Source organism: Enhydra lutris, unplaced genomic scaffold (assembly GCF_002288905.1).
Source record: "Enhydra lutris kenyoni isolate GAN:26980312 unplaced genomic scaffold, ASM228890v2 scaffoldscaffold110, whole genome shotgun sequence".
Taxonomy (NCBI): Eukaryota; Metazoa; Chordata; class Mammalia; order Carnivora; family Mustelidae; genus Enhydra; species Enhydra lutris.
Genome location: NW_019154194.1, coordinates 512,057 through 582,445, shown reverse-complemented (window position 1 = coordinate 582,445; position 70,389 = coordinate 512,057). Strand labels below are relative to the sequence as shown.

Genomic DNA, 70,389 nt, shown 5'->3' with positions numbered 1-70,389 from the left:
CTTATACTGAGGACTCCAGTTTTCATCTGGACAAGGGGAAGAGGTGGATGTGAGGAGGAAGAGGGTAGACTGGGCTGGGCACTGGACTTCCTTCTCCCCCTGTTCCCCCTGTGGGTGGTAGATCTATGGGGCTGCATCACGGGACTGCCTGCCCTCCAGCTGGGTTCAAGTCAAGTCAAGAGGAACCCCAACAGGAGACCAGAAGAAGGACACTGAATAAGACCGGGGTGCTCACTCCCCAGCTCCCTCCTTATGGTATGGGCTGGGTGGCTTTCTCAGCCTGAGATCAGAGTGTGTAGCAGGCAGCCCTCTGAAAACCTCCCCCACACACCTTTCCCCCTACAGATTCTAGTAATGGTGAGGACTTCTCCTCTCCCTTCTCAGGCCTTGGATGATCACAGAGACCCAAGGAGATCAGCCTCAGGAAACTGCAAACCTTCTATGTCAAGCTTCTCAGGTAGGATGAATCCCCCTTTGTGCTGGGGCCCTGCTAGCTAAGAGGAAAGCCTCATCAGTGGTACACCACCACCTCAGGTCATAGTGGTACCCACATACCTCTGGCCCAAGCATCCTGAAGGCTCTGCTACCTCTAAGCTGGAATGGGGACATGCACCAGAACAATGAAGGAATGTCCTGAGATGGACTCCTTGTCCTGAGAGGCTCCTCCTCTCCCTGCAACAGATCTGAGTGTGTCCTGCCCTCCCCTGCACACAGAGAAACCCCAGCATCCAGGGAAAGGACGATGTCTTTATTATCAGACACATTTGGCCACTCCTGATCTCTCCAGGAGGTCAAGTTCAGCTTTCCCCAGCTGCTTCTGTATGTTGTTATCAGGACATTGAAGTATATGGCTGTGCCTGCAGATGATGATTCTCAGAGAGGGCAAGGAAATAATTTAGTGGCCAAGGCTGTTTGGTTATGAGGTCAAAAGAAAGGCTGGGTAGGGCGTCAGCAAGGAGCTAAGAATCATAGGGAAATGGGGTCAGCAGTGAGGTATCTCACACCAGAGGGCTAGGGATAGCCCAAGCCCCACCACCCAAGCCAGTAAGGGCACAGGGGCCGCTCCAGCTTGGAGAATAAGGTTCTTATTCTCAGTCACCGGCTCTTCCTCAGAGTTCTCAGTCACCGAGAAGACCCCGATCTTCTGTGCATGGTTCAGCAAGGAGCTGGAAGCTTGGGTCACACCGCCCTGAATATTCAAGTTGGAGTATACCCCACCTAGAGAGTGAGTCAGAGAGGTTTCAAAGGACAGCATGCCTAAAGTCCTAAGACCCAGAAACCCCAGATCCCCCCAGCCTCCTCAGACCGGGAGAGTGTGTTTAGTCCTCTCCTCCCTCAGACACCTAGAAATCTGAGTCCCCAAGCCACCCCACCCTCAAACCCTTGAGTCAGGGCCTCAAGTACCCTCCCACCTCAGAACCAGTGAATCCAGGCCCCCAACCCTGCATTCTTGGGACCTGGCCATCAGCACTCACCTTCCCGGATCGTAATGTAACCACTGTAACAATGAGTGGTGCCAGTGGGGCACATAACATTTTCTGGGTTTTCTGGGCAGGATCCAAAGAGATTCACACAGACGGGACACTGCAAGTTTCCTGGGGATCAGCTGAAAAGTAGAGGGAAGGCTGGGGTGCACAGCTCTGCTCCTAGCTGGAGCCACCGTCCTTGATCCCTGAAGTCTCTGTGTTTTCCCAACTCTTGGTGTCCCCAGTCCCACCCAACCCACTGGGCTTCCACACCCGGAAGAGGGAGAGACTTTAGCAGGACGTTGGTATTGTTGGCCCTGTTGCACCTGTTGGAGGAGCAGAAATGGGCATAGGAGGCCACCAGCACTCCGGGGGGCCCCGAGTATACGGTGATGGTCGGGGCATCCTGCGTCTTCTCCTTGCTGCAGCCTTTGCTTCCAACTATGATTGATTTTTGTCCTGTGGGTGGGGGGGTGAGAGAGCAAAAGCTGGGCTGGGGGAGTGGGGCTCTGATGATCAGAGGCAGGAGATGGAGCCCCACGATGCTCAGCAGGCAGACAGAGAGTTGAGTGCAGGTGCCTGGTTTCTAGAGCACAGGGCACACTGAGGGTAGGGGGAAGGCCGGGGCGAGAGTCAGCTCTGCCATTAATCAGTTCTTCTGCAAATGCAACACTTGATCAGGACAGCCTCCCTGGAGCTGTCACTTTCAAATGGGAACCTTCTAACTCTCCCTAACTCCTTTCCCCCGCAGGGTTGCTCTCAGCTTCACATCCGCATCTGACTCTGTTTTGTTTTTTTTTTGCTTCCCCACTGGTGTGTAAAGCCAGAGGAAGGAAGATGCAAGGGTCCACAGTGCCTAAAATAGTGCCTGGCACACGGCGGGAGCTCAGTGGGCTTATACTCTGTGCCAGCTCTGTTCTTGGCCCTCCCTCGCACGGACTATGACAACCACCCAGCAAGGTAGGTGCTAGCACTGCTGTCATTTCACCTGTTTCCAGAAGGGCAAACCAAGGTACATAAGGAGGAAGTCCTGAACTTAGAATCTGAGGCATCAGGGGAACCTGGCAGGAAATTCGGGGGACAGGAACCAGGGTGAGGACACTCGGGACCCCGAATGCAGCCCACGTACCTACATCAACGAGCAGAAGGGTCTCCTGACACACCTCCCCAACTTTACAAAACTCGTAGTGATCTGTGTTCCACTTGCGGGGTATCTGAGACAGGTCTTGATCGCTGTACAGTGTGACCCCCCCGTTCACAGGTCAGAAAATCTAGGGAGAAGAAGTTGGTGTGTAAGGGTCTGTGTAAGCCAGGGAATCAGCCATGTCCATCCCTCTGGTTCCCGTGCTTGGGAAGGTGGCTACATTCTTGGGTCACTCTCCAGCTGACCTGGCCACAGAGTCCCTCAATCTCAGATTTAGAAGGGACCTTGGAAGTCGGGGTCCCATCCCCATTCTTTACCCTGTTTTTGTCTGAACACTTGTAGGAGCCTTTCCCAAGGGTCCTTGAGGAAGGCCCCTCCTCCCTTTGGGTATGACAGGTGCAATGGCTCTTCTTTGGCCTAAGTCAAAATCTACTTGCCCTCTCTGGGCCCTCATCTGGAGGAGGTGGTCAGCCTGCCACTATATATATGGACATCTATAGATATATCCATCAATATATATATATCTATATATAGATATATATCTAATATATATAGATCTATAAATCTATATAAATACATTTATATTATATTAATATTATAATTAATAATATATTAATTAGTATATAATTAATATTATGTTAATATTATATAAATATAAATCATATAAATATATATTATTAATATTATATAAATATATATTAATATAAATATATATTAATATAAATATATAAAAATCTATAAAATATATATCAACCCTAAACATAATATATGTGTATATATATATGCATTTATTTATTTGAGAGAGAGGAGGGGGAGGGGCAGAGGGAGAGGGAGAGGAAGAGACAGGAACCCAGGCAGACTCCACAGCTGAGTGTGGAGCCTGACGTGGGGATGGATCCCACAACCCTAAAATCACGACCCAAGCCAAAGCCAATAGCTGGACGTTCAACCCACTGCACCAGCCAGGCGCCCCCACCATTTATTTCCTTGAACTGAGAAACCCTATGTTCCTGACCAAGATACACAAACGCCTAGTGCGCACTGAGCATCTACTATGTGCCAGGCTGTGGTGGCTGCTTTCCATAGACTAGCTCATGTAGGCCCCCCAGGGGACTCCCCTCACCCAGGTTACCTCATTTCCTCAAAGCAAGCTCCAGCATAGGTGGCTTAATCATCACCCCAATGTCAAGTTGGGAAACAGAGGCAGAGGACTTGTGCAGGAGCTTGCCCCACGTCCTATCCCTGGCGACTGGCAGAGCTGAGCTCGGAATACAGGTGTTCCCGCTCCCTGGGGCGGGTGCTGACCATCCTCAGCTACCACAAAATGTGCGACCTTCACCAAAGGCCCCGGGAGGGAGGCCTGCTCATCTACCCTCCTGCACCCCACTCTGCAGATGACACAACCGCCCTTTGCCTGTCTTGCTCAACGGCCCCTCCTGTCTTGCAGCTGCCCCAGGAAATTATTGCTGGAACTCTGGACAATCGCCTTTCCCTCAGGTTGCACCCATCAGGAAATCCTGTGGCTTCAGCTGCAAAATACCGCCAGGACCTTGCAGGCTTCCCACCTGTCTCCACTGCTTCCCCCAGGGCGGAGGTGCTGGCACTCAACCTGCTTCCCCTGATTTCCCGCCCCCGCCCCCAGCAGCCAAGGGGGAATCCTTGTAAGAGGGTAAGTCCATTCAGGTCTCTCCTCTGCTTGGAAGCCTCTACAAGGTCCCCATCCCTCTCAACATGAAATTCCTAGTCCTTAAACTCTGCCGCCAAAGGCCCACGGATCTGACCTTAATAAACGTTCAGATTCCTCAAGGCTCCTCCTAGCGCACCCCCCCCAACCCTAGGTGCTTCTAGTGCGCTGATACTCACTGCTACTAGATACTCACTGCTCTTTGATACTCTAGGGCTGCAGTCCTCACTCATTTCGATGGGCCCGATTTTCTGAGTCCCATTGAGCAGGTTGCAGCCTGCTTGGGCCGTGCATCCTTGGACTCTCAGAATGCTGAAGATATTCCCTGTAGACAGGGGTGGGGGGTGGGTGGAAGGGAGGGAGAGAGACACTGCTGGAACCACCTCGCCCCCCGGGCGGCCACCCTCCTCAGGCCCCAGATCTTGGTCCTCAGACCCCTCCTCCCACCGCTTCAGCACCCCACTTCCCATGGCCCACGGGGACCTCCTGTCCTGGCTCACTTCCCCTGAGCTGGATTGCCCCCTGGTAGCAGTGTGTGCTCCCGGCCGGGCACATCAGCTCTGTGGCAGACTCACAGTCTTCTGTAGACAAGCAGACTGGACACCGCAGGGAGCCTGGGCCTGGGGAGGTGAGGCAAGGGCTCTGGATTTGGATGGGGCCTGCTCTCCACCACCCCCCGCCCCCTGCTTTGCTGATCCCAAGAAGCAACCTCCCCAGTCTCCCACAGATGTGCCCTCCTTGGCCCCTCCCTTGCAGGCACACCAGGGAATCAGGGATAGGTGGCAAGGGAGAGAGCAAGGGGTGGGGCAAGGAACAGGAGAAGCCCTGAGGGACACCTGAGCCTGGGCACAGGATGGGGTGCAGTGGGGGAGGGGTACGCCAGGAGGAACCAGTGGATTCACCCACAGGTCCCATGAAACAGTCCAAGAACTCTAGACCCTCGTGTTCACAAACTATTCCAAGGAGTAGAGAAGCACAAACGTTGCCCCAAACCTGATTTGGGGTACCAGACAAGGACAGTACAGTTAATGATACTGTAACAGGGTTGTGTGGACATAAGGGAGCTACCCCGGTAGTGAGCACAGCACAACACAGAGTTGTCCAATCACTTTTGCACACCTGAAACTAATGTCACATTGTGTATCAACTAGACTCAAATAAAAAAAAAATTAAAGTTACAGGCTAATTTCACTTTGGAAGAGGAACTGCCAAAACCCTAAATAAAACACGAGTGAATCGAATTCTAAATAGAAGAAAAAAGGAGGAAGAGAAGGAGGAAGACAAGGAGAAAGGAGCACGCCCTGGGTTAGGGCCATGCCTGAGTCTAAGCTAGGTGGTTGAACACCAGGAAATCAGTGTGATTTGCTGCTCCAGGACCAATAGAAGAAGGGGTGGTGAGGGAGGGAGCCCCAGACAGAGTGGACAGGGAGTTGGGAGGGAAGAGGAATCTAAGTGGAAGCTGCCTCTGTGCTCACTTCACTCCTCAGCCCTGCTGCTCCCCTGTGCCTGCCGGCCCCTTTTCTCCCCCAGCTCCTCCCACCCCGCACCTGTGGTGGACGGCAGGGCCCAGAGTGGGAGGCTGGTGGACAGGCTGTTGCAGTTGTCTTTCTCCCGGCACACATGGGTGTAAGAGAGGATGGAGAGGCCAGGGCCTGCACTGTGCTCCCTGATGAGGACATCCTTATCTGCCACTGGGATGCAGCCCTTGGAGATCACCACATTCACTTGGGGTCCTGCAACAAAAGAGAATCAGGCTCTGGACTCCTGGGTCTGAGGGAGGAGGGGGCTGAGGACCTGGACTCCTGGGTCTGAGGGAGGAGGGGGCTGAGGACCTGGACTTCTGGGTCTGAGGTAGGAAGGGGCTGGGGACCTGGACACCTGGGTCTGAGGGAGGAGGGGGCTGGGGACCTGGACTCCTGGGTCTGAGGGAGGAGGGGGCTTGGGGACCTGGACTTCTGGGTCTGGAGGAGGAAGGGGCTGGGGACCTGGACTCCTGGGTCTGAGGGAGGAGGGGGCTGGGGATCTGGACTTCTGGGTCTGGAGGAGGAGGGGGTTGGGGGGCCTGGACTCCTGGGTCTGAGGGAGGAGAGATGGGGGAGTGGGGGGCTGGGTTCCTGAGTCTGAGGGAGGAGAGGCAGGGATCAGGACTCCAGAGGCCTAGCAGGAGGGTCTGCAAAGTGGTCTGGGGTGAAAGGCTGGAAAGGTGAGTAGGCAACCCAGGGACTATTCCTGCTGAGGAGGAGACAGCTTCTTGGCTGAGAGGGGCAGGACTTCCGAGTCCCTACACAGTACAGTAGGATTGGGCAGGGAAGGATGCCTCTCCTCGGAGAGGGTAGGAGTTAGGCCTGGGGCCCACAGGGCCCTGCTCACCGTTCTCGATGAGGATCAGCGTGTCCTGGCAACCCCAGCCATCCTCACATGACTCGTTACCAGACGTCCACTTAAGGGGCAGTTCCAATATGCTCCTCACAGACTTATGTGTCCCCCACTGACAGATCAGGGCCTGCACTCCTGAGATGGGAAGAGAAATACATCTGAGCCCATCCTCCAGGAAAAGGCCCTCCCAGGTTGGGGTCCCCACTCACGGGGCAGCATGAGGGTCGTGCCCAGGATAGCCAGCTGCAAGGCAGGGCTCATGGTCAGGGAGGCTGGAACTCTTGCTCCTGCTCTTGCTTCTGGGTACCCTGCCCTTTTATATCTTGCCAGGAAAGGGTGGGAGGGAGAACCCTGATAGAGGAGGTCTGGGCCACCCTCTGAGTCTCACTGGATGGGAAATCTGGGTCTCCTCTCTTTCCCCGGACCCAGGAGTCCAGGCTCCCTGATGCCCAGCACTTAGAAATATGCCGGCCCCACTGGTCCAGCTCCCAGCCCCCTTTTCCTTCTGAGCCCCACCTGGTGGGTGCCCACCCCCACGCTGTTTCAGGGTAGTTTGGGAAAGCAGTTTCTTCAGGACAGCCTGGCCACCTTCCGACCACAGGTGGAGATACTGGGGATATGGCACAACCACCTGTGAGGACATTGTGCGGTGGACACTGGTTACCCCCTGGTCTAACCTCTGTCCACCATGGGTTCTTGCTTCTTACTTCTCTTTCTTAAATTGCTTGCCTTTTTATTCCCATATTCCCCAATGCTACCTCCTGTTTTCCCTTCCTCTCTTCCCCCCACTCCTAGCACAAGACCAGGCCCCAGAGTCTCCACCTCTGGGGTAACCCACCAGGGAGCTGAAGTTCCTTCTGGGGAGGGGTGGGTAGTGGTCATGGAAAGTGAGTCTCTATCAAAGACAGGCTATTCCTTGACAAAGCAAAGTTTCTTCCCCGGGGATATGCTAGAAAACCAGCTCCTCAGAAAAACAGCATCAGCACAACATGCCTTGTGACGGGGCCTTTTTCCGTGGTATAAAACCCCTGCCCCGTTAGACTTAGAGCTACCTATCATTTAACAATCAGCTCGCAACATTCTGAAATATTTAACCATTGGCTTTTGCAAGCCTGTACACACCAGCTCCAGCACGCTGGGGAGGAGAGGGCCAGAGAAGAATAAAAGTCTTGCTGGTGACTGCAGAGTCGACAAATGCATGTAGGAGGAAGAGGAAGGTGGGGTGGGTGGGTGGGTAACAGCAGCAGAGGAGAGACGGTGTAACTTACAGTTTCTTTTTGACATCTTTATACATTCTATGTTTGCAAGTGTAAACGTTGCCCCACGGGCAGAGACACGATTCCCACCATGTCTACACTACTTGTAGGACACATAATATGTACTCAGTGAGTACTGATTGAACAAATGAATGAAAGATGGGGGAAGATGGGAACAGAGCCGTCACTAGTATTTGCAAAGGTCGTGCTCCATGGAAACACCACTTCCTCCCCAATGAAGACCCTTGTAGCTGTGGAAATGGTGCCCTCTGGAGATGGACATGGCCTAAAGCAGTGTTTCTGGAAGAAGAGGAGAAGGAAGGGTAGACAAAGACACAGAGGGTCATAGGTGGTCAGTGAGACATCTTGCTTTTAGTCCACAAATATTCACTGAGGCTGAGCTCTGTGCCAGACACCATCCCAGCTGCTGGGGGACTCCAGAGGACCAACAAGAATGAGGCTCAGCTTCTGTTGAGCTTACACCCAAGTGAGAGAGAGAGAGAAACTGATCAAACATGTGAGCATGCACACACACACACAAAAGGTGCTGGGTGCTGGGCAGGGTGAAGACCAGGTGATGTGAAAGTGAGTGAGTGAACTGGATCAGGGCAGTTTTCCTGGAGGAGGTGACCTGTGAGCTGAGAACAGAGGCAAAGAAAGAGCTTCTCATGAAAGGCATGTGGGAAAGGCATTCCAGGCAGAAGGAAGAGCAGGTGCAAAGGCCCTGAGGTGGGACCACTCCTTGCTTAGGTGAGGCTTAGAAAGAAAGCAGGTGGCTCAGCTGCAGAAAAGGAAGGGGGAAGTGATAGGTGTTGAGAATGGAGAGGCTGGCAGAGACTTGGCAATGCAGGCCAGAGTCAGGATATTAAGACAACCTTCCTGGGAGTCTCACCTATTTCAAGGGGCAAATGCAAGGCTGGGTGTGGAACTGTTTAGCAAAAAGGCTTACAGCTGTAGGTGTGTGAAACTCCGCTACCAGGCCGGATCTTGTTGCTCCCTGATTGTGTAGCCTTGGGTCATTCATTTCCCCTCTCCCACTGCCTCACCCTCTTCTGTAAAGTCAGTGGGATGATTATCAGCACCTCTTGGGTTGCTCATGACCCGGCAGCTCATGGACCCAGAGACTGGGTCCATTTGAGAAAGACCCTGCAGTGCAACCACGGGTGTAGACGGTACTCTTCCCCTATACCAGAAAGACTGCAGGCCATTGATCGGGGGGAGTTGGGCACTGGCCAAAGGTATAATGCTCAGGCCTTGCAGGGATTCTTTGGATGATGGCTCTGGATGGACGTGAGCCGCTGCCATTGAAGGAGGTCAGCAGTCCTGCACTGTCCTATAACAGAGTTCAGAGGTACCCAGATCATCTGAGTTTCTATAGGACATCACACTGCTCCACTTCATTGAGGGACTTATATTATTTAAACAGACACAGTGGAGGCGCCTGGGTGGCTCGGTGGGTTAAAGCCTCTGCCTTCAGCTCAGGTCATGATCTCAGGGTCCTGGGATCAAGTGCCACATCGGGCTCTCTGCTCAGCGGGGAGCCTGCTTCCCTCCTCTCTCTCTGCCTGCCTCTCTGCCTACTTGTGATCTCTCTCTCTCTGCCTGCCTCTCTGCCTAGTTGTGATCACTATCTGTCAAATAAATAAATAAAATCTTAAAAAAAAAACCAGACACAGTGAACAAGAGGTAGCAAGCACTCAAGATGATGCAGGAGTAAGATATGTGTGTGTCGGGGCACCTGGGTGGCTCAGTGGTTAAAGCCTCTGCCTTCGGCTCAGGTCATGATCTCAGGGTCCTGGGATCGAGCCCCGCATCGGGCTCTCTGCTCAGCAGGGAGCCTGCTCTTCCCCCCTCTTTCTCTGCCTGCCTCTCTGCCTGTTTGTGATCTCTGTCTCTATCAAATAAATAAATAAAATTAAAAAAAAAAAAAAAAAGATACGTGTGTGTCAGAGGGTGGGCGATAAGCCCTCTATCATGTTGGTGTAAATCCTAGGGGCCCATAGTTCTAGGGAATGTCCCCAAACAGTAGTCCTCCCGTATGGGTGGAGGAGACTTTCCAAAGCCTCCGGTGGATGTCCGAAACTGTGGTAGCACCAAGCTCTATATGTACCATGTGCCTTTCCTGTCCATACATATGTATGATAAAGTTCAATTTATACATAAGAGGCAGAAAGAGATGAATCATAATGACTAATAAAAAACAGACCAGTCGGGGCACCTGAGTGGCTCAGTGGGTTAAAGCCTCTGACTTCGGCTCAGGTCATGATCCCAGGGTCCTGGGATCGAGCCCCACATCAGGATCTCTGCTCGGCGGGGAGCTTGCTTCCTCCTCTCTCTCTCTGCCTACTTGTGATCTCTGTCTGTCAAATAAATAAATAAAATCTTAAACAGACCAGTTATAAGATACTATGATAAAATTTATGTGCATGTGGTGCATCTCTCTCTCAAAATGTCTTATTGTGCTGGACTCACCCTTCTTTGTGTGATGACATGAGATGATAAAATGCCTACCTATTGGGGTGAAGAGAGGGGAATGACATAGGTGTGGTAACCCATGTTCAGTGACCATATGTCAGAAGAGGGATCATCTGCTTCCAGACCATGGCTTACTGAGGGGCAGGGGGGACCGCTGTACTCCTTCTGAGACAATCTGCTACACCTTTAGGAAAAAAGATCCCTTAAGATTTGGGGCGGGGAGGGGGGCAGATGTAGCAAATTTTGACATGCTACTCTTACTCATTTCTGCGCAAACCCACAAGACTGCCAGTTTTGTTTTGTTTTGTTTTTTGTTTTTAAGATTTTATTTGAGGGGCAGCCTGGGTGGCTCAGTATTAAGCCTCTGCCTTCGGCTCAGGTCGTGGTCCCAGGGTCCTGGGATCGAGCCCCGCGTCGGGCTCCCTGCTCGGCGAGGGCCTGCTTCTCCTTCTCCTGCTCCCCCTGCTTGTTTCCTCTATTGCTCCCTCTCTCTGTGTCAAATAAACAAAATCTCAAAAAAAAAAAAGATTTTATTTGACAGAGAGTGATGGGAGGAGGGAGAGGGCACAAGCAGGAGGAGTGGGAGAGGGAGAAGCAGGCTCACTGCTGAGCAGGGAGCGTGATGCGGGACTTCACCCAGAACTCTGGGATCATGACCTGAGCTAAAGGCAGAGAAGGCAGACATCTAACTGACTGAGCCACCCAGGCGCCCCAAGACTGCCAGTTTTGAGGAGATCCTACATCAGGAAGGGACTCAAATGAAAGGCATGTGACCCAACAGACCCAACATCATGGAAAGCTTCTGTGACTTAAAGAGATAACAGGAAAATCACAGTGAGAAATTCAGGGTTTGGGAGCAAAGATATGTCTCTTTTTGCAAGTAACTATCTTCCATTTAAAAAGCAACTTCTGAGGCACCTGGTGGCTCAGTCAGTTAAGCGTCTGCCTTCAGCTCATGTCGTGATCTCAGGGTCCTGGGATCGAGTCCTGCTTTGGACTCCCTGCTCAGTGGGGAGCCTGCTTCTCCCTCTCACTCTGCCCCTGCCCCTTGCTCATGATCTCTCTCTCTGTCAAATAAATAAATAAAATCTTTTTAAAAAGAAAGCAAGCAAGCAGCTCCTGGCTTCTTACTGTGTCCCTGGCGAGTCTGCATACTGGACTCTGGTCCACCAAGAGCATCCTGACCTGAGCTGCACATCACATGCTGGGTGCTATATGAGCTGCCCAACCATGACACTGGGCGTGCACACTGCCTCCATCATCCATGGGAAAAGTGCGTGGTGTGTATGAGCTAAGGTTCACGGGTCCAGAGGGCACAGGTGAGTGCCTCAGTAAGTGGCTCAGATGCCCATGGTGCCTCCTGTTGCTGCTTCTTCCTCTTGGTGCACCTGTGGGCTCATGGGGACACCCTGTGATCTGTTTCCAGAGAAGGGACAGAACAGGCCAGGTTTATGCACAGATCTGTACAGTGGGCTGGCACCAGGCAGGGAGTAGCTGCTGTGTGAGCACCGCGTTCCTGTGGCCCTGAATGACTGATGCAGGGAAATCCTTCAGGTGGCTGAACAGTCACCTGTGGGCATCACCAAGGGCCATGCTGTGGCAGTGGGTTGGCTGGAACCATGAGCCACAGGTGGAAGTAAGCCTGCTATTTTCAAGAAGGGGTCTGCCTGAGAAGGGCTCCTCAAGAGGATGGGGTACTGCTGGGACTGGGGGTGATTACAAGCCTTCTAGGTAGACGGGATGGGTGTGGGAAACCAAGGGAGAGCCATGCCAAGCAGAAGCAACAGGGGGCAAGGCCAAGGAGGCAGGAAACACCCGGGGAACGTCTTCGGAATGGCTGCCGGGGGGCGCTGGCGTGGGAAGGTAGGTGGGGGGAGGGCTGAGCTGGTTAAGCACCTGCAAAGCCAGATCGAGGCAGGGCGCGTTGGCCTATGAGGGAGGGACGTTCTGCCAGGGAAGCCTTCTGACTGCCCATCTCTTTTCCATTTTGACAGTCTCATCTTTCCGTGGTTCCTTTCCCTGTTTGCTCTCTGGGATCATCCAAAGGAACCAACTGACTCCCATTTTAAATATATCGTTTGTTGTGACAATATAAAACAAAGAGGAACACTGGGAACCCAGGTCAGGTTGCACAGTGCACAAATGCTCTACACCTAGGGGATGCCATGCACTTTGCAGATACACAACCTGTAGGAAAAGGCTCGACACTAAAACAGGGAAAGAAAGCTCCCTTGTACAAAAACTCACACCTGAACACAAGGCCGTGAACATTTATGATGTGCTGCTAAATGTTTAACTGCTTCCCCGAGGGGAGAAATAAAAGCTCTGATTTGTAGGGTTTGCTGATTTCCATGGTGTAAATATTTTCACCACGCCTGATTTCAAGCTACCACGATGTCTCGGAAGATGGTGTTGACAAGAAATGCCCCGTGGTAACTGTTATATGGTATTTTTACCACACAGATGCAACAGAAGTACATAAATACTCTCAAGAGCACAGGTAATACGAAAATGCACTAAGATCATGAGGAAGGGATGATTTTTAAGTGTTTGTTACCTTTGTCTTAATGAGATTTGGCTGTAACTTCACATAATTCCATTTTTTAAAAAAGATTATTTATTTATTTATTTGACAGAGATCACAAGTAGGCAGAGAGGCAGGCAGAGAGAAAGGAGGAAGCAGGCTCCCCGCTGAGCAGAGAGCCCGATGCGGGGCTCAATCCCAGGACCCTGGGATCATGACCCGAGCCGAAGGCAGAGGCTTTAACCCACTGAGCCACCCAGGCGCCCCACATAATTCAATTTTTAATAATGGTTGTATTTACTGTTTTTTAAAGATTTTATTTCACAGAGAGAGAGAGAGAGAGAGAGTGAGAGAGGGACCACAAGCAAGGGGACTGGGAGAGGGAGAGCAGGCTTCCCACTGAGCAGGGAGCCTGATAAGGGGTTTGATTCCAGGACCCTGAGCTCATGACCTGAGCTGAAGGCAGACACTTAACTGACTGAGCCACCCAGGTATCCCAATAATGGTTGTGTTTAGCCACTGGCTTAAAAACTTCCTGAAAATTTAAACAATGTCTCATAAGCCAAGCGGAGTTAGTTCCAGCACACCAGGTCCCATACCCCACAGCCACCAGGGAGTATGTAAATACGGGTTTGGCTGTACCCTGTCCCGAGAGCGCTTAAGGATACCCTGGGCTCTCAGTTCTCTTTCTTTTTTTTCTTTTTAAGTGGGTTCCATGCTGGGCTTGAACTCAGGACCACGAGACCGAGACCTGATATGAGATCAAGAGTCAGACACTGAACCGACGGAACCACCCAGACACCTACGCTCTCAATACTTTAAGAACTGATTCTTGTCCTCCTTTCCATCTCTGAACCTGTCAGGGCACCCTCACCCCTGGGTGGGTTGGTAGGGGACCAGGGATGGCCACTGACAGAAGCAGGTGCACCCCAAATCCCAAGGTGTGTGGTGTGTGAGCACTGGGACCATCAGCACTGTGGATCTCCCTATTATGGCTTGAGAAGTCACCCAACGTGACCAAGGGGCAGCCACACACAATTCCCAAGATATAGGAAGACCAGGTTTCCCTGGCAGAAGAGAAGTGGGTAAAGGGAGAGCAATGGATGCTGGCCCTCACATTGCTTTAAGGAAGGAAGGAAGGAAAGAAGGAAGGAGAAAGCAAGCAAGCAAGCAAGCAGAAACAGGTATACAAAAGACAAAATTCTTTCCATGATCTGCAACCAGCCTGTGACCAATCAGATGAGACAACTAGAAAACTCGGTGACCAGAGACAACTATTTGTCTGACTTTTTGTAACTTTTTTTTTTAAGTTTTACTTATTTAAGTAATCTCTGTACCCAGTGTGGGGCTCAACATCACAACCCTGAGGATCAAGAGTTGCTCTCTCCACCGACTGAGCCAGCCAGGTGCCCCTGACTTTTTGTAACTCTTAAAAACTTTCCAGTGAGAATGGATTAATTAGGTTACTCAGATTTACATATGGACCCAGTCAAGAACCAGTGAATAATTTTCTATCTCAAATAAGTTTAGGCTCAAACTGAAGACAAGTTCATGTGTGTACTTTCTGGTAAGGCATTCTATTTGGTTCTATCCAACCTGTCCCAGAGCTATCCCTTGCCAGCGAGAACAACAGTGGTCACACCTCATGTCTGAGATTTTTCTTTAACACTACTTTCCCCAGGCCCAACAAGAAGTGGTTGTTTGGGTTTTCAATATTAGGTCTGTTCTCTACAGAGCATATAAAACCAACCCAAATAGTCACCTAAAACAACAGCCATTTTATCTGTTCACAATCCTGTGGGCCACCAGTTCCACTGGGCTTCCCTTGTCCTGCTTCTGCTGGTCTCACCTGGCGATGCTCACGTGACTGCACTGATCTGGTAATTTGACGGAGGATGGATGGTTTAAGACAATACCACACATGTCTCTTGACAGCTGGTGCTTGGGAGCTGAGCCTCTCTATGTGGTGTTTCATGCTCATGGTTCAGCCAGATTTCTTTAAGCGAGGGCCCCACACAGCAAAACAGAGGAAGCCACAATGTGCAAATGCTCATGTTTGCTAAGTTTATTCTAAACTTATTGTCTCATTGGCCAAATGAGTCACACAGCTATGCCCAGCTTTATTTTATTTTACCTTTTCAAAAATGTCATTTTTAAGTAATCTCTATACATAATATGGGGCTCAGACTCACAACCTTGAGATCAAGAGTCATGCTCTACTGACCGAGTCAGCCAGGGGTCCCCCTGCCTAGTTTTCAGGGACAGAGAAATTTACCCCAGCTTTGGATGGGAAAGGCAGCAAAGCCACACTGCAGAGGGGTATATGAACAGGGATGGGAAGAATCGGCAGTAATCTATACTGATTATATAAGTTTTAGTTGAAGAGGAGAGAGTGTTTTCCGTAGCTGTCTCCTGACACACGGGACTGGCCATTTTGTAGAATTCTCTTTGGCAACTTTGAGTTTCAGGGATTTGAGAACACTTCACTCTAAGAACTTCTGTTGGATGACTTTAAGATCTCAATTACCTGAGGGCAAAGATGAATGAATTTATCAACTCTCCTACCTCTTTCTCATCTTTACTCTTAAGAATTTCCACTGGGTTTTTGGATGGCTTAAAAAAAGAAAAAAAAAACTGATCCTGGGATATCTGGGTGGCTCAGTCAATTAAACATTAGCTCAAGTCATGATCTTGGGGTCCTGGGATTGAGCCCTACCTTGGGCTCCATGCTGAGCATGGAGTCTTGCTTGTTACTCTCCTTCCCCTTCTGCTTCTCCCCCCACAGATGCTTGTTCTCTCTCTTTCTCAAACAAATAAATAAATAAGATCATTAGGGAAAAAAGGAGGTAATCCTATAGATCTAAGGAAGACTAAATCTAATGTTTTCATTAGTGTTAAATGTTCTGAACCATGTCAACTTGGCCCTGCTAGTTTAAAATCAGAGCAATGGGCATCTGTCTGCTGTGTTTAATTTATCAACAGTGATCTATGCCACGTCGTTGGTTTAAAAATAAAGAAGTGTTCTAATCCAGTACGGTGTCCTTTATAACTCTGAAGACCAAGTGGCCATCTGAGTGTCTCCATAGCCTGTCCCAGGGACAGACTATCCAGCTCACTTCCACGGAGCTGCACAGCCTCAGGTGGTGCCCTCGAGCCCCTCAAATGACCATGATGGGGCAGCACACTGAAGCCCCAGAGACTGCCACTGTTGATGAGTCCCTGTGGGAAGGGAAAGGTCTGAGAGGTGTGGACACAGGGCTGAAGAAGGTGAAGGTACTGAAGGGGGACAGATCAAAGGATCTAAGACAGCTAAAGGGAAAGTCAAAGGGCCAAAAGGAGGAAGGAAGAATGGGGGAGGATGGCAGATGTGCCAGGCTGCTGAATTCCCAAGGTGCCCTGGGGTCTCAGAAAACCTGGCCATTTCTGAAGCTCTGGACTGAAAGGAGGGCAGTATGGTGAAGCATGTGGTCAGCGGGGCAGGGGGCAGGAAGATGGCAGTGGCCCCTGGGATGAGCAAACTGTGAGGAAATCTTGAAAGGGGCTGGGAAATTGTCCCACTGCACTACTTCTTCCCATACACAATCTCCAGGTCCTAGAGGAGAGGGAGCCCCATGGAGTGTGGGAGAACTGCAAGGTTCCTGTCAACACAAAGAGCTACCTGTGTCCAGAAGACCTGGAGCACCAAGGCCAAATGGCAAACGTGGGCCTCTTGGGGGCACCTGGGTTGCTTAGTTGATTAGGTCATGATCACAGGGTCTTGGAATCAAGCTCCGAGTGGGGCTCCCTGCTCAGTGGGGAGTCTGCTTCTCCCCTTGCCTGCCCCTCCATTCCGCTGGTGCTCTCTCTCTCAAATCAATAAATAAAATCTTAAAAACAACAACAACAAAACAAAAAAACAAAAAAACAACCCAAAAGCCAAAACGTGGTCCTCTTGGTCACGCAGCTGGTAAACAGACTGCAAGGTCATGAGACACACCTTGTGTTGTGAGAATGTGTGAAAGAAAACTGTTGTTCTCCTATAGGATGTCCATGTCAACAGCTGCTGGGAGTCATGCAACAGCTCACTGGCCAGGAGTCCTTCCTGCGTGTGAGAACGTGATGACGGAGAATGACTCATTGCCGGCTTAGAACAGACTGGCGGGAAGCAGACAAGTGCTCGCTCGCCATGTCTGATAACGAGCCAATCATGTTCCGTATCAAACTTTGGGTCATGGAGTTCATGGTGGAAGCTGTAGCTACCTTTGTCCTGCATAAGGTAAGAAGGTATATCCCAGATTTGTTCATGACATTTCCAGAGAACCAATGGAAGGTCATGGACTGGTTTAAAGAGATGTGCCAGTGCCTGTTGAACAGAACTCTTATTTATGTCATTGACAAACTTATTTCTGTTGTTTGCAATATGATTGATGGAAAATTCTTGATAAATATGCCATATTGTTTTGAACACAAAGTGTTTTCTTTCTTTCTCTCTTTTTTTAAGATTTTATTCATTTATTTGTCAGAGAGAGAGCACAAGCAGGGGGAGCAGCGGGGAGCAGCAGGCACAGCAGGCAGAGGGAGAAGCAGGCTCCCTACCAGGCAGGGAGCCCAGTGTGGGATTGATCCCAGGCCGGGATCATGACCCAAGCTGAAGGCAGACACTTGACCAACTGAGCCACCCAGGCGTTCCCCACAAGATGTTTTCTAAACCGAATGATTTAACTACTCATATGCCTGTATAATCTGGACTCTCTGTGAGAATTCTTGCCACTGGAAAACAATATGATTGATGAAAAAAAATTTTATGGAAAATTCTTGATAAATATGCCTAGTTATTTTGGATGCAGATGTTTTCTAAACTAATCCAAAAGCTAATGATGTACTATATATTGGCTAACTGAAAATATAACAAAACTGAACATAATAAAACAAAAACTAAAGAAGGAATAAAGCAATTCTGAAGTTCATGGGGGAAAATAAAGAGGGGTCTGGAACTAAATTTCTTGCTTTCTGATTCCTATGTGGTTGATGAATACAATGAGTTTTATACTCTCAAACACAATAAAATAGCAGCTCTGTTTCGAAAAAAAAAGATGTTTTTTAGATCAAATGATGTGATCATGGCTTAACTACTGGTACACCTGTGTAATCTGGGCTTTCTGCAGGAATTCTTATCATCTGGAGAACTGATTGCTTCACTAGCTTATCTATAGCCCTTGGAGGCTGCGTGTGCTCAGCTCTCTCTTCCAGACATCAACTGGCACATTGTACTGAACTCACAAAGAAGCCTGGCTCACAACTGTGAACGGGGATTTTCAAAATGAATCATTAATGTTACAGAATCCTAACATGGAGCTCAGGACCATTGCTGAAGTTGGTCCTACGCACTATCACCTCTGGATATAACATGAAATTCTAGCCTGTGCCAACCACAAACAGCTACGTTCCACCACAGTTCTCAGAAGGAAGCTTATTTTGCTGAGCTCCACAAAGCCACAGTGACTAGTTTACACATAGTAAAGCTAGTTTTTCATATAATAACAATCATAATTCTTTCAGAATTTATATAAACCTGCAGGTTTTACCTTCATCAATTCTTTCTTCTCTCTGTTCAGAGTGCATTTCACATTCCTCCTGAATCTGAGTCTCCCAGATTTCAATAAAGGTTTGGTTTGCTTTGCAGCCTCCGTTCTTTCTTGTTTCACACAATGGAGCAAACAAATTTTGAATCAACAAATGGAGTGTCTTATAGTCTTATTGCCCCATTCTAGACTGACTTCTTTCTCCTGTGTGGCTCAGGGTCTGTGACCAGGACCTGAAGAAGAGGTAGGGAAAAACCACAGTGATGAGAAAGAGAGCTCCATGGGGTGGGGGGGGGGCGGGGTGGGGAGGGAGGGGGGCCCACGGCCGGGGGGAGATTTGCTGAATGGACGATGGGGGTAGGGGTAGCTTCTGAGGCTGATATTCTGGGGCTCAGCATCCCAGGGAGCTTTGGGGAATGTATCTTCTCCCCAGAGAAGTTCAAGGTGAGAGAAGTATAAACCATGAACTGGTTGAAGGAGTTGTGGGCATGTATCCCAAATTTGGCCCAAGTAGAGCCAGATGGGTTGAGGACTGAGCTGGGGGGAAGACCAAGGCCCCCAAACTCATGTTCCAGGGAACCCACATTGGGGTGGGGGGTGGTGAAACTCAGAAAGCTGCAGAGAATGCCCCCCCGGGTCGGGAGAGACCCCCAGGAGTGGGAGGGGGTATGAGTGGAACAATCCTCCCCAGAGAACCGCAGAGGTCATGGGGCTGACCTGGAAACATGGAGCCTGTGCTTCTCAGACGCTTCAATCGCCTCATTGCAAGCAGAGCTCGGAAATGGCAACCTCGAACTCAGCCCTCACAAGCCCCGGACCCCCACCAACAAAGAGACATCGGGGACTGGTCCGTCCTCATGAATCTATCTGCTCCCTTGGAGACCCCCACCCAGTGGTGTGTAAATATGCTTTGTAGCCTGGCAGGCAGCTGTGAGAGCTGGGCACCCCCAGCTCCTGGGGGCCAAAGCCTATCCCACCTCCCTATCTGTGCAAATGACTTCATACACAGTTTGGGGAATCCACAGCTGGTGTCACATCTGAGCCGCCCTTGGTGGCAAACACAGGAACTCTGTGGGCTGTCTGCTCGACAGTTTCAAAAGCACCTACTAATAGAAAGGCCCTTTTATTTATTTATGAAGAAATAAAACTGGCTGCCAAGTGCCATGAACCCCAAAGAGGTTCCCCCTCCCCCTTCAAGTTGACCCCCAGTCATCCAGGGCTCAGCAGATTCTGCCCCCTTCACTCAATGCATCTGGGCTTTGCCCATTGAGGTCACCCAGCCTCAGTCCCCTTCCTAACAGCCTCCTGTCCTCCCTGTGCCCCACAAACTACTCTCCCTGTGCCTTCCAGTTACGCCCAAACTCCCTGGAGGATCTTGATAATGAGCCCATGAGCTGAAGGGTCCTTGGGGAAGAAATGAAACCTTTACCTTCTAGAAGAATCCTGGAGTGATGCTTAAACTGCCCAACACAGGCGCTGCTTTGAGCCAGCCCCTGGGAAACCCTGGCCCTCCCTGCCCAAACCAAGATCCCTCCACCCTGTTGCCTTTCTTTCTCTTCTCTTCCATTCCCCCACCCTGGCAACCACACTGTTCCTGACCTGAACCCCCTTCCTCCCCGGAATGGCCTCTGGCCTCTGTGTGATCCCCGTGCCCTGCAATCCCTCCTAGCTCTCTGGACTCAGCTCCCACACTGGACTCTAACCTACCCCCCTACTTCCTGCCCTGTGCCACCCCCTACCCCCGCCCCCATCAATCAACTGGGCCCCTCTGCAAAACCTTGAGCTCCTGTGTCCCCAGAGTCTCTGTACTTCTCTGGGCTTCTACCACCTAATGACTCCCCACTTGACCAGGAGCACTCCCAAACCCAGTGTTTCGTCTTTAGTGTCAGGGCACTCATCTCCATAACCATCTAACCTGTTTATAAACCCCTTCATGGCCGTGGTGCCCGAAATCCCCTAATGGACTTCAGTGTGTCCAAAAGGAGGTGTCTATACGTATGCCCACCCTTCTGAGACACCCTGGAAAAATGTTTTTTCTTCTCCTTTCTAGCTTCTGGAGGCTGTCCTCATTCTGGGTCCTGGTCCCCCATCACACCTACCCTCGATCCTCTCACATCTTCTCCTAGGCCAACCCTCCCTTTCTCTCTCTTTTCTCTTCAGATTATAGACCACCCACACAGTCCAGAGTCATCATTCCATCTCACAGGTGTGTCTTTGTCAGGGAATGGAACATTCTGAGGATCCAAGGATAAAACTCAGGGTATCTTTGGGGGCAGTTTTCTGCTATACCATAGTACTAAAGAACTCCAGTATTTCTCTCTTCATATTTAAAAAAAGTTTTAAGATACTACCCAGCTGCAGCCCTGTGTCCAGGATCATGGTAACACGCTGTCCCCCCCACTCATATCATGCCCTCCAGAAGGGTCCCAATTCTTCCCCATAATCAGAAACACCTTTGTGGGGCACCTGGGTGGCTTAGTGGGTTAAGCCTCTGCCTTTGGCTCGGGTCATGATCTCAGGGTCCTGGGATGGAGCCCCACATCTGGCTCTCTGTTCAGCAGGGAGGCTGCTTCCTCCTCTCTCTCTGCCTGCCTCTCTGCCTACTTCTTATCTCTCTGTCAAATAAATAAATACAATCTTAAAAATAAAAAAAGAAACACCTTTGCTTCTTTTGATTAGCTCTTTTGCTTTGGTTGGCAGATTATTCTGAAGAGAACCTTTTCCTTTCACACACTCTTATTCAAAGCAGACCAAACATCCAACAAAGTTTTGTCTTTGTAACAAAGAAAATACTGAATTCCACTTGGACATCACAACACTTGATACCAAAGGCTCTTGTCAAAAGTTCTTATACATAAACCCAGGTAATCTTAGTCTGAGGGAACCAGGACAAATAAAACTGCCTGACCCTGAAACTTCCGCAACTCTCTATGTAAGTGCATTTGGGCTCTGTGCTAGGCTTTCATCCATCCTATGCTGGAACCAATGCCATTTCACACTGGGACAAAACTGTTCTCCCCAAAGGCATGCACCATACCTTGCTCCCAATGTTGTTCTGTTTCCTGATTCCTCCTACCTGAGGATCATTCACATGGAAGGCTGATTACCTTTCCTACAAAACTTTCTCTCTCTCTCTTTTTTTTAAGATTATATTTATTTATCTGAAAGAAAGAGTAGGGGGAAGGGCAGAGAAGAGGAAAACAAGAAGTGGACTCCCCTCTGAGCAGGGACCCAAACACAGGGCTCAATCCCAGGACCCCAGGATCATGACCTGAGCCAAAGGCAGACACCCAACTGACCGAGCCACACAGGTGCCCTCTTAATAGAAATTTTTATTTCACATAGATCATTTGGGTGTGGAGAACCAGGAACTATCAAGACCAGGATATGAGAGCAGACATCAGGGAGAGGCCTCTCCTAACCTTTGATATCCTCATATGCCCCTGTGCTATAACTTCTCAACGTGTCTCTTATTGAATGTCATGTTCAATAAGAGACAGAAAATCTCCATAGCAATGCAATGACGCTTTGTGAGGAATGTAACAGTTTGGAGTGACTTAGGTATTTAATGACTACCCATAACTGACTTAATTTAGCATAAGGGTAATATTTTAAGTTACCTGAACATCTTGGAAACTGTCTTCAGGCAAACACAGTACAAGACAGAATTAGTGAACAAATACAGTGTTTTAGTGTAAAATCATTTTCCTTAATTCATGGGCATTCGTTCCCCAGCCCTCTGCCAGCCCGAATTCCCAGACTCTCTCTGCTCTGACAGCTCCCAGCTCACATGCTTTTCCTCCTTTCAGTCCTGTCTTTTCAGTCAAGTCCAGCCTCTGCCTCCCTGGTGTCCTGAGGCTCTCTGAGCCCTCCATGAGCTCCAGACCCTGAGCCCCCCCCGCTGACTAGGATCTCCAGGGGTCTGACCCAGGTTCCTAGAGTCCTGTGCTAGCCCACATGCTGCTGTGCCCTTTAAGCTCTACAAGTGCTCTCACAACTTCCAACCCTTTGAGGGACAAACACCCTCCCTTGAGCTTCTGGAGGTTTCTTTTCATCCTTATGATTATCTACTCCAACATGGGCTCTCTGAAACCAGTGTTTTGTCTCCAGTGTTGGGGGCTTCTCTGAGTCTTTAAGAGGCTTCAGAGATCCACCAACCGCCTAACCCACCTCTCATGACCCCCACCAAGTCTGCAAGAATGGCTCCCCCACCACATCCCTCAGGCTCTAGCTGCTCTCCCCACAGCAGGTTGGTGAACCCCCACCTAGACTCCCTAGGCCCCTGGACACTCCCGCCCTGACAGGTCCGCTTAATCCTAAATGATGCTTAACACACAGACTCCGTACCATGCTTTACACTTTCTCGTCCCCAAATGCCCAAGGGTCAGGAGGAAGAGGAGGGAAAGGGGATAAGACCTAAAGCCCCAGTGACTACAGGGAGTTGAGGGGTTCAGAAGGCAGGCATGGGTATGCCAGTTAGGGATAAAGGGGTGGTGGAAGTAGGGGTATTGATGGGGGACAATCAAAGGATTCAGGAGAGCTGAAGAAAACATCTACGCTATAAAAAGGATGAATAAAGATCAGCGGATGATGAGAAGGGAGTAGTCTTAGATGAGCCAGGTTGGGGATTCCATGTGGCACAAAATGCCCATTGAAGTCCCCCAGTGTCCTTAGCAGAAGTTCACCATTTCAAGAGACACTTAACTGAATGAGTGCAACAGCAGTAATGCAGTCAGTGACAGAAGAAAAGAGGATAAACTACAGAAGAAGGTACCCATGGAGTAACAAATAGTTACACCAGAGAGAAAAAAGCTCAGGAAGAGGTGCGCCCAAGTGGCTCATTCAGCTGAGCGCCCGGCTCTTGATTCTGGCTCAGGTCCTGGGATGGAGCCCCAAATCAGGCCCCTTGCTCAGTGGGGACTCTGTTCTCTCTCTCTCCCTCTGCCTTTTACCCAGCTTGTGCTCTCTCTCTCAAATAAATAAATCTTTAAAAGAAAAAAAAAAAAAAACCTGGGGCGCCTGGGTGGCTCAGTTGGTTGGGCAACTGCCTTCAGCTCAGGTCATGATTCTGGAGTCCCAGGATCGAGTCCCACATCGGGCTCCCTGCTTAGTAGGGAGTCTGCTTCTCCCACTGACTTCTCTCTTCTCATGCTCTCTCTCACGCTCTCTCTCTCTCAAATAATTAAATAAAATCTTTAAAAAAAAAAGAAAGAAAAAAAAAAAACTTTAAAAGAGCAGGGAAAGGGCCCGGCTTGTTCAGTCTCCTCACACAATCTCTAGGTCTGAAGCTTTGGAATCCCTGTCCTCTCTTCAGCTCAGACAGTCCCTGAGTGTTGTAAGAGAGGTGAGCAAAACCCCTTCAGGTGGACAAACCCCTTGAGTTCAGGAACAATGAAGGAAGGGGAACCAGAGCAACTGCTTCTTTGAAAATCCATCCTCTTTAGGAACAAAACCACATCTCAGAAGACTTCACATTGTTAAAATGTCCATACCCCTAAAGTGACATACACATTCAGGCAATCCACATTAAAATTCCAATCGCATTTTTGGCAAGAAGTAAAAAAAAAAAATCATCCTTCAATTCCTAACCCCAAGGAGCCAGAACAATCTAGAAAAAGAAAAAGTGGGGGGCTTGGGTATCCCAATTTCAAAACATGTTACTAAGCTACAGGAAATAAAATAGTGAGGTCCTGGCACAGACACAGAGACACACACATAGACCAAAGGAACAGAAGAGAGAGCCCCCAGATAAACCTTTCCACACATGGCCGAATGATCTTCCACAGGGTGCCAATCCCACCCGAACGAGAAAGGACAGTCTCTTCAATGAAAAGGCTTAGGAAGACAGGGTATCACATACAAATAAGGAAACTGGACCCTTCCTTTCTACCACATACAAAAATTAACTGAAAATAGATAATGCATCTCCATAGAAAACCTAAGACCATGAAGCTGAGAGAGGAAAAGGGGAGAAAAGCATCATGACATTGGATTTGGCAATGATGTCTAGAGCATGACGCAAAAAACACAGGCAATAAGAGCCAACTAGAAAAACAGGGCCATTTCCAGCTTATAGACTGTTTGCCCTCCAGAGAAACAATCAAACGAGTGAAAAGGGAACCTACAGAATGGGAAAAGGATTTGCAACTCGTATATCTACTAATGGATTCATGTCTAGAAGATGTAAAAACTCTAAAAGTCACAACAATGAGAAAAACAAACTAGACAATTAAACAATGGACAGAAGTCTTGAAAAGACATTTCTCCAAAGATATACAATGGCCACCAAGCTTCTGAGAACATGCTCAGTAATCATTACATAAAGCAAGTCAAACGACAAAGACATACCATGTCACACCCATTAGGATGGCCACTAGCAACAACAGTAGCCAAAAGAACCAAAACCCAAAAACCGTACAACAGGTTGTGTTGGCGAGGATCCGAAGGAACTGGAACCCTGGCACAATGTTAGTGAAAATGTAAAATGGCCCATCTTCCCTGGAACACAGTGCAGAGTTTCCTCCCAATGAGGAAACCGACTTACCACGTGATGCAGCCATCGCACTCCTGACTTGACATTCATAAGAACTGGAAGCAGGGTTATGAAGGGCTACTCGCACATCCCGGTTCACTGCAGGGTTCTTCTCCAGAGTCAAGAGGTAGAAGCACCCACGTGTCCACACACAGAGGAATGGAGAAAGAACGCCTGGCATCTACATACAATGGGACGCTATTCCATCTTAGAAAGGAAGGTCATTCTGGAATTTCTGCGAAGTGAAATGGGCAAGTCACACAAAGACAAATACCCTATGGTTCCACTTATATGTGGTATCTAAAGTAGTCACACTTAAAAAACAGAAAGAACTGTGGGGACCCTGGGGGCAGAAGGGGAGGAAACACAGACCTGTGGGTACAGATCTTCAATCACAAAATGAGCAGGGGCTAGAGATGCACTGTTTGACAATGAGAATATATCTATGCTGCTGAACTATATACACTGGTTCATGGCTAAAGGTAGTAAATGTAATGTTATATGTTTTTTACTCTAATTTTTTAAGAGACTGCTTTAAGGGAGAAATTGGGGTGAACAGTCCTGGGGCCTTTGAAACCTTCCTGCCTTCAAAAGAGGAAGCTCTGGGTGTGACAAATACAGTGTGTTGGTGGGTGAGGTTCATTTCCTACTCCCAATCAGCCCATTTCACTCCAGATGGTTTCTTGTTGGATCTCTGAGCCCCTCAAGAGCCCACAATGGGGAGAAGGCTCGAACTCCAGTGATAATTGAGAGATGAGGGGCCAAGGTGGGAGGGGAAGGGGCAGGCAGGGATGGAAACAGGGGTAGAGGAGGGAGCAGTGTTGGAAGGGGGAAGATGAAAGGATTCAAGAGAGCTGAAGAGTCCAAGATATCACATTCAAAAAGAAAAAAAAGAAAGAAGAAAGAAGCAGATGCCTTGCTGGCTCACGGTATGTAGGGCATGAGACTCTTAATCTCAGGGCCATGGGCTCAAGTCCCATGTAGAATGTACCTTAAAAATAATACTAATAGTTAATTAAATTAAAAAAGGAAGAAAGAGAACAGGGGATGGTGAAGAGGGAGACACCTTAGATGAGCAGGTTGGGAAGCTCCTGAGTCAGCTGCTATGTGGCCTTTGAAGCTCCCCTGTGTTCAAGAAAATATTTGCCTTTTCTGAAGACACTAAATGGAATTAGCACCCTAAAGGTGAAGGGTCTAGCAGGCAGCGAAGAGGAGAGAGGAGGAGAGTCACTCATGGTTTTGACAGATGGTTAGGGCAAAGAGGACACTTTGCAAAGGGTGCAAACTGTGTCTCTTGATGACGTTCCTCCCACTCACAAGCTCCAGGATAGGCATCGAGGGAACCCCTCCAAGTGGGTAGAGCTGCCATGTCATGGGAAAGGGACCAGAGCCACTGCTTCTTGGAATATCAATCATCCTCACCCAAGAGAGCCAGATGGTGCCCTGGGGCCTGTCCTCATTCTGCACTCAGGAGTACCACTGGGCTTCATGTTAAGAGACGGGATTTCTTACCACGGTTTTTGACCCCCACGCAGCCCTGGGCCGTGGCAGCCACACTGGTGAGCCCTGGGCTTGTTGAATGGACCTTCCCTTTTTCTAGGAGGCTTTGCAGCTTGGGACCACGAACCCTTGGCCTCCCTGCCTGCCGGTGGCCTGAGAGAGCTTCCCTGCAGGGGCTGCCGTCCCGGGTACACATGGGCTGGGATGAAGGCACGTGATGAACCTAAAGACCCAGAGGAAGGATCCTGGCTCCAGAGAGACGACAGAGGGGAAAGAATTTGTGTGGAATAAGCACCCAGTGGGGAGGGACATCTCTCCCAGAGCTACCTGGAAATACGCAGTCTGCCATGTTCTGGTTCTTTCGCCTCATCATTCAAATGAGCCTAGAATCTCGTGTGAAGAGCTACATGGAAGGTTTGAGTCTTCATGACCCCACCACACATTTACAAGAAAGGGGATCTACCTCCAGGAATGAAAGGACAGGGAAACCAACCCTCTCTACTCACACCCACCTCCCCTCAAACCTGGAACAGCCAGTGCGTCTGAAGCCTGGGGGCCCAGCAAGCAGGGCTTTGGGGGCCACATGAGGGACTCTGCGTCTTATTCAAGGTGCAGTTAGTTAGAAATACCTAAAGGGGGGCGCCTGGGTGGCTCAGTGGGTTAAGCCGCTGCCTTCAGCTCAGGTCATGATCCCAGGTCCTGGGTTCAAGCCCCACATCGGGCTTTCTGCTCAGCAGGGAGCCTGCTTCCTCCTTTCTCTCTGCCTGCCTCTCTGCCTACTTGTGATTTCTCTCTGTCAAATAAATAAATAAAATATTAAAAAAAAAAAAAGAAATACCTAAAGGGACTGTTTATTCGTGGTTAGATTTGTTTTCCAGAAGTGACAGGATCTATTTACTTGACGTTATTCTAGTGGTTTCGCTCTGCTTGCCTGGCGGAGAAGGCCTGAGAGAGAGGAGACAGTGGAAGCCAAGTGTGGTGGGCAGACGAGTGACCCCCAAGGGTATGCACACCTTGCTCCCCAGAGCCTGTGAATACGTGACTGGACAAGGCAACAGGGAATTAAGGTTGGTAACAGGCTGGCCTTTAAATGGGGAGATGATCTTGGGCAATCCCTCCGGCTCTTTCTGGGTCAGGCTGCTGATCTACAAAACGTCAGGATTCACAGATTGTGTTGTGTGAAGCCACTATAGCTGTGCAAATTTGTTAGAGCAACAGCAGGAACCTAATGCCCTGCAAGATGGTGAGACCCTGCCAGGTCCACGTCAGAAACAGCAGTTCGGACTCATGGTCCTGGTGGAGAAGAAAGTGGGAGAGAAATAGGAGAAACATTGGGGCAGGTGGGGGACCTGGCAAGGCTTGGGTGACAGAGTCCACGTGGGGCAGGAGGAACCGAAGATTCAACAATGAGTCGTGATTCTTGCTGCAACAACACATGGCGGGAAAGACCTTTAACAGGAGATGTGTGCAGGCTGAGCCTGTGTGAGGACCGGAAGTGAACGGTGGAATTATATGTGCAGTTAAGGTGCCAAGAGGGGACTCTGGGACGGGTTCGGCCCGGTCCCAGCTCATGTGAGAGGCCAGGGACGAGAGGTGGGGGCAGTCAGTCAAGTGGGCATGATCCTCACGGTGTCCACCAGAGCCTGGAGGCATCCATCAAACTGCGCATGTTCCCACACACACTTGAAAAATGTATCCGGGGGGGCACCTGGGGGGCTCAGTTAGTTAAGCATCTGACTCTTGATTTCCACTCAGGTCATACTCTCAAGGTCATGGGACTGAGCCCCACAGGAGGCTCCACACACAGTGGGAAATCTGCCTCTCCCTCTCCATCTGCCCCCCACCCCTGCTGGTGTGCACTCTCTCTCTAATAAATAAATACAATCTTTAAAAAATAAAAAAAAAAATAAAAAACTGACCCTAAAGAAAGACTTACTATTACTTCTTTTGCATCAGAGAATGCAGTTTTAAACCCACACTAACTCTGACTCCCTGCTTTTGTGTTACTCTATATAGAAGTAGGTTGGAGCCATCTTTACAATGCCAAAAATGAATTAAAAACACACAAATAAAAACACCATGCTCCCTCCCTGACTAGGGTGAAGCAAGCAGATACATATAGGCAATTTACTTTAGACTAGAAAAGGAAAAAAAAAAAAAAAAAGGCCCCTTATCTAAACTTGTGAATTCTGGTACAAACGTTAAAAAAAATTTCAGGGAGCTATATGTGGAACAATGTCCAAAGCCCACTCAGAAAGGGAAAACATTCAAATTCCAAGAAACCAGGGCAAAGAGACCTTGTTGAAGACACAGGACATTCAGTAGAGACCCTTAGCAGTAGGGCTAAACTCATACCTTAGGAGTAGGGCTAAACCCGCCCTAGACTGAAGTTTATACCCAAGTTAGTAAGACTTAAATATTCTATATTATTTTATACTACATAATCTTAAATAGTTCCAAATATTAGCAACAAACAAGTGGAAAGTGAAATATTTTTTTTAAATACCATTTGAGAGGGGCACATGGATGGCTCAGTCGGTTAGGTGTCTGCCTTCAGCTCAGGTCATGATCTGAGAGTCCTGGGATCGGTCCCACATCAGGCTCCTTGCTCAGTAAGAAATCTGCTTCTCCCTCTGCCTGCAAATAAATAAATAAATAAATAAATAAATAAAACCACTGGGTGGGGATGCCTGGGCTGGTTTGGTCGGTGGAGCATGCGAATACACTATTCTGTACTCACTACTTCAATTACAACACATATCTCTGTTTGCAATGGCTTGAATTGTGTCCCCCCCGCCCCTTCCAAATTCATATGTTGAGGTCCTGACCCCCAACACCTCAGAAAGTGACTTATTTACAGATAAGATCTTTACAGAGGTAATCAAATGAAGATGAGTTCATGAGGACCTAATCCTAATATGGGACCTAATCCAGTATGACTGGTGTCCTTTTTCAAAGGAAAAGAATCTGCACACAGACACACATAGAGGGCAGAAGATGTGAAGACGCAGGGAGAAGACAGCCATCCATAAGCCAAAGAGAGAGAGGGCTGGGAGAGATCCTTCCCTCGCAGTCCTCAGGAGGAACCAACCCTACCAACACCTTGACTTTGGGCTTCCAGCCTCCAGAAGTGTGATGATAATACCTTTTGTTGTGTAGGCCTCCTGGGCTGTGGTACTTAGTTATGGCAGCCCCAGAAAACAAATCCACGGGCCAAGAGCCAATTTAGAATAAATTTGCTACAGAAACTAGAAGCCAGCTGCGGGGTCAGGCCTGGAGGCAAGGCAAGTGCTAGTCAGAGAAATGGAAAGGGTTGACGAAGCGTTCCAGAGCCTAAGGTACAGGGTCCTTGGGACCAGAACTAACTGTCCCATATGTTTTTATTAATTTATACTTATTTATACTAACTGTCCCTTATGTTTTTATTAATAATATATTAATAATTATACTTAATATTAACTGTCCCCAATGGAAAGGTTTTAATATATTTTTACATAAAATTAAGAGCTTTTACTACCACCATTCTGACTGAGGTATTTTCTCTATTAAAAATAAATATTCACTTATAGCTTAACTTCCAGGAATAGTACCAATTCTGAAAGTACACAAAGGGTACTTTATTTTATGTATAGATGCTGAGAGTTGAGAGGGGTAGTAACTTGGATTTCTGGGTCTAGATGACGGTAGGCTAGGACCTAGCTAGACCCCTGAGTCTGATGAAGAGGGACTGGGGGCCTGGACTCCTGGGTCTGAGAGAGGAGGGGTTGGGGGTCTGGACTCCTGGGTCTGAAGGAGGAGGGACTGGGGGTCTGGACTCCTGGGTCTGAGAGAGGAGGGGTTGGGGGTCTGGGCCCCTGGGTCTGAAGGAGGAGGGGGCCGAAAACATGGACTCACAGATTCCTGAGAGATGAGAGAACTTGGGGCCAGGCATCAGGGACCCAAGATCTGAAGTGGATTTCTATCTTTTCTCTTACTTTGCTCCCGAAGGCTGTGCCAAAACCACAATGAGCACTAAAAACTGTCTATCCCCTAAGCCTGTTCCTTGTTAGGAGGCATCAATTAAGACAAAGAACTGCCAAAGCTTCCAGAATATGCCAGACAGATAGTGAGGACAGAATCAGCCATGTTCACTACCATCATACAGAGAGATCTTCTCCCCGGAAAACTGGGCACTGCCTGGCCAGATTGCTGGGGCAAGGCTGGGATTGGCCATGGCTCTTTTGTAAGGGGCTTCCCCCATTCCTGACCCCTAACAATCCCAACACATCCTGTCCTCTAGCCCCAGGATCTAAAGGCATCTGACACCTAAATATTTCTCATCCCCTCCAGGAATCACATGCCTATTCTTAGTGTTTGGAACGTTAAAACATGAAATAATTAAGGGCTATGATATAACCTAATTGTAGCTCTTTTGTCTCGGGTTATTTCATCTTTGAAAACATTTCTGGTGAATTCTTAAAAGGATATTACTCCTTATCTAGCTAAATTGCTTTCTCTTAATATTTGTATTAACTCTCTCTAGTTTTTGTTGTTGTTGTTATTGTTCTAATTGTGGTATTTTCTCTATTAAAAATAAATATTACAGCGCCTGGTTGGTTCATTCAGTTAAGCGTCTGCCTTCGGCTCAGGTCCTGATCCCCTGGGATCCAGTCCCACATCCAGCTCCTGCTCAGCGGGGAGTCGGCTTCTCTGACCCTCCCCTGGCTGGTGCTTTCTCTCTCTCTTGCTTGCTCACTCTATCTCTCTCTCAAATAAATAAAATCTTTAAAAATAATGAATAAATACTCATTTACACCACGGCACTCACAGAAACAGCACCAAGTCTGAGAGTACACAAAACACCCCTTTGCTTCATGTTACATATAGATCTGGAAAGCTTCCATTTCCAGCTACGAACGAGAAATCCGAATGAAAGCCACGTCTTACTGGTGTAGAGGCACCGCCACGTGGGGGAGCTATGGCGGCAACCTGTGCCCTCACAGTCACGGCTCATGCACGCCGTCAGGGGTGGCTGGAAACGACTCTTTAGACGGCTTTGCTCCAGTCAACCTTCCAGACGTCCATGGAGGGGGCTGGTGCTGTGACCCCACCGGCCTGCCAGGATCCACCGTGAGGGAAGGTGACGAGACCAAGCTGCCTCCCAGTGTCTAGGGCCACCGGGCGGAGGCGGGGTCCAGGCTGGGCACATGGAAGGGGGAATAGTTCCGTGGAGGACAGCCAAGGGTGTGACCTCCAAGCACAGCCCACTCCACCGCCCCATGAGAGAAAGCGGTCAGGGAGGCCACTTGAGGACGCACCGCCCGCCCGGCTTTCCTCGCCGAGCGCAGCAAACACCTGTTCCCTCCCCCTCAAATCCCAGCATGCTCGCCGTTCTGCGCATGCGTGCCTTCTGAGCCCGCCAGGAACGGGCTTCTCCAAGGCCAATGGGGTGCAACGTTCTTCGGGTTCATCCAATGAGCGCATCAGATGCTTTCACATTGACCAATGGGGCTTCGAGCGACCTGCTGGGCGAAGGTGGCCCCGTCTTCCGTGTCTCTGAGAGACCAAGCCAAGGCGGAGTGGAATGAGAGGGGCGTTCTAGGACGTTCCTTCAGCAGCGTGAGGTTCCTGTGAGGTTATCTGAAAGCCAGGTGGAATCCGGGTCCCTTAAAGAGAAAAGGAGAGCTGAGGACCCAGACTCCTGGGTTCTGAGGAAAGAGGATGGGGGGAAAGAACTCTGGGGTCTGAGAGGGGAGGAGGCCGGGGACTCAGAATCCTGGGTCCTGCGGGAAATGGCGGCTGGAACGTAAAGCCCTGGAGCCCTCGGTAGAACAGGACTGGGGTGGCAGAATTTGGAGCTGTGGGAGGCCCGGGGGCCGAGAATCCCGGGGCCTGGGAGAACATGGGCTTGACCCTGGGCTGAGGCTGAAGGGGCGTCTGGGCCGGACCCCGAGGTTGGGCGGTCCTGGTCGCTGAACACCTTTGGCTTCGGGGAGTAGGGATTTGGGTCGGAGGGTTGCCCTGTGGAAACAGGCACGGTAAACGTGCTAATGCGCTCAGACTCGCAGGCTAGACCGTGGGGGCCACGGTCTTCTGTGGCGCCGTGCGCCCCGCAGCGCCAGTCCTCGCCGCAAGGTCCATGCAGCCTGGTTGTGTGAGGCTGAGCAGCCCCCTCTTCTCTCTCTAATCGCAGATCCTTGGCCGCTCTTCCAGGCGGCTCTGAAAGACGCCATGGGAGCCCGTCGCGTCCAAAGTCTGCTGTTCCTCCTCCTCCTCGGGCCCCCCTCCTTGGCCTGTAAGAATGGGGGCTCGGGGCGGGGGAGGGCTGGTTCACAGAGGAGGCACCTCTGGGGAAGAGGACGGGCCAGGGCCGCACAGGGGAGGCCACGCGTGCTCCCCTTGATCTCCTTTCCTCCGCAGTGGAGCCAAGTTTGTACTGTCACAGGGGCATATCCACGAGTGTAGAAAAGGACCCAAAGAGGACGTTTAACTGGACCACAGAGAAAGTTGAGACTTGTGACAGTGGGTCATTCTGCCAGGAATCCCTTCTGATGATTAAAGCAGGTAAATCGAGAAAGGGCAGCTGGGTTGGGTGGGAGGAGGGGTCTGTCCTGGCAGGGCCATTCCCCCTCCCAGGGGCCAAACCCTAGGCCCACACCCTGCTTTCCTTCCCCACTGTCTCCGAACAGGGGCCGAGACAGCAGTTCTGGGCACTAAGGGCTGTGTCACGGAGGGGACCCTGGCGACAACGTATGTCCAGCACTCCCCACCCCCAGGCATAATCACAGTGTCCTACAGCAGCTACTGTGAGGAGTCCTTATGCAACAGCAAGGGGAGCTTAATGGAGCTGTGGAGGGTGGAAGAGACCCAAGGAACGCCAGGAGGTGAGACATGGGGACTGAGAGAAAGTAGAAAAACCCCTGAAAAGATGGCGGGCCTTCCTTCTCTGTGTTCTTACTTAGCTCAGGCCCAACGGGGCCATACACAAAAGAACCTCATTTTTTTTTTTTTTTTAAGATTTTATTTATTTATTTGACAGAGAGAGATCACAAGGAGGCAGAGAGGCAGGCAGAGAGAGACGGGGAAGCAGGCTCCCTGCTGAGCAGAGAGCCTGATGTGGGGCTCGATCCCAGGACCCTGAGACCACGATCTGAACAGATGGCAGAGGCTTGACCCACTGAGCCACCCAGATGCCCCAGAACCTCAGAGCTTTTGCCTGCCTTTTTCTAAGTTGTTACCTTGAGGTCTCAACACTGCTCAGAGCACTAGGACGGCAAAGAAGGCCGAGGTGTTAAGTTGGGTTTTGTGTTTATTAAACAATAAGGGGCCAGTGGAGGTTTCCAAGCAGGATGGTGTGGCTTAATCAGTCTGGCAGCTACTGCTTCCCGGATGTGGCCAGCCCCTATGGCAATCTAGCCCTGCCTACCTTTTCAGCTCACTTCCTTTTCTTCCTTCCCTGTTTATGGTGTTCCAGCTGGGGCCAGTAGTCAAAATATTTAACAACAGATATGGTACTGGCCAATCAGAATAGATGCTGGCCATGAAAAACCAGTCCAGCCCTATCTGTGTCTACCAACTGAATACTAACACAGCAGTGTCTCCCAGTCCCCGAAATCCAGCAAGCTGCTCACACCTCCAGACCTTTGTCCTTGGTGTTCACTTTGCTACTCCCCCAACCCCCATTTTCACTCAGCTAATCTCGGTTCACCCTCCACCTCAACTCAGGTGTCTGCTCTGTAAAAATAGTTAGCAAATTCTTCCAAATAGTTAGATATCCCTCCATTCCTTCGCCATTATCTTTGGACACAGTGCCTACTGAGAGGTACTAAAATTACTGGCATGTCCTACACTGTGATGTCAATGACAGGAACTGTGTCCTTTTCATCTCTGTCTCCACACCTAAGCACACAGTTTGGAAGTCATGTTGGGTGGGTTCTGATAGCAAAGAGAATCAGTTGAAAAGGTGTGGGGAGGTTGCAGTGATAGGCCTTGATTGTGGTGGTGTCAGCAGCAAAGACTTGGGGAAGAAAGGAAGAAAGAAGAGACAAATCCAGAGGCAGGACATACCCTAATTGCCCTCTGTTTCGCCTTCTAGCTCCCAGTGTGTCACCACGCTTCCACTGCCCAACCTGTGTGGCTCTGGGAACCTGTCTGAATGCTCCTTCTGTTCCCTGTCCCAATAATACAATTCAGTGCTATCAAGGAAGACTTCAGATCACTGGAGGTAAACTCAACACCCAGTGGTTTCAGAGGCTGGAAAACCAGACATCTGGGTGGATCCCAAGAGGTTCTGACACTCCAGGGTTCTAGGAATGAGGAAGGACTGATTCCCTTCTGATTTCCTAAAACATCTATGCATCTTCCCATCCTTTCTTGTTCTACAGGAGGCATCAACTCATTTTTGGAGGTCAAAGGCTGTACATCCATAATTGGTTGCAGGCTGATGTCTGGGATCTTTACAGTAGGGCCCATGTGGGTGGAGGAGATCTGTCCATATCAGTCTCTCCCTCAGCCCCGAAAGACTGAAAATGGGGCCACCTGGCTTCCTGTTTTGGTTTGGAGGTTAGAGCTAGTGCTGCTGCTGTTACTGCAGGAACTTGTCCATTGTTCCTGAGGAAGCGCTTCTCATCCTGGACTGCAGGACACCTCTTCTGACTGGAAGCCTTCTGACTGCTGGTCAGCAAGTTGAGGAGCGACTGGAGAGCTGAAGAACAGAGAGTTCCTGTGGATGTATTTTATATTTCTAATAAAGTTTCTGCTGTGATTGGTGTAAAACCCAAGACTAGAAGTGGAATTTTAGTGCTGAAAGGGCCCTGAAAATTCACTGTCTCCAACCCACACATTTTGCAGAAAGGGAAGCAGAGATGTGGAAAACTTGACTATCTCACACTAACATAGCGATGGGCAGAGCAAAACCAGAACTTTGATACTTGGACCTAAAGTCTGGTTTTCCTTCCACTCTTAATTGGTCACTTTCTCTTGCTAGCTGGGCAAGAAATCAGCATTAGCCTCCTTCAGAGCACTCTGAGCCCAACCTTAAGGCCACAGTTGGCTGTGCTGTTCTAGTATTTCCCTGGGAGGTATGGCAGAATTTGAAAAATCAGACTCCAAATTCTTCTGTTATAACAGACCCCATCTCCTATGTCCTGTCTCTTGCCCATTTACATCTTTCCTTCTCTTCTCTGCTGGCTACTTCATGCATCTTCAGGGGACACAGGGAACATCGGAGGCAGCTGGGGCTCAGCAGGGTATGAAAACTGGGGTCTGGGACTCTTGGGGGGAAGATGTGTTTTTTACTTCTTGTGCTTATTACTCAAGAACACATAAAACCCATCTTATAAAAGACTCCAATGATAGAGGAACCACATAGGGAAAAGTAAAAGGTGGGGAAAGGATAAGGGGGAACAGACATTTATTATTTCATTTAAATAGTTTTATTGTCGTTTACCTGACATAGCCAACTGCACTGGGGGGTGGAAGAAGACTTAATGCAAACTACTGACCCCACAGAGGACAAAGGACAGGGGAGTTTGGCCATAGTATAGTCCATCCAAGTTCCTTCTAGAAAGTTTTGGCTCTAGACTTTCTAAATCAACTCTTTGAGTTAAAGGCGCACTCCAGCTAATACTTCATCTTTGGCCCTAGGCAACCCGTTTCCCATCAGTTTACAGGAGAAAGCACAAACAAATCAAATTTGAACTTAATGAGGGGGCATATAAGTTTCTGAAATAATAAGCATTCAGAACCATGACTGGTAAATGCCATCTAGGGCAAAAACAACAACAAAAAAGCCAAGTAAATGTTTTCCATAGGACAATGGCTTTCTGATGGCACTGAAGACAGTTACACTGAATGGAAGAATGACATAATTTTCCAAAATTTGGCCCGTGGATTGTTTTGGCATTTTACAAATTACGTGTATCATATGCCAAAGAACTTCAGGCAGCACGGGCAAATTTCTTAGGCCGCAAGCTCAAATATAATAATATATTTACATAAATGTACATAACATAAAAGTATTTTGAAATATTGTTGATTTTTCAGATACTTTGGTTGTAACAATCCCTCATCTGACCCAGGGATAGGTAGAAACTTAACCAGTTTGAATAAACTCAACCACCTCAGGGCTTTCTCCCTTTCCACTCTCCTCGCCCAGGGCTTGGTTACAGGACTGGCGGGAAGGAGGTGACTGTCTAGTTTTGGCCTCTCTGCTGCTCGTGTCCATGTTCCTGCTGATGCCTGGAACTTGGCTTCCATTCCTGCTGGCGTCCACTGGGAACTTCCAACCCTGTCTGGGCACTGATGGTCACCCATGCAGGCCCTCTCAGTTCTGCCATCCCTCTCTCAGCTATTTCAGGGCCTCTTTCAACAGCTTTCAAGTCCCACTGCAGTGCTTCAGGACTTGGGTTGTGGTGGCATCCTGCACAGCTGATGAAAATCCCCCAAGATCTGGAGAAAAGATCATTGCACAGGGAATTGCTTCCTCCTTAGGTCCTAGGAAAGAGATGGGGCCTAGCCCCTGGGATTTCTCATCCACCTTACACGGACCACTATCACACATTCTTCCCAAATCTATTGTTTTGCAACAATCATGCCATAAGGCCTTTCAAGGAACTTGAAAATTCCAGGTCTATCAAATCAAAAGTTGGCCCTTCAGAATTATTGTCTCTGTCTTACTTTACATAAGCCTACTTTGAAACTTCAAGGCTGAATAGTAAGATATTTCTGGCTCTTTGCATTTCTAGGCTTTGGCCCTACTAACTTAGGGATAAAGAGCAAGAGAAGTGGTATAAAGAATTGGAGAGGGGCGCCTGGGTGGCTCAGTGGGTTGGGCCTCTGCCTTCGGCTCAGGTCATGATCCCAGCCTCCGAGGATTGAGTCCCGCACTGGGCTCCTTGCTCAGTGGGGAGCCTGCTTCTCCCTCTCCATCTGCCCCTCCTCCCTCTTTCTCTTTCGCTCTCTCCCTCTCTCTCCCTCTCAAAATAGAATCTGAAAAACAAAAAAATAAAAAGAACCAAAATTAACTACAATTTACCATCCAAGCCTTCCCCTGGAAATTGAAAGCCTTCAACATACTACAGAGTTCCAAACAGTTGTATCAGACAGATTCTGTCAAAGCAACTAGATGAAGAGACAGATTCCTGGTGCTTCCAATTCTTCCATCTTCCCACTGTTTGCCATGTTTTTTAAAGCTGAGATCAACAGTTCTAACTACCAGATTAAAGGGAATTCACGGGCCAGAGGAACATGTTAAATGACCCCACATGTGTACAATCAAAAAAAATCCAGGCTGTGGGAACTCCAAAAGACAAAGACCTGGCTTTGTCAAAAATTACGTTTAGAGAAAAAAAAAAAAAAAGAGGTGAAGCTATACCTTAAAGGAGACTTAAACACACAAAATCAAGTGCAATGTGTAGACCTCACCTAGATCCTGACTTGAAAAACCAGGAAAAATATTTTTATGAGATAAGAAAGGAAATTATTAATCGACTGGCTATTTAACTGTATTAGGTATTTTAATTTCTATTTGAAATAAGAACTGAAACCATGTGTTTCAACATGACGATGGTTTGTTCCAAGAAAGTTTTGCCTAGAAGGAAAAATCTATAAAAGCTCACATCTCAGACAACAGCTTGCTTATCAAGACTGTTTCAAGACCCTCATTTTGTTGTGTTCATCAATCCCTAAACCATTGTGTCATAATCCTTGCTTAATCATGGCCAGTTTCTTGGTATGAAGAGCCTGCCTCAAATAGCCTTCCCTGGTTTTCCCTTCTGTGGTACCACTGAGGTTCTCGTGGTCTCTGTTAGAGTCAACTGTTAACAGGTAATAAACTTTTTTGTGTCATGTTTAGTAAGAAAAGGGGAGGCCTATCTCCTTAAAGAAATGTACTAAAGGATTTACATATTTTTAAAAGATTTTATTTATTTATTTGAGAAAGAGAGAGCACAAGGGGAGGGGGGCAGAGAGAGGGAGAAACAGACTCCCCACTGAGCAGGGAGCCCCACCCCGGCAGATCCCAGCGCAGGTGAGCTGAAGGCAGATACTGAACCAACTGAGCCACACAGGCGCCCCCTGAAGGATTTACATATTAAATGCAAGTAAGACTGAGATGTGCTTCAATATAGTTTGGGACAGAGAATGGGGTGGGGCATAGAAAAAATGAAATTGACCATAGGTGATAATTATTGAAGCTTGTTGGTAGCTACCTGGGGTTTCCTACACTATTTTTGCCTACTTATGTACATGTTTGAAATTGCCCATAATAAAAGGGTTCCTTTTTTTAAGTGTGCTACTCAGACCACAACATTGGAGTTATGCTTATTCATCCTCCCTTCCTCTCCTGTGCTATATCCAATCCATTAGCATATCCTACAGATATTCAAAATTCCTCTAGAATCTGACCATTTCTCATTACCTCCACTGCCACTTCCCTGTTCGAACACTGCCGTTTCCCACCTTGATTCCTGCAATAGCCAATGGTTTGATGCCTCAGCCTTTGCCCTCCCTGATCCCCATATTTTACTCTCAACACAGCAGTTAGAGTGATCCTTTTTAAAAAATAAGTCTAAAAGCTCCTCTCAAAACCTTGCAATGGCTCTTCATCGCACTCAAGAGTCAAAGTCAAAGTTCTTATGATGGCCTACAGGGTCCTACCCTCTCTGTCCCACTCCTTGATCTCTGACCTCATCTCCTAAGACACATCCTTTTGGGTCACTCCAGTCACCCTGGCGTCCTTCCTGTTTTACAGGTGCACCAGGCACGCTCCCACCTCAGGGCATTTGCACTTACCGGTCCTTCTTTTTTTTTTTTTTTAAAGATTTTATTTATTTATTTGACAGACAGAGATCACAAGTAGGCTGAGAGGCAGGCAGAGAGAAAGGGGGAAGCAGGCTCCCTACTGAGCAGGGATCCCAATGCAGGGAAGGACCTTCCTAGGACCCTGGGATCATGACCTGAGCTGAAGGCAGAGGCTTTAGCTCACTGAGCGATCCAGGCACCCTTACCGGTCCTGCTCATTGAGAGTGTCACCTCTTTCAGGGCTTTACTCAAAGACCTTCTCAAAGAAACCTTCTCTGACTGCCCCTATCACACTGCAGCCATCCTCCCCACCCAGACACTCCCTTTTCCCCACCTTTTTTTCTCTCCTTTGTACTTACCGCCATCTTATGTCATACTTGTTTATAGTCACGTCTCTCTCCTTAGAAAATATTTTTTCTAATATTTTAATATTAAATAAGCCCCACGAGAGCAGGGATTTCTGTCTGTTCTGTTCCCTCCTGTAGCCCCAGTGACTAGAACCGTGCCTGGAACAGAACAGGTGCCCAGTAACCACTCATTTTATGACTTTGGTCACTACTGTTTTCCATACAGTGCCCTCAGCCACCGCACTATTCCTCCAGGGTTCAAACTTAGGTGTTAGGTCCAAATGGGGTAATTAGGGAAGAAAGTCTTGATTTTTAAAAAAATTATCCTAAGAGAAGAGAAGTAGGGTCCTAGCTCAGGGCAGCATCTGTGAAGGGTGCTGTTGTGGCGGCTACTGGGGTGACAGCTGCCAAAGGATCCAGACCCCTAGACAATGTATTACCCATACGTGTGGGGAGACTGAAATAATGTTCAATTTCTCTTCTTAGGAACCCAAGAAATGAAAACTAAACAGTAAATTACTTTGGCGGCTTTACAAACAAGGGAAGGAAATAGAAATGAGCATACTTTGTTTACGACAAACTTTCAATGCAGTGCTTGATTTTCTGTGCGTGTCTCAAGACAAAGGACTCCAATTTCTGACTTTTTAAAAATACCAAAAATAATTATATCACAGAATAAAAAATACCAGTATGCACTTTGGAAAAACCATTGGGCAGTACCTGCTAGTACTACATCTACATATTCCTTATGTCCTACCAATTCCACATCCGGGGATTTACCCAAGAAAAGTGACTGCATATATCCACATACAAGAATGCTCGTGGCAGTTCCACCCATAAAAGCTCAAAACTAGAAACAGCTCATGTGTCCACCACCAACAGACTTGGGAAACCAATGTGGCATATTCATAAAAATGAAATGCTTTACAGTGATTTTTTAAAGTAACAATCGCAACAATATGGTGGACTCTCGCGACGTAACACTGAGTGAAAGAAGCCAACAACAGAAGAGTAAGTGTTTGTACAATTCCTTTTATAGAAATACCAGGAAGGGGCAAACCTAACTCGTGGTGAGAAAAATTGGAAAGTCATTAGCTCTGGATGGTGTTGATTGAAAGGGGAACAATGGAACCTTCTAGAAAGCTAGAATATCCTATATCTTGACCTAGGTGGTAGTTCCATATACATACACGTGTAAAAGTTCATAGATATATATGTATATACATAAATTCATTGAGCTGTACTCTAAGTTTTTGTGCTCTAAGTTTTGTGCTCTAAGTAATACCCCAATAAAAAAGTTAAAACTCTTAAAATTTTTTTTAAATAAAATAGAATAAATGACGTGTGTCAGGACTTTCAAGACCTGAAATACCAGAATGCGGGGCTGGCCCAGTGGCATGTACACACGGAGAACGGGGCCAGGTTCTCAGTTCCCCTCTCTCGCCACAAGGTGGCTCTCTCCCCTCTCTCAAGTCTCCCCAGTCCTGCGGGAAAACTCTACCTGCCCCAGGAAGAGGAGGGCTGTGTGCTCCTGGGCATGGACTAAAAATGCTGTGTAATGACGCCGGCCTCACTACAGAAGAGTGTAGCCCTTTTAAGGCAAAGACCTGAATCCGAGTTCTGCCATTTCCTAGCTGTGTGATCTTGTTAGGAATGTTCCTTAACTTCCCTATGTCTCAGTTTTCACATCTGTACAGTGGAAATAATAATAGTACATACCTTATGGTGAGGTTGTTGGTGGTGGTGGTGCTGTAACTGTTATCGTGAAATGAGTTCAGCCTCAAGAAACTCTCAGGACATTACCTGCCCCAGAAGAAGAACTCAATGTTATTATGTGAGTTAATATTAAGAGAGGAAATGTCAGTAACAGAAAGGACAACACCTGGCATCTCACTTCTTCGGGGAGCCAACCAGGTATTAGAAGTGTGATGAGCTGGAGATGGAAAGAGCCTATTCTGGATTCTATGTTCTTTTCTAGAAACTTCTATGTTCTTTCCTAGAACCTGAGGGCCCAGAGGGTTTCGCCAGTCTTTCTGTAGCTTTCAGAGTTCTGTACCTCAGTGGGGCAGGCAGAATAATGGTCCTTCTCCCAAAGATTTCTACAGCCTCGTCCCCTGGACCCATAAATATGTTACCTTACATGGCAAAAGTGACCTTGCAGTAACCTCTTAAGTACCTTGAGATGGGGAGGTTATCCTGGCTTACCAGGCAAAATCCAAGGTAATCACCTGGATCCTTACAGGATGGAGGCAGGAGAATCAGTCACAGAAGCAGAAACGAGAACAGAAGTAGAAGTCAGAGTAATGTGGCTAGGAGCCAAGAAATGCAGGCAGCCTCTAGAAAACTCAAGGAGGGGATTCTCCCCCAGAGCCTCTTAAGAACAGCAGGAGCCAACAGCATGCCGCCCCAAAATGTACCACTTTGGCATGAAGACTTTTTGAGTTAAAAAGCAATCAAGGGGCGGCTTGGATGGCTCAGTCAGCTGAGCGTCTGACCATCAGTTTCAGCCTCAGGTCATGATCTCGGGGTTGTCGGACTGAGCCCCTCGAAGGACTTCTAAGAACAAAGAGTCTGACCCCCCAACTGCTCACATGTGCACTCTCTCTCAAATAAATAAAATCTACAAAAAAAAAAAGCAATCAAAACCCACCAGATTCAACAAAAGATCTGTAAACCCCTCCCCCTACAACTCAATGGACTAAACAGAGTTTAGATGGGGGACCTGGCCCGGGGAGAGAGCCATCACCACAGAACTACAGTATGATATGGACTAGGTGTGGTCCACAGGGGAGCCGAGCAAGGCCACTCTGATCAAAGTCCTCTCTTTGTCCCCTTCTGAGTGCTCCAGCAAACATCTGTTTACCAAACATTTGTTTTTCATCTTTGTGTAAACTGTATTCCTTTCCTCTGAAGTCCTAGCCACCTACCCACTCCTCTGTCCAGAAGGACACACAGACCTCATTTTGCCTAAGTGTCTGGAATTTCCGTGTCTGTGTAGATTCTCCATGAGTACACCCGTGACATCTGATTTCCTCCTGTTACCCTGTGCTCATGTCATTCGGATTCTTAGTCCAGCTAGAAGGACCTGGAAGGGGACAGGAATTCCTGCTCCCCGACGAAACATGGCCTTTGATGTTAGCCCTGTAAGGCCTATTTCAGATTTCTGACTCCAGAAACATTCTAAGTGTTGGTTTGAGCTGCTAAACTAGGGGTGACTTGTTACAGCAGCAACTACAAATAAACACACCCAACTCCATGAAATGCCTGAGCGACTTGCTGGCATCTGCAGTTGGGATGTGATTTTGGAGTAGTGTTTTTGGGGTCTGGAGCCAATGGCTAAGAAAGGATTCTTTTTTTTTTTTTTTTAAAGATTTTATTTATTTATTTGAGAGCAAGAAAGAGAGCACAAGCAGGGGGAACAGCAGGCGGGGGCAGGGGGAGCAGGGAGCCTGATGTGGGACTTGATCCCAGGAGCCAGGGATAATGACCTGAGCCAAAGGAAGGTGCTTCACTGACTGAGCCGCCGAGGCGTCCCCAAGAAAGACTTCTTGAGACTTGAGATGTCTTTGGTGCAGAAAGGGGATGTTATTAAAACAAGGGGCCAAAAGAGCGGCTGCCCTGGGACCGTGAGAAGTAACTGATTCCGTAATTTAGAGGTGGGGGAGGTAAAGACAAAAGGAAGTTCCAGAAGGACTTTCCTATGGGAAAGAAGACTCAGGGGATCCTGGAGCCCTGGCTATTGTCAGACTAAGGTGGTTTTTCCCTCTGGCAAAGTGTTAACAGTAAGACGGTTGGGAGTTTCCAGGAGGGGAGGAACGTGACACTCCTGCCTCCAGTGTTTGTCTGTGGGCTGCAGCTTATAAGGACATTTAATTTTATCTACATCTCCCTCTGCCTTTGTTTCCCATATCAGTTGTACATCTTAATTTCCTTCATTTATTTAAACAGGACAGACAGGGGCACCTGGGGGCTCAGTGGGCAAAGCGGCTGTCTCCAGCTCAGGTCAGGATCTCAGGGTCCTGGGACCCAGCCCCGTGCTGGGCTCCCTGCTCAGCAGGAAGCCTGCTTCTGCTTCTGCCTCTCCCCCTCCCCCGTTTGTACTCGCTCTCAAATAAATAATAAAATAAAATAAATAAACAGGATATCCAATCTCACGGTTCAACATTCAGTACGGATACACAACCACTTCAGCTGAAGCCACGTATACCCTCAGACCCCGCGCTGCTAGTTCTGCCTACGTATTCGACAGAAATACACAGGTATGTCTACCCAAGGACCTCGACAAGAATGTTCCTAGCAGCACTATCTGTCATTGCCAAACACTGGAAGTGACCCAAATGCCCGTCAGCGGCAGAATGAATAAATAAACACACTCATCATTTCCTGCACAGCCACCTCGGGGCCCTGAATCTGCCCTTCTCGATGCTCACGGAAAGGTGGAGGGTCTGGAAGACTTTGACGCCCACCCCGCCCCAATAAATATTATAATATCAACAGTCAGTGTTTGGGGTGTCTACAAGCACAGAGGGGCTGAAGCACTGTCCATGTGTCAACTGATCTCATCCTCACAGAACAGTCTAAGGTCAGTGCTTTTATTATCCCCATTGTACAGATGGGGAAACCGAGGCACAGGACATCTAAATAAGATGCCAGGGTATGCTTGCTAGTGCAGAACGAGCATTTGAACCCAAGCAGTCTGACTCTACTACAGGAGGAGGAGACGTGGAAAGTCGCAAGTGGATGCAGCCTGGGAGCAGCGGCAAGCTTGTCCCCTCACAGCTGGGACACATAGAACATTAGGGTCCCAAACTGCAAGAGGCCAGTGGCCCCTAATCCTTGGGCTGGCCCCACAAAGGGGAGGCCTTCCCAGGAGGTTGATGGGCACTGGCTGAGGGGAGTGTGGGTCTGATCATGTCCTTTCCAGCTCCAAGCTGGGTGACAGGACATTTGTTCCCTTTAGGGACACCGTGGAGGGCACAGCGGTGGAGGTGAGGGAGTTAGGAGTAATTCAATATTGCAAAGGTTTAACACCTGAACCAGGTCCTCCGCTCTGGGCCAGAATATCACCCCTGAGTGGCCAGGACATCCTGCTCGTCCCCCTCTGTTCCCAGACCAAGGACCAGAAGAGCTGAGTTCTGACCGCTAAAACACAGGGAAATGAACGAACATTCCAAAGGCATCATGAGGAACAATACATCTTCCAAAGGTGGAAGACGGGACTTGGGTTTGCTGGATCAGCTATAAAAGCTTTGCTGTTATTAGAGGCATGAGCCTCTCAAAGGCTGTGAGCCCCGAAGACAGGGAGGCCACTCCAGGAGACCAGGACCCAGGAGCCACCCACGCCCAGAGTTACTGGAAGAATGACAGCTCTGGTCTGCGTACTCTGTGCCAGGATAGCTGTCTCTAAGCTGCTGGTGACAGCCCAGCCAGCCTCACTTTGGCTGGGGAGGTTCTAGAACTATCTGGGTCCAATTATTTTTACAAGCAGCAAAAGTCCTGGGAAACTGGCTAGTGCAAACCACTAAATTTCTCTCACTTGTAAACTGGAGATAATCATTGTTCTGGCTATGACAATTAAGTGTCCTCCTCTTGTCACGTGCAAGGACAGGCGGGGACACAAGTCTGTGAGGCCTGGAGCTTACATAAGAACCAGGAGGGAAGGTGTTGAAATGAGCTCAAAAGATCTTCTGGGTGGGGGGTGGCACCTGGCCGTCTCAGTCGTGGCACGTGCACCTCTTGATCCCGGGGCTGTGGCTTTGAGCCCCACACTGTCTACACCCTAACTATGGTTGTAGAGATAACTTTAAAAAAATAAATAAATAACAGATCTTAGGATGCATAAAACCCTCGCCTGCACCTTTATTTACAAATGAATTCTCCATGGAGCTAAGACAAAAATTAAGAAAAACCTAGACTGATGTACATTTGATAGATCAAAATTAACTAATCTAGATTAAAACCCTGGGGTGGGGGGAGCCTGGCTGGCTCAGTCAGAAGAGCATGGGACTCTTGATCTCAGGGTTGTGTGAGCCCCATGTTGGGTGTAGAGATGACTTAAAATAGAAAAAAAAAATCTTAGAAAAACAACAACAGGTAAAGCAGTGACTAATTATAGTTAAACAATGTCAAGGCATTCGCTCGTCAACCAGCAAACATGGATGCAGGCAAAGCTTCCGGCCGCCTCCTGCAGACAGCCACACCCAAATGAGAAACACAGGTACGACAGCTTTGCTGAGCCACCCTCTCCTGCTCTGTTCCCTTCTGCCCCATGAACCCTGTCCACTCTGAGTCTAAGGGTTTCCTTCAAGGAAGCCCTGCCCAGGAGCTCCCGGGGTCCTCTCTCCAAAGGCCTCCCACCTCTCCTGCCCAGGAGCAGAAGCCAAGAAGCCCGAGCTGATTGAACTCCATGGAGACTGCACTGCCGGCCGTGGTCCTTCCCCCCGGGAAGGCCACAGTCACAGGGGCTCTGGCGTGGCCATGTGCCTCGCTTTCACCAACAGAAGGAGGGCGAGGGACAGACCAGAGCGCCGGTTTCAAGCCTGGGTCTCATCTGAGGGGCCTTGCACATTTCTGCTTGTCCTTTTGCACCTGCACGAGAACAACCTCAGGCTAGCCCGCTGGCAAGTCTCCCAGCTACCCTGAGCAAGCCCCAGCTAGATCGGTGCCCGGGTGACCCCCAGACCCAGGAGCAAACATAGCCAAGCCCGGGAGACCCAGCCGGCCAGCCCTGCTCAGACCGCCCGCCGGCGAAGCCCGCTTCAATAAGGAGGCCTCGGACAGAATGGCAGGTGGAGAGAGGAGCAGGGAAGGGTAGCCCAGCAGAGCGAAGGGTTGGAGGACCGGGGTGAGGGACAAGAGGCTGCTTTTGATCAGGCTGTCAGGGAAGTCCACTGGGAGGAGGTGACCTGCCAGCAGACACAGGAAGAAGAGGGAGAGAGAGCTCGACACGGTCAGAGAGGGCACAGCCAGGGCACAGGCCAGGAGGCAGGCATGCGGCTGGTGAGCACGAAGAAGGGAGTGCAGCAGGCAGGGAGCGGGGTGCAGGAGGGGGCGTCCGAGCAGCAGGGAGCGATGGCAGCACAAGGAACAAGGAGCTTGCGTGTTATCGCTGCGACAATTAAATGCGTTAATATGTAGAAAGCGCTGAGAACAGTACCTTGGTTATGGCGAGTGTCCAGGAAGTGTCAGCCTTTGCTTTACTGTTGGCTTTCTTAGTCACAAAATGCAGTGTCCTAAGAGGAAAATCCCCATGGGAGATTGCCCCTTCCTGGAATTAAGGAGAAAGAGGTGCACGGCGGGGCGGGGGTGGGGGGTCTGGACAAGGCAAACTCACTTTAGACTCTGTCTGACTTGGTAATCCTTTGAATTCCGATAGCAAGACTGAGTCCATGTGCTATTTATGATATTGAATAACGTCAGGGGCGCCTGGGTGGCTCGGTGGGTTAAGTCTCTGCCTTCGGTTCAGGTCATGATCTCAGGGTCCTGGGATTGAGCCCCACATCAGGCTCCCTGCTCAGTGCAAAAGAATGCCTACACAGTCACTAACACTACTTGGGGGGAGAAAAAAAGAAAAGAAAAAGGAAGAGCACTGCCTTAGGAGAAACATGAAATTCTAGGAAAAGGTAATTTAAACAACAGAAAGAAAGGATTAAGAGCTTGAGCCCGTCTGCTCAGGATTCAAGTCAGGACTCTGTAACTCCCCAGCCACCGGGCCTCTGCTGCCGGGCTCAGCGGGAAGGAGGCAGCCAAGGGCTCCATCTGAGAAGGCACCAAAGGTGTGTCCCAACACAAACGTGGACAACTACGTGGTTTATTCTAAAATTGGGTATTTCTGCCGAGCGATCCCCACCCTAAAGCCCCAGAACAGAAGAAATGACCATAGAAATCAGAAGACTTATTTTTTAACCTAATGCTATAGAGAGTGAAGACTTCTTTCACTGCTCCCCTGTCTCCAAATTCACCTGTTACCACAAGCACCTTGACCTCATTCCCAGCACCTCAGTCCTGCGTGGATTGGGCCCTAGCAAACATATTTAGTTTTTTTTGTTTTATTTTTAAGGTTTTATCTATTTTTGCGAGAGAGAGAGAGTGCACAAAGAACAGGGGGGCCGAGGGAGAAGCAGACTCCCCGCTGAGAGGGGAGCCGGATCCCAGGACACCAGGATCATGGCCCAAGCTGAAGGCAGACGCTTTACCTCCTGAGCCAACCAGGCAAGTATCTTTAGTTGTATTCACTCCTTCCTTTAGGGGCTTTCCATGACTCTGGACTCCAAGGGTCCAATGGTGGACAAAACAGACTCAGACCCTGCCCCAGAACAAGTCCTAATCCACAGAAAGTGCTCCACAAAAGCTTTCAGAATGAATAAAAATGGTCTCTCTTTTTAAACTCTCTACTGGCAGAAAAGAGAGCTGATGACTGTATGCATGACCCTCCAATTTTGTCTTTGAAATCTGCTGGCTCCCAAGCTCCAAACTGGGTTACAGAAGAAAATCCCAAGGCCAAGGTTCTTTCCCAAATGCGCCCCAACCTATTTCTGAAGCCTCTTCGGGTGACTCCCTCCCACGCAAAGCTGCACCCTCTTCCCAGAACAAGGCGGGTTCTCTCGGGCCTTTGCTACTTGTGGCTTAAAGCCCTGCCACAACGCCACCTCCTCCAAGAAAACATGTTGGCAGCCCAGCAGAGGCCACTGGTCAGTGTTTGTGCAGCAATATTTAGTTGAATGCTGTGTCCACCCCTCACCCATTCCCGCCTCCATGAGCCGGAGAAGCCAGCCAGGAGCGGACAGTGCTCCTCGCCGCCGCCAGAGGGCGCTATCAAAACACCAACCGGCCCTCCTGGTTTCAAAGCCTCCCTCGCCTCCCAGGTGCTCTGAGAGTTACCAAGTAAGATGCTTGCTGGGTTCAAATCCTGGGCTGGCCACTGATGCGGAAACTCTGAGCTAGTGGCATCACCTGTCCAGGCCTCTGTTTCTACACAGTGTCGTCAGGGGGATGAAACAGATGGCTTCCTGTAAAGCCCTTGGAACAGCATCAGACACGTGGGCCATTCCCAGTAGTCGCTGTGGCTGCCCCATTGCTAAGCAGCTGCTTCTCAGCTTAGTAAAGAGACTATCACAAGAGCAGAGGCGAGTGGGGACACAGCACCCCAGGCTGGAAAGGAGGACTGATGGATAGACAGAGGGATGGAAAGATGAGTGGATGTGTTTCAGCAAGCAGAGTAAGAACGTTAACCATAGCATTTAAGTAAGGGGTACATAAGCATCCATTGTTAAATTATTACAATGTATGTTTGAATTTTTTCATTAAAAGTGTTTGGGAGGGGTCCCAGGGTGACTCAGTCAGTTAAGCTTCTGACTCTTGATCTCGGCTCAGGTCTTGATCTCAAGGTTGTGAGTTCAAGCCCTGCACTGGGCCCCACACTGGGTGAGAAGCCCACTTAAAAAATAGAATGCTGGGGAGTGTGTTGAGTCAGCAAAGAAATTTGGATGAAATTGGTTAGAGAAGCCAAGAAACAAAGAATTTCTCTGGGACTTTCCACAGAAACCACAGCTCCTTCTCTGCAGCATTCAGGAATGAATTATGCCAACTATGAAGCCTCGGCTCCGGGGGAAGCCTGACAGCAGAAAAATAAAGAGCAGAAAGCAGCAGAGCCAGCGCTCCCACTTCTCAGAAATCCTGTCATCGCATCCTGAGATCTGTTTAGCATCTAAGCTCATTTATTACTTGGTCAACAAATGTTTGCTGAAACCCTCCTCTGTGCCTGGCCCTGAGCTGGGCAGCACCAAAAACACAGGCTGGCCCTGCCCTCAGGGGACTCCGAGTCCAGGGGCAGAGACAGACTCACTCTTCTGACAGAGACCATCTTGAGTGATCAGAACGTCAATGGGAGAAGCCCAAGGGCTGTGGGAGCCCCAGAGGAGGAACCTGGTTCAGATGGAGGCCGGAGAGGGCTTCCTGCTGGAGAAGACATCAGAGCTGAGTTTTGAAGGAGTACGTGTCAGCCAGGTAGAGAGAGGGGAGGACAAGGAAAAGGCATCTCGGCAGAAGGAACAGCACGCAGAAAGGTGGGAGGTGAGTGCAAGAGCATGATGCTCACAGTGAACCACAAGTCCAGTTTAACTGGAGCACGAATGTGAAGAAGGGGTGAGGCTGAAGGAAGCATGAAGCCGTCCACATGATGCCAAAGGGCGGGGATGGCCTCCTACGCCACAGTAAAGCACGTGGACCTCATCCTAACAGCGCCAGGGAGTCATGAAAGGGTTACAGACAGTGGGAGGACTTGAGCAGATGTGCAAACAGATGAAGCAGGAAGGGAATGTCAGTCAGGACTGGCTAAGTTACACCACAGTAACAAACATCCCCCAGAATTCAGTGGCTCAAACAGACGACATTGATTCCTTGCTCATACGACATGTGTCATGGATCCGTAATGACCCTGTTCCCCTTCCTCTTCATTCCACAGCAAAGCTCTGCCACTGGAAAGGTTAGTGAGCATGTGGGGAATTGCAGAGAACATGGAGAATCACACAATCTGCCCAAATGCTTCCTCCTGGGATCCCCTCCCACCGCTCCTTTGGCCACCACCAAGTTGCATGACCATGCAATTCTTAAGGCATGGTAGAGTGTGATCCCCCCACAGGCCCAGGAATAGAGGAAGACTGACCACCAATGGCCAGGAATGATGGCCACCACAGGATGTGAGCGTGGAAGCAGAAAGAACAACAGGGAGTAGGCCAGAAATGAAGAAGTCCAGACTTGGGGGGCAGCAATGGAAGATGTGAAGATTTGAGGAACATTCAGGAATCACACAGAATTCTGTACCTGCTGGCAGTCTGTCCCGATTTCTTACTCTATCAAACCAGCCGACACACAAAAACAATTGGAATAACAATCAGGTGAAATGGGGAGATGTTGGTCAAACGGTACAAACTTCCAGTTACAAGGTGAGTAAGTTCTGGGACCTAACATGCACTATAGTGACAATAGTGAAAAATGTTGTATTGTATATGTGAAAGTTGCTAAGAGTGCAAATCCTTTTTTTTTTTTTAGTTCTATTTATGTAACTAATCTCTACACCCAATGTGGGGCTCGAATTCACAACCCTGACATCAAGAGTCACACACTCTTCTGACTGAGCATGCCAGGCACCCCTTTTTTCTTTTTTTAATTGAAGTATAATTAACATAGAGTGTTATGTGAGTTTCAGGTATATAATATAGTGATTCAACACATCTATACACACTCCATGCTCATGGCCACAAGTGAGATCCTCCGACCCCATCTCCTATTTCACCCATCCCCCACCCACCTCCCCTCTGGAAACCACTTTGTTCTTTATATGTAAGAGTCTGGTTTTTTGTTTGTCAAAGACAGTAAATCTTTTTTTTTAAAGATTTATTTATTCATTTATTTTACAGAGAGAGAGAGAGAGAGAGAGAAAGGGAGGGGAAATGCATGAACTCCAGGGAAGGGGGAGGGGCAGAGGGAGAACAAGAGAAGCAGACGCCATGCCAAGCACAGAGCCCTACATGGGGCCAATGCAACAACCCTGAGAACATGACCTGAGCTGAAATCAAAACTCAGATGCTTAACCAATTGAGCCACCCAGGTGCCCCACAGAAAGAATAAATCTTAAGTGTTCTCACCACACATACAGACAATCGTTAACTATGTGAGGTGACAGATGTGTTAATAAGCTTGAATGTGGTACATTTCACAATGTACACGTGTCTCAAATCATTATTTTGTGCACCTTAAATCCATACAAGTTTTAGTCATCAATTATACCTAAATAATTCTGGGAAAACCAGCCAGGTGTCCGTTGGACCAAAAACGGCTCTTTAGTACTGCATGGAATAGGAGTGAAAATTCGTGCACCCAGCATATGTCTACACCAGCACCATTCCAAGAGAAACAGAATGTGAGCCACGCATCCTTCTAAATCTTCTGGTAACCATGTTAGAAAAAGCAAAGAAACAGGTGAGATTAATCACATTTTAATGCAACATATCCAATATATATTATCATTATAGAATGGAGTCCACACAGACATTACTAATGAAGTATTACATTCTTCTACTTTTCCTGATAAGTCTTCAAACGCAGCGCTTCTCCATTCGGACCAGACACATTTGAGTGCCCAGTAGCCCCACGTGGCTTTAGCACTGCAGATCTGGACAAACTAGCCAATTACTTTGCCTTCACAAGAGCCCTGCAAAGCAGTACTGCTTCTGTTTTATAGATAAAGAAACTGAGGCACAGGAAAATGAAGGGACTTGCCCCAAGTCACCAACTGGGGGAGGAGCCGGGCTGTGGACCCAGGCAATGGTGCCCCATGCATGCAGAGCCTATGTGGGCTCCTACACAGAACCCCCATGAGGCCGGGGGAGCGAACGCATATGGGGGCCCCTCCCACGCTCACCGGAGGTTTCCGCAGATGAGGATGATTCTGGAGAATCCCGAAGAAACCCGCACTGGTTCCAGGCAGGCGGATGTGGGTGGGCATGAAAAAGCATGGGAAAGGATTGGGTCATTGCCTCTCACTTGCCACAGACTGCCAAGGCTTTAGGAAGATCCCCTGTGCATCTGGCTGCAGGCCAGGGTCCGCGAAGCCACAGACTCTGGTGGGCTGCAGCAGAGAGCTGGGGGTGAGTCCCTGGGAAGGCCCAGACCCAGGAGGGCTGAGGTGGCAAGGCCTCTCTTCAGTGGCCCATCTGGTGTCCAGCTCTGCGCTGAGAACCCCAGTGTCTTGCGTAATGACCCTCCTTTCCAAATGGAGAAACCGAGGCTCAGAGAACCCATGACTTGTCCAAGATCACACGGAAAGAATGGAAAGGATGGATCAGGAAGGACAAAAAAGTCCCCACTCACCCCCATCCCATGGCCACCCAATTTCCTTTCCAGAGGTACAGGTACTGACTGCCTTGCAGTATTTCCTCAACTATTTTAGGCTATACAAGCATTCACACCGGTTATCATTTTTTTTAAAGATTTTATTTATTTGGGGCACCTGGGTGGCTCAGTGGGTTAAAGCCTCTGCCTTCAGCTCAGGTCATGATCCCAGTGTCCTGGGATCGAGCCCCACATCGGGCTCTCTGCTCTGCAGGGAGCCTGCTTCCTCCTCTCTCTCTCTCTCTGCCTGCCTCTCTGCCTACTTGTGATCTCTGTCTGTCAAATAAATAAATAAAATCTTTAAAAAAAAAAGATTTTATTTATTTATTTAAGAGAGAGAGAGGGAGAATCTGAAGCACACTACTCCGCTGAGTCCAGAGCCTGATGCAGGGCTCGATCCTACAACCCTGAGATCATGACCTAAGCCAAAATCCAGAGTCGGACATGCCACTGACAGAGCCACCCAGGGGCTCCCTGCATGTATATATTTTAACACAGAAGTGGAACACTGTTCTGAATCTTACTTTTAGTTTTCCCTTAATATTATCTTCGTGATCTCTCCAGATTAACACATAAGGATGTGCCTCGTTTTTGTTTTTGTTTTAAATGCCCAGAGACATTAAACTCTCTGAATGTAGCATAATGAGCTTAACCAGGCTCCTCTTTGGGAACGTCTGGGTTATTCCTCGTTTTCTGCCATTACAAACATGCCTGGAATTAGTATCGCGTGGGCAGACCTCCTGCAACCACAGGAGGCCAGGCCTGTAGGGTAAGTTCCCTGGAGGAAAACGGCCGAGTCAAACTGATGTGCGTTTGTCACTCTGAAGAACATTTCCACGCTGCGCTCCAAGTTCCCACCTCCGCTTCCGGTTGACCGCCCATCCCTCCAAAGGGCTCCTGGCTCTCTCCGTGTTGTTTAAAGGTTTTGCAGGGAGACGGTCTTCACGTAGTACTTATGTAATTACAATTAAATAAGGCCTTCGTTAAAAACACAAACCTGGGGAGGAGAGAAACCAGCAGGGCCAGTTTAGGCCCTGCCCGATGGTGTCCCCTGTCACACCTGCCAGGTCCCCCAGCGAGACCTGTCTGATGCTGAAACCCATCTCTCAAGCAGAAACATGGGCCTCAAAAGCCTTGGGGGAAAAGGCAGGGATGAGCTGAGGTCATTTTGCCTCTGTTGCTTTTCATCGGAACTAGACTCTCCTGCTCTCCACTTTCTCCTTCCTTCTCCTCCCTCTTCTCTCTCAAACTTCTGCTTCCCTGAGCACCGGTGCTGAACACGTCCTAACGCCCAGTTCGGTGAAGGAATGCTGAAGTTATGCAGAATCTGGCATTTTTCTTTTCTTTTTTTAAAAAAGTTTTTATTTATTTAATTTTGTGAGAGAGTGAGAGAGAGAGAGTGAGTGAGTGAATAGGGGAAGGGGCAGAGGCAGAAGCAGGCTCCCCACTGAACAGGGAGCCCCACATAGGGCTCGATCCCAGGACCCTGGGATCATGACCGGAGCTGAAGGCAGAGGCTTAACTGACTGAGCCTCCCAGGTACCCCAAATCTGGCATTTTTCACAAGAAAAGAGGAAAGGGAGAGCAGAGCTATGAGCTTAGAACTAGAAACTGGAAAAGCAAAACAATATTCTATTTTAAATATATTCATCTGGGGCGCCTGGGTGGACAGAAGAAGACCCACGTCACCTCCATGACGCTCCTGCCAAAGATGCTTGGTCAGACACAGATTCTAAGAAGATGCTGGACAAGTGCATGTTTACGGACGTCCACCCCCAAAACGGCCTGTCATTTCTGCAGGAGTCATGAAGTTCAAGGAAAGAATGAAGAATGTTTCCAGACTAAAGGAGGACACGGAGACATGCAAGGTCACGCAATGCAAGAATCCAGACTGGAACCTTTACTGGGACAATGCAGAAGCCATAACTGGGACAGCTGATGACAACTGGATGGAGTGTAGGGACTGGGGGGCAGTAACTGATCGATGCTAATACTACTCATCTGGGAGGCTCTACAGGAAGAGGGACTTGTTCATGGAAACACACATGGAATATCCACAAGTGACCAGCACACTACTGGCAACTCACTCTCGGACTGTTTCGGAAAGAGAATTTCTTTGTACCATACTCACAACTTCTCTGTAACCCTGAGATCCTGCCTGTTAAAAAAAATATTAAGGCAGTGCTTTTTAAAACCTTGTTGGAGCACATGGTGGGTGGGGGGCAGTGAGAAACACATCTGACATCAAGACCAGCATGAAAACCATTTGCAAAACAGAAATGAAAATGTCACCGAACAAAACATAACTTTGCTTCAAAAGGGAAGAGCAAATATGGGTTTATAAATTGTTACTGTAACACAGGAAAATAACTTCCAAGAGCAGCAGTAAAGACCCAAGCCCGGGGGCGCCTGGGTGGCTCAGTGGGTTAAGCCGCTGCCTTCAGCTCAGGTCATGATCCCAGGGTCCTGGGATCGAGCCCCGCATTGGGCTCTCTGCTCAGCAAGGAGCCTGCTTCCTCCTCTCTCTCCGCCTGCCTCTCTGCCTGCTTGTGATCTCTGTCTGTCAAATAAATAAATAAAATCTTAAAAAAAAAAAAAAAAAGACCCAAGCCCGAGAAATACTGCAGGAGACTCAGTGGACTCTGTGACCTACAATTTTTGTCCAGTCCTTTGGCAAGGACGTTATAATAAGGACAAACACGTGCCAAGATTGTAGCACGCCCTGGGTGCCACAGATACTGCTTAATCCTTGCAATCATCTTATGAGGAAGGTCATCTTAACTCCCAACTTAAAGTTGATGCATCTGAGGCTGGACAAAGGTGACATAACCTGCCCAAGGCCACCCAGCTAGGAATGGGTGGAGGTGGCATGGAGTTTTAGCCTGACTGTCATGACACCCTGCGGAAGGGACATCATTATCCCCCACTTGACAGATTGGGTAACGAGTTTCAGAGAAACGAAAGGGCCAGCCCACGGCCATGCTGATTTTGGAAAACCCCAGACGGGTTCCCAAGAACAGTCCGGCACAGTCGGGGAAACTTCCTATCAATGCTGAATCCTGAATTAGGAACCTTGGGCTGTCCATGGAGAGCTTTGCTATCCAATGTGGTAGCCACTAGCCATATACGGCTGTTTAATTCAAATTCATTAAAATTACAACTCTGTGATGTCTCATACTTATTTTTTTTAAGATTTTTTTTAAGTAAACTCTACATCCAACGTGCGGTTCGAGCCCACAACCCCATCAAGAGTCACGTGCTCTCCCAGACTGAGCCAGCCAGGCACTCCTCACCATTTTTCAGCATGTGCTCATGGCTACCACACTGGCCAGCACAGACTACAGGACATCTCCATCATCATCACCAGAAGTTCCATTAGGGTGGAAACTAGAGATTGCTTTGCAAGGGCTCAACGATCAATCAACCAACTGACCAAACTTCCTTCCTTCCTTCCAAGGACTCAGTGATCAACCAACCTACCTACCCTCCTTCCTTCCTTCCTTCCTTCCTTCCTTCCCTCCCTCCCTCTGTCTCTTCTTTTTTTAAATTTATTTGAGAGAGAGAACACAAGCAGGGGGAGCAGCAGAGGGAGATGGAAAGCAGACTCCCCACTGAGCAGGGACCCTGATGCGGGACTTGATACCAGGACCATGGGATCATGACGCGAGCCAGAGGCAGACACCCGAACAACTGAACCACACAGGTGCCCCAATTATCTTTCTAAAGGGGGAACTGGAATATTCCAGATAGTCTTTAATTAAATGACAAATGCATGAGTACCTCCTATCGGACTGTTGGTTAACAAGCACATTTCACTGTGTTTTCACTGAAGTGGTACAGCCCAATTTTTCACATAAACCAGTAAGTCAGGAAAAATAGCCCATTGGCCCCAAACCCCAAGTGGGTTTCAATCCATGGTCATGACACCTGATAGTGCCTGGACACTTCACCTTGTAGATTTCTAATCCACTGGGTCAAAACCCCAGATCATGCTTTGGTATCTGGCATTCTCAAAGAAAGACACGTGGGAGAAAACAGGAAGCAAACAAAACGTCTGCCAATAACAGCAGCAACATATAAGTAAACACTCTTCCCGGTGAGGGTGGTCGGGTGGTCGGCGGACCTCATCTTCATCATTCTCACGCTCTCCCGGGGAAGCGCTCATGATTTCGCCCATTCCTACAAATAAGCCACAGCGGCTCACAGAAGCGAAGTCCCAGCCTGGATCCACACAGGCCAGAAACACAGGAGTATGAATGTGGATCTCGAGCTGCACGGGCAGCTTCTTCCCGGAACGGATTTACCGCCTGTAAAGCCAGCCCAGCAGGGACGCGGACTCCAGCCTCCCAGGAGTCCTGACTCGGCCCCACTGTAAAGCTCGTCCAGACAACTGTCAGAGCAAACAGGGTCACAGGACACCAACTACTGGATCCGGGCTAAGGACAGACAGGTCAGAGGCAGGGTGGAGACGAGGACAGAGGACAGGCTTGAAGAGGAGGAACCGAAGAGTGGTTTAAAAAGATTACAGATTGAGGGGTGGGAGTGTCCAGGGGGGCTGAACTTCTCCCCGTCCGCGGCTGTATTCTCCAACCGGGGGCCAGGGCTCACTGCCATCACCGCCACCACGGGGACTGAAATCAGAGGTCTTTTCTAGCTGCTCCCTGGAGTCCAGTGCAGCAAAAGAGAAATTTTGACTTCTGCACCATCCACCCAGCACCCCCATGGAGCCACCTACATCTGAGCGCTTGAAAGGCGACCGAGGAACAGAATTTTAAATTTTAATTCATTTTAATGAACTCAGACTGAAATGTATATGCGACCCACGCGGCTACCATACTGAACACCACCATACTACATGGTGAGCTACAGAAGGTGAGGGCAGGGCCTCCCCAGCTGTGTCCCCCAACTTCCAATAGGGGAACTAGCTGTTCTGGAGGCACCCCTGGGGTCAAGCTCCCTGGGTCCAAATCCTGGCTGTGGGAGACCTTGAGGAAGTGATGTAATCTTGTTTGTACCTCAGTGTTCGCCTCTGTAAAATGGAACATCACAAAGTGGGCCTAGAAAAGTGTTGGAAGTTATCAAATCTACGTGCAGAGCAAATGAACGTGCATTGCGTGATCTTTCCAACTTGTCTGCTTGAGACTTTTTTAATAATAAATGTTGGAGGGGCACCTGGGTGGCTCAGTGGGTTAAAGCCTCTGCCTTCAGCTCAGGTCATTGTCTCAGGGTCCTGGGATCGAGCCCCACTTCAGGCTATCTGCTCAGCGGGGAGTCTGCTTCTCTCTCTCTGCCTGCCTCTCGGCCTACTTGTGATCTCTCTGTCAAATGAATAAATAAAATCTTTTAAAAAATAAAAATAAAATAATAATAATAATAATAAACATTGGAAAAGCAAATCCTTATCCTACTCCATAAGACGGCTCTGAGCATTCCATGGGGCCCGTAAAGAATTTATCTCAGGGCTCGGCACCTAGAAACAATGGAGGCCATAAGACATGAGCAAGCATTTACCTGGCAAACATCTCCTCTCTGTCACGTGCCAGAGACATAAAGACAGAAGAAACAGTAACACAGCGTGAGCACCTTCTACATGCCAGGTACTGCCTAACCATTTACATGTATTAACTTATTTTAATCCCCACAACCCTCTGAGGTGGGCACATTACTATTATTTACTTTAGGACAGTATTATTGTTGCCTCTTGTTTTTCTTATTTTTTAAATGTTTGACATTTTTTTGTTTGACTCTGACTTTCTCTTCTATGAGCAGAGTATATTTGTCTAAATCCGGCAATTAACATTGGACATAAGTTATCGAATTTATGAGCTTTCTTGAGTTTTTTTTCTTTTCCAGTTGCTTAAATCATGTCTCTTGTAGCAAAATAAAATTCTGGCTCATGCACTGCATTCTGTGGTCAGGCCTCTTTATTCCCCTTTCACGTGGAACAAGGTCTCTGTCACCCTTTGTCCCCTGACATGAGTGTTTCTGAGGAGCAGAGGTCAGCTGCTTTGTGGACGGTCCCTCAGTTTGGGCATGTCTGACGGCCCCACATGGTTAGATTCAGAACACTGTGCCCAGTACCACGGAAGCGACACTGTGTCCTTTCTCAGACATTGGACATCATATCAGGAGGCCCACGATGTGTATCTGTCCCATTACTAGTGATGTTAACTAACCCTGATCACTCAATTAACGGGTGCTTCCAGGTTGTCTGTCTGTCCATCCTTCCTTCCTTCCTCTCTCTTTCTTTTCTTTTTTTCCTTCCTTTCCTTTCTTTTCAAGGACTTTATTTTTAAGTAATCTCTATGCCCCACATGGGGCTTGAACTCAGTATCCCGAGATCCAGAGTCATATGCTGCTTGGACTGAGCTAGCCAAGCACAGGGGTAGGGGGAGTGGGGAGTCTTTTTATGTTAATATTATAATAATATTAAAATATTATAAATATTTAATATAAATATTAAACTTTTAATCATATAAAATAATTTTATGTTAATATTCCTTCCTATGAAATGAAGTAGCTGATGGGGAGATCATTTGTGACCATGTAAATATCTTACTCCTTAAACTTAACCCCACTAGTTTCAGCATCTACGAAGTTTTTTCCAACACCACCAAGCAATTTCTCATTTCTGACACCTCTACCTGGAGAGTGGCAGTAGCCACACACACCCCCCAACGCAATGTCCCTGATTCAGTCGCCTACCTACCAAGTGTGGAGGTTCCCACAACCCCCTCCTTGCCGGAGCGGCTCACAGGACTCAGAAACATTTTACTTACTACATCACCAGTTTATTATAAAAAGATATAACTCAGAATAGCCAGATGGAAAAGACGCATAGGGTGAGGTACGGGGGAGCCTCCATGCTCTCCAAGTGTAACTAGGCCCCAATCTCCCGGAGATCACCGACTCAGAAGGTCTTCAAATATCCCATCCTTTCAGGTTTTTACAGAGGATCTCACTGCATAGGTAAGACTGATTACATCACTGGCTACCAGGGACTGATTGGATCTCCTGCCCCTCTCCCTTCCCAGGCGCTCAGACCGCTCAGACCAGGTGGGAATGAAAGTTCCAACCCTCTAATCACCTGACCGGTTCCCCAGGCAACCAGCCCCCACCCGGCGGCCCCCCTCATTACCATAAAATCAGGTGTGATGGAAAGGGGTTTGTTATGAATATGAAGACACTTTGATTGCTCTTATCATTCAGGAAATTTCGGAGGTTTTAGGAGCTCTGTGCCAGAGACCGGCCAACGACCACATATATATTTCTTATCATAAATCAAACTATCACAGCATCTATTATTGGCTCTTGCCTGAGTCAGTTATTCTCATGAAGGTTCCCAAATGGTGAGTTCTGATTCCACCACGCCCTCCACAGTCACGAGTTGACCTGTGACTGCAAGAAAGAGCTTTCACTTATTTACTTATTTATTGATTTACACCCTTTTTTAAAAAAGATTTTATTTATTTATTTTGAGGGGGGGCAGGGTGGGGAAGCAGAAGGAGAGGGAGAAGCAGACTCTGCGCTGAGCATGGATCCGGACACAGGGCTCGATCTCGAGACCCTGAGATCATGACTTGAGCTGAAATCAAGAGTCTGACGCATAACCAAATGAGCCACCCAGGTGCCCCAAATAATTCACACCCTTAATATCACTATGTAGTCATGGATTCCTGCTTATTCAATGGGTTATAATCCTTCACTATCATTTAGCTTGGTGCTCAACTTGCCCCAGATTCGGTCACAGAGAGCCCCTTTCAGATGTGTCCTTTTGACACAGCCCCATCATTCGTGGACTATTTTCTTACTTTGCAGGTCACGTCTGTTTTAAAGATGAAGAAACTGAGGCACAGAGGACTTGAATAACTTGCCACCTCAGACTGATGGTAGCCACAGGACCAAGATTTGAAGGCCAGCACTGTGGATCCAGAAACTAAGCTCTTACCAACTCAACCACAGGGCGTCTTCACCGGGGCCCAAACCATCATTTCTTGTTCGCGGCTGGATCCCCACCACTCAGCACGATGCTTGACCCATGGAACACGTTAAATAAAAATTATGAAGGGGTGAGTCTGCTTGTCTCCCTCGCCCTCTGCCCCTTCCCCACCCACGTGCATGCACTCTCTCTCTCTCTCTCTCTCAAATAAATAACTTTTTTAAAAAAAATGTATGAAATGAGGGTGCCTGGGTGGCTCAGTGGGTTAAGCCTCTGCCTTTGGCTCAGATCATGATCCCAGGGTCCTAGGATTGAGCTCCGCATCGGGCTCTCTGCTCGGCAGGGAGCCTGTTTCCCCCTCTCTCTCTGTCTGCCTTTCTGCCTACTTGTGATCTCTGTCAAATAAATAAATAAAATCTTTTTTTTTAAATGTATGAAATGAATAACTGAATGAATGAATGACCCATCTGTCATATCCCTCAGGTCCTAATTTCCCTCCTTTCTGACGCTCCATCCATTCTGAATGGACATTCTCTCTTGCATGCATGCTCGAGCCCTCAGCTTTGTCCTACTGACAAGGCAATCTGGCAATATCCCCCATTTCCATCTGCTACTGCCTAAACCCGTGCAAGTAACCAAAGCTGCAGAAAAATCACACAAACCTGCTGGAAAGTCTTACTTTAAATTCATGACTCATAACCTCCAGTGGGCCCCTGATTCCGCCTAGAAGTCAGCCTACACAGTCAAGTCCATTCCCTTGCACGCACTCTGATTTCACACCTTCTCAGCTCCCCACAAAGCAACTCCTGTTACCCCCTAACATCAAACAAGTGGGGAACAACTCAACATGACTAGTCTTCAGGGAGATGCACCCCAAAACCACCACGAGATACTACAACCCATCTACAGATGGGATAACTTTTAGAAGACCTCCAGACGACACCATAGGCGGATGAGAATGTGGAATGACAGGAATTCTTATTCATTAGCAGGACTGCGAAACAGTGCAACCGGTTTTCAAGAGGGTCTGGTAGTTTCTTCCGAAGCTGACCACACACCCATCCTCTAACACAGTGGTTCTCCTGCTGAGAGTTGGCACAGGAGCCATGAAAGCTTATGTCTATAAAAGCAAGTGGACAAGAATATTCATAGCGGGCTTTATCCATAATAGCCCCAAGCTGGAAACAGCACAGGTGTCCGTCAGTAAAAGAATAAACAAACAACCATGATATTCCACATTCTGTGGAATGAAAGACTTACACAAATGAGGAAATGCTGTATATTTCTGCTTATGGAAATTTCTTTTTTTTTAAAGATTTTATTTATTTATTTGACAGACAGAGATCACAAGTAGGGAGAGAAGCAGGCAGAGAGAGAGGAGGAAACAGGTTCCCTGCTGAGCAGAAAGCCTGATGCGGGGCTCAATCCCAGGACCCTGGGATCATGACCTGAGCGGAAGGCAGAAGCTTTAACCCACTGAGCCACCCAGGTGCCCCATCTGCTTATGCAAATTTCTAAAGATTCAGATGTTGAGTACTTGAACCGTAGCTAGTGTGCGCTGAAATGTGATATAAGCATAAAATACACAAGGGATTCCAGAGTCTGAGTACAAAACCCCATAAAATAGCTCATTAATAATGGTTTTACATAGATTACTCTTTAAATGATAATGTTTGTATATATGAGGTTAAAATACGTTATTAAAATTAACCACACTCATGGGATGCCTGGCTGGCATGCAACTTGATTTTTTTTTTTTTCCTGAAGATTTAATTTATTTGAGAGAGAAAGCATGCACAAGAGAGCACAAGCAGGGGAAGAGGCAGAGGGAGAAGTAGAAACAGGCTCCTGACTGAGCAGGGAGCCCAATGCGGGGCTTGATCCCAGGACCACAGGGCCCCCCTGAGCTGAAGGCAGACGCTTAACCGACTGAGGCACCCAGGCACCCCAGAGCATGTAACTCTTGATCTGGGATTCAGGCCCTATATTGGATGTGGAACCTACTTCATCAAAAAAAAAAAAAAAAATTGGGGGGGCACCTGGGTGGCTCAGTGGGTTAAAGCCTCTGCCTTCGGCTCAGGTCATGATCTCGGGGTCCTGGGATCAAGCCCTACATTGGGATCTCTGCTGGGCGGGGAGCCTGCTTCCCCCTCTCTCTTTGCCTGCTTCTCTGCCTACTTGTGATCTCTGTCTGTCAAATAAATAAAGTCTTTAAAAAAATTTTTTTAACTTTATAAATAAGATTAAAGCAAGAACCGCTTACGTTTCTAACATCTTGCTGTAGCACTGTCTAACTTCTAGAACCACTCAAGGTTTATCTGATTCCCAGGGGGAATGTAGCTTTGTATATCCTGCTATTTATTACTGATTGGGGGCCCGATTCTATAAGGTTTAGATTTAACTTTGCAAATGATAAGAAGATTGATAAACTGCAAAGATTCTTCTCTGGGAAGATGCAAATGATTTCAGATGTGCATGGTTTCTTCCCAGTAGACAACAGAACCCCAACAACACTGGACTTGATGACATTAGGGGTGCTGGAGGGGCTCTGGAGAGGCCAGTACTCCTGCTGACCTCAACTCAGCCGAAACGAAGAGCAGTGGAGTTTTAAAAAGGTGGGGTGAGGCGAAGATCTTAGGTTATCTGTGTTTACTAATTGGCTTTCCCCAAAGGAAAAGAAAACTTGCTTGCATCTCTGTGATAGGAGGCCGTTTAACAACTTGGACGAAGGCGCTGGCATCTTGCTGGGGAAACTGGGAGGCAGGAGTGCGAGGTCCTTTGATATGTACATTTCAAAGAGCTGGCTCCCAGGTCCTAGAGAAAGGCATTTTCTAGGCTCTAAAACTAGCAGGAGGCTTTTAAGGACAGTTATATACATCTCAAAGGACCAGAGAAAGAATTTATAATGACAAGTTTTCCAAAGTGAATGCTCTAAGAAAAGCGAGGTTGGGGCTTCTGTGGTTAGGCCATCTGGATTCTGGAAGGGCCCAGGGTAAGAGGGAGGTCAGGGGTTCAAAAGCAGAGAGAAGTCTATCTCAAGTTTAGTCAAGCTGAGGGAAAAGTTATGGCCATCTTGGTCACCCTCTGAAAAGGCAGTCTGCTGGGGTTCAAATCTGGGTTCCCATGCTTATTAGCTGGGTGACCTGGGGCAAGTTTCTCAACCTCTCTGGGTCTGGTTTCTTCATCTTATAAAATGCAGATGATTAATACTTACCTCATAGGATGGTTGTATAAACTAAGTACATTAATCCAGGTACAGTACACAAAACAGAACCCGATACACGGATTACTTGCTGTGGGTAAATTACTTTACCGTTCTGAGCCTCAGTTTCCCCAATCATCCCATCTGAGAATGTATATGGAAAATTAAATGTGACTCCGGCTGCAAACACCCTCAGTACAGGGCTGGTATGTGGTAAGACTTTTAAAAGGGTGCCTGTGTGGCTCAGTCGGTTGAGTATCTGCCTTTGGCTCAGGTCATCATCTCAGAGTCCTGGGATCAAGCCCCGCATCAGGCTCTCTGCTCGGCAGGGAGCTTGCTTCCTCCTCTCTCTCTCTCTCTCTGCCTGCCTCTCTGCCTACTTGTGCTCTCTCTCTGTCAAATAAATAAATAAAATCTTAAAAAAAAAAAAGCAGCATCCGCCAAACAGATGACAAGGTGGGTGGGAGCTGGGGATGGTGTACAAGCCATGAAACAAAGCCCCCTTCTGCTCCCAAATGTTGCTAAGAGCCCCATTCACCCTCGTCACCACTTAGTGGTTTCACGGGGCAGCCCCCTCACCAGTGGGATCACCACAAGCTGGCTAAACCCTACGAAATGAAAGCAGTTCAAACCTCAACTTCCCCCAGGGCTGTGGTTCTAGATCTCAGCTTCTCTGTTAAAAGTCTTGGCATGGGGCGCCTGGGTGGCTCAGTGGCTTAGGGCCTCTGCCTCCGGCTCGGGTCATGATCCCAGGGTCCTGGGATTGAGCCCCGCATCGGGCTCTCTGCTCAGCAGGGAGCCTGCTTCCCCCCTCTTTCTCTGCCTGCCTCTCTGCTTACTTGTCATCTCCGTCTGTCAAATAAATAAATAAAATCTTTAAAAAAAATAAAATAAAGGTCTTGGCATTCCTGCCCTAGCTCAGCTACGAGGTTACACTGAGAGGTTAGCGTAAGAAATGAGTCCTTCAAAACACTATACAAAGGAACCAAACTTTTATTGAGACCTTTCTGTGCCAGAAGCTGATCACACAGGGGCATAAGGCATGGTCCCTGCCCTTGAGGAGCTCACAGTCTAGTAAGGATGTCAGACGCCCAAACGATTGCCACAGAGATGGGGGGCAGGGGCAGCAGGCAAGCTGAGGAACGCATGAGTACCCTGCTCTACCCCCCATATTCCAGATTGGCTGTAAGAGGGCAAAGAGGAAGCTTATCATTGTTTCTCCCATTTTCCCTAAGACAGTCCTGACTTTTCTCGGTCCTAGGCACCATGAGGACAGGAAAGAGAGACAGAGATGAGGGAGATGCATTTGCTGCCTTCAAAAAGCTGCGACACCCTGGCAGGATATAGACAACGGTAACTTTATTTCCCAAAGCCGCAAACCAGTGCAGCAGAAGCTGGGGAGAGTGGGGAAGATTGGAAGAATGGGGGCTGGGCCAGCCCAGTCCAGTCCGGGAAAGGGAAGTAGTGGGAAGAGAGGGTGCCCAGGGCCAGGGGATAGGGCAAGATGGTTTCTAGATGGAAAAACTCAGAGTAAGTTGCCAGCAGCCACAGCCAACAGAGGGACCACCAGCCCAATGAAGGGAGTCACAGAGCCTTTACTATAGGCCACACCTTTTGTAGGGTGATGCCCCATATTACTTCGGTCCTGGTGGCCAGGGGCGCCTCCAGCCAAGCTAGATTCCTCTTTCCGGGAGGTCTCTGGATGTACTTCCTGTGGAGAAGTCTGGCTGGCTGGGGCTGAGGTGGGCTTGCTGGTAGAGACGAGTGTGGTTGGGGCTGGGGTAGAAGTAGTGATGGAGGTGGTTGTGGCCAGAGTGGTGGGCTTAGGAGCGGGCAGCAGAACAAGGGGTGGGATTCGAGGAGAGAAAAAGGTCTTGTTGTGGAGATCCGAGTTACAGCGGGACCCCTGGCAGCAGGAGCCACTGAGTGTGAACCCTGGGCCTGTCACCACATCCCGGGTGCAGAACTCGTCCTGGACACAGCCCCGAACAGGCAAGGTTACAGTCACATTTGCTGCAGGAGGGAGACACAGGTGGGTGGGTGGTGGGAGGGTTGCAGAGCCAGAAGGAAATTTCGGGGCAAGACAAGGGCAAAAACCCCTAATACAGGGGACAGAAGGGCTCTGCATCCATTAATCCAAAGTCTCAATTCAGGCCCCACTTCCAGAAACTCTGTCCCATTGTCTCTGGCACATGGTGAACCCCGTTTCCCACTTTTGAGAAGAAAAGTGGGTAGGATGAACTACAAGTACCACAATACCTTGGGAGAAAAGCTGGGAAAGTATGGACCCGGATACACCTCTCATAAGACCAAAGAGCCCAACAAACTTTCCCTACATCCCTCTCTTCATTTTTTTCCGACTTTCTCCCTTCCACCCCCACCCCTACCAAAATCAGTCTTAAGAGTTCAGAACAACATCTCCCATAATGCACCTGGCAGAAGAGGCGTTTGAAGAACACCCCTCAGGGTTCCTTGAGGCAGAGGCCAGGAGGATGAACTACCTCTCTCCTAAGTGGTTAGGTGGGCGGCCCTAACCTAAACCCTAACCTAAACCCAGCCGTTTTAAGGAACCGGAGCTAGAGTCCCTGCAATCTAGAAGCTTGGAGGCTTACATTTCCCACAGCGCATCGTCCCATTCTGCACCTGGCAGGCCTCTATCGAGATGTATTTCCAAAAAAGACTCTAGGACAAAAGCATCCGTACCCCCACACGACGTCGGGGATAGAGCTGCATTTCTCCTGCCGCTCTAGGCTAAGGCAAGAACTTAGGCCTACAGTTTCCAGAACGTGCTGGAGGTGGGGGAACTCTCTGGGGAAAGGGCTACCCACCGCCCGTGAGGCCTCAGAGAGGCTACCACAACTCCCGCTGACCCCGTGCTCCCCACTCGCTCACCTGCCGTCAGGGTGACGTTACCGTCGAAGCAGCCCTTGTAGACGCGGTCGCTGGCGTTGTAGCAGCTCACGACCGGCGGCGCCGTACCCTGGCACGCCTCGCGGCTCAGCCCCACGCAGCTGTAGCACTCGGCACCGTTGGGCTGGTACGCACTCTCATTGCCTGCGAGGAGAGCGGATTGGAGGGAAGGGGTCCAGAAGGCTCCGGAAGCCCAGCGCAGCCCGAGGGTCCCCGCAGCCTAGGTCTCCGCCCCTAGCTCCGCCCAGGGCGAAGCCCGCCCCCACCTGTCGCCCCTCTCCTCCCGCATAGCCCCACCCCTAGCGTCCCTCCCCAAGCGGCCTACAGCGACGAAGCCCCGTCTTCCGCCGCGTGACTCCGCCCCAAGCACGTGCCGAGTTCTCCCGCCTCCAGGTTGGGATCACCCTAGTGGCTCAGCGGCGGTGTGGCTCCGCCCCCGAGCCTAGGGCCCCGCCCCCACCGACCTGCGGGGTTCAGCGCTCGGGACGTGAGGTTGAGTTTGGTGTTGCAGCGGTCCTGGGAGCACTGCTGCAGCTGGATGAAGGCCAGTAGCCCGTGAAGGTCCAGGCCGCGGTCATTCTTGCCCGTGAGTCCCGAACCGCAGCCCCGCACTGCCACAGAGAACTGCCCGTGGACTGCGGAGAGGGGAGGGGGCGGGGTCAGGGGCGGGACTATGGGCGGGGCCTCGAGTGGACCCGACCACCACCACCACCAGAAGAGAGCCCAGCCAGGGTCGAAGGGCCGGGGCCTCAGAAAGCCGATCGCAGGGGAAAGAACGACAGAAGGAGGGGCAGATCCTCAAAGAGCTGAGTCCGGAGGGAACAGACAGGCGGACGGACAAAACTGAGAGGGGAGGCCCAAGAGTGCAGTAGGACGGGGCCGGGCGGTAGAGGGACGGAACCGCACAAAGAATCTTAAGAAGGAACTGGGAGACTGACAGAAAGGGCACAGGAGCAGAGACAGGTAGGACCTCCCAGGAGCTGTAGCCTCAGATGGGGGCTGGATTCCCCTCGGGGGTGGGTTAGTGGGGGGCAGCCTCAGTCTAGGGAACCTAGGAGGAGACCTGTGGAGGGGTCTGCCTCGTCACGGGCCTACCGGGATAGAGGGTTCTGGCAGGGACAGGGTGAGTAGGGAAGACTTGGGGGGTAGTGGGGGGGACAAGGCGGAAATGGATAGGGTGTGCCCTCGAAGGGGACTGGGTCCCAAATCCGGGCTCTCCCGGATCACCCCACTCAGGTAGCACCTGTCAGCCCCGCGCCCTAACGGCGTGATTGTGTTAAAGGGCTCCAGCCAGGCTGAAAGGGATGCATGCAGGGCGTTGAATGGATGTGGACAAATTCAGAAGGGGCGGGACAAAAGGAGGCGGGGCCTGGCTTGGGGAGCTTGAACGGGTACGAATGGACCAGAGGGCCCCACTCACTGGTCTCCACCGCCCCCATGGCCTCTGTGCAGACGTCCACGCCCGGCGCGCACTTCACTGTCTTGGTCTTCTGCGGAGAGCATCCGTCATCTGCTTTCTGCACGCAGCTGTAGCACTCCAGGGCCTGCGCTCCTGGGGATGCCGGGCCCAGTAGAACTAAGGGATCCCTACTGAAGCCTTCTCCCAGAAAGGAGAAATAGTCCTTCCCATGCCCTCTGTCCCCGGGACGGGACAATGCTGTTGCCCACCGTTTTCCAGGACAGGAGTAAGGAAAACCTCCCCACCAATCTGGTGCCCCTCTCCTTCAAAGCCTCCTATGCCTGCAGTGGGAACATCCTTCCCACAGCCCCTTATGCTCCAGATGGGGGATCCCTGCTATGGATGGGAGGGACACCTTCCCACAGTTCCTTGTTCATGGTAGCAGAACTCTTCCTACAGTCCAGGCGACTCAGCGAGGGATCCCTTCCCACTGCCCCTTCTGCCCAGGGCAGGGGGTCCTTCCCACAGCTCACATCTGCTCAGGATGGAAGAACTTCCCCCCAGGGAGGAATCCTCCCCATAGTCCCTCTGCCCAAAGTAGGGGATCTCTCCTACAGCCCCTTCTGCTCAGGATGGAAGATTGTCCCCACAGCTCTCCCTGTAGGAGACAGCTCCTTCCTAGGGCCCCTACTGTACCCCATCCATCCCCTCCAGCAGACCCACCTCCTCCAAGAAGGAGCATCAACAGGACCAGCCAGCCCGTAGTCCGGATCACTGCCTGGGCGCCTGCTTTCCTGGCAGGGTCCATGGCTCCGTCCTGCTCCCTCAGCGTTCCCCCTGGGTGTGCCGCCTCCCAACCTGGGCCCTCTTACCTGAGCCCGGGATGAGTAACCTCCCCCCAGGCAACCCTGGCCTTGCCCAACCAGGCCAAATCAGCGTCCGCAGTGGGGCGGGGCGCCCGCCCCTGGGTGCGTCACCCACAGCTGCTGAAGAGGGAAAGAGGGGGGGAGTCAAGGTTCCCTGACAGTTCCCAGGAGAAAGTCTGTTTGGGGGGATGACGGGAGAGGGAAAAGCACTGAGGCTCAGAATGGGAAAAGGGTCTACTTGACACGCAGCACTCCAGAAATATGTAATGAGTACTTAACCGTGGGCAAGCTTTGGTTTGGGCGACTGTTGGAGGTTAAGACCGAACCGGTGCCTGTCCTCATGGAGCTCACTGTCTGATGGGGGAGACAGATATTAATTAAGTAATCACACAAACTGTTATACGCAACTGGAACAATGAAGGGAGAAGTGTAGGGAGCTCCGAGGAGGTATGGAGTCTAGGGGAGGGGGCTGGTTGGTCAGTGAAGCTTGCCAGAAAGTGTCGTTTAAGCTGTGGTTCAAAGGCGGGGGTGGGGGGGTGTACAGAGCTCCCTTACAAAGCAGAGGGAACTCAGAGGACAAAGAAGAGGAAGGTAGACACTGAGGCCGAAAAGCCAGGCAGGGGCTAGAACGGCCACATCATTACAGGCCCTGTGAAGAGATTTCAGTGAATTCTGAGAAGAATGGATAAATGTTAAGAGGGTCTCAATCTCCCGGGACAGGGAGAGGATACAATCAGACTTACTTTTTAATATGATCAAAACCTGGAAACAAATGCAAATATCCATCAAGAAGGGAACAGAAAAAGAATGAGTGGGTCACTCACCCCATGGGATATCACTCAGCAGTGAGAAAACAAGCCAACCACTGGTGTCTGCAGCCCCATGGATGAATCTCGAAAACTTTATGTAGAGCTCAAGAAGCCTTACACAAATAAAACATACTGTGTAACTCCGCTGACATGAAGTTCTAGAACAGAACAGGGATTCCATCGTCCCAAAGGAGCAATGGTGATGAGCCCCACTCTCTTCCTCCAGGCAGTAGTTACACGTGTGTGCAAATCTGTAAAGAATTACCCAGCTGGGGACACCTGGGCCTGGGCAGCTCAGTGGGTTAAGCGGCTGCCTTTGGCTCAGGTCATGATCCCATGGTCCCGGGATCAAGTCCCACATCTGACTCCTTGCTCAGCAGGAAGCCTGCTTCTCCCCCTGCTTGTGCTCATGCACGCTCGCACTCTCTCTCTCTCTGATAAATAAATAAATAAAATCTTAAAAAAAAGAATTACCCAGCTGTATACTTATATACTAAATGTACATTATACATAAAAAAAAAAAAAGGAAAGAGAGAGAGTAAAAAAAGAAAGGATGTCACTGTGTCCTCTGTGGAAGGAGCGAGAAAGCCGGGAGACCAGTGAGGGAGCTGGGCAGTCTTCCAGGTAAAGAAGAAAAGCAGCCCCTGACATCAGAGAGTTGGTGAGGCACCCACACTGAGGCCGTGGGGTTCTGTTACACACCAACACCAACACAGAACACCCACCCC

At 49.2% G+C, this 70,389-nt stretch overlaps 3 protein-coding genes across 5 annotated transcripts; 1 reads left to right on the top strand and 2 right to left on the bottom strand.

Annotated features, from left to right (window-relative positions):
- Nucleotides 1-982: 982 nt before the first annotated feature.
- Nucleotides 983-6,931, bottom strand: LOC111139539 (CD177 molecule). The gene is given in 10 exon segments (XM_022491837.1): nt 983-1,218; nt 1,476-1,625; nt 1,740-1,925; nt 2,596-2,716; nt 2,718-2,737; nt 4,491-4,619; nt 4,795-4,914; nt 5,842-6,027; nt 6,665-6,805; nt 6,880-6,931. Coding segments are annotated over 10 exon segments (1,341 nt in total).
- Nucleotides 6,932-32,728: 25,797 nt separating this feature from the next.
- Nucleotides 32,729-35,111, top strand: LOC111139540 (testis expressed 101). Its single transcript, XM_022491838.1, has 5 exons — nt 32,729-32,792; nt 32,918-33,061; nt 33,187-33,405; nt 34,593-34,721; nt 34,882-35,111. Exons 1-5 carry the CDS (start codon nt 32,729-32,731, stop codon nt 35,109-35,111), a joined length of 786 nt encoding a protein of 261 aa, XP_022347546.1.
- A 29,663-nt stretch (nt 35,112-64,774) lies between these two features.
- On the bottom strand, nt 64,775-69,911 carry LOC111139519 (LY6/PLAUR domain containing 3). 3 transcript variants are annotated; one of them, XM_022491807.1, is made up of 6 exons: nt 69,132-69,911; nt 68,710-68,972; nt 68,008-68,139; nt 67,052-67,222; nt 66,570-66,731; nt 64,775-65,690 (listed from the first exon to the last, which is right to left on the bottom strand). In XM_022491807.1, exons 2-6 carry the CDS (start codon nt 68,792-68,794, stop codon nt 65,203-65,205), a joined length of 1,038 nt encoding a protein of 345 aa, XP_022347515.1. In that variant the 5' UTR covers nt 68,795-68,972; nt 69,132-69,911; the 3' UTR covers nt 64,775-65,202. The 3 variants fall into 3 exon arrangements, with proteins under 3 accessions (XP_022347515.1, XP_022347514.1, XP_022347516.1); XM_022491806.1 differs by having other exon boundaries at nt 68,710-69,911; XM_022491808.1 differs by having other exon boundaries at nt 68,008-68,136; nt 68,710-69,911.
- Nucleotides 69,912-70,389: the final 478 nt, after the last annotated feature.

What these genes read in the sequence shown, in the direction of transcription:
- LOC111139540 (XM_022491838.1), top strand. Translation starts at nt 32,729, where the DNA reads ATGGGAGCCCGTCGCGTCCAAAGTCTGCTGTTCCTCCTCCTCCTCGGG. An exon ending in CCTTCTGATGATTAAAGCAG is followed by an intron (nt 33,062 to 33,186) that starts GTAAATCGAGAA and finishes GTCTCCGAACAG; the next exon opens with GGGCCGAGACAGCAGTTCTG. An exon ending in AAGACTTCAGATCACTGGAG is followed by an intron (nt 34,722 to 34,881) that starts GTAAACTCAACA and finishes CTTGTTCTACAG; the next exon opens with GAGGCATCAACTCATTTTTG.
- LOC111139519 (XM_022491806.1), bottom strand. Translation starts at nt 68,794, where the DNA reads ATGGACCCTGCCAGGAAAGCAGGCGCCCAGGCAGTGATCCGGACTACG. An exon ending in GATGCTCCTTCTTGGAGGAG is followed by an intron (nt 68,140 to 68,709) that starts GTGGGTCTGCTG and finishes CGGCATCCCCAG; the next exon opens with GAGCGCAGGCCCTGGAGTGC. An exon ending in TAACGTCACCCTGACGGCAG is followed by an intron (nt 65,691 to 66,569) that starts GTGAGCGAGTGG and finishes TCCCTCCTGCAG; the next exon opens with CAAATGTGACTGTAACCTTG.